This window comes from Physcomitrium patens, chromosome 23 (assembly GCF_059467195.1).
Source record: "Physcomitrium patens ecotype Gransden chromosome 23, ASM5946719v1, whole genome shotgun sequence".
NCBI lineage: Eukaryota > Viridiplantae > Streptophyta > Bryopsida > Funariales > Funariaceae > Physcomitrium > Physcomitrium patens.
In genome coordinates this window covers 5,206,660-5,278,748 of record NC_143432.1, presented here as the reverse complement: position 1 = coordinate 5,278,748, position 72,089 = coordinate 5,206,660, and the positions used below count along the sequence as shown (strand labels likewise).

The 72,089-nt window shown below is 32.5% G+C and overlaps 4 protein-coding genes and 4 long non-coding RNA genes across 13 annotated transcripts in view; 5 read left to right on the top strand and 3 right to left on the bottom strand.

Annotated features, from left to right (window-relative positions):
- Positions 1 to 4,257, top strand: part of LOC112275735 (uncharacterized) — a 5,741-nt gene extending 1,484 nt beyond the window's left edge. Inside the window, exons 2-9 of the mRNA XM_090246858.1 lie at positions 443 to 742; positions 789 to 936; positions 1,491 to 1,559; positions 2,047 to 2,249; positions 2,399 to 2,440; positions 2,651 to 2,914; positions 3,129 to 3,326; positions 3,787 to 4,257. Coding sequence (XP_090102984.1) covers positions 443 to 742; positions 789 to 936; positions 1,491 to 1,559; positions 2,047 to 2,249; positions 2,399 to 2,440; positions 2,651 to 2,914; positions 3,129 to 3,326; positions 3,787 to 3,897 — 1,335 coding nt within the window. The 3' untranslated portion in view covers positions 3,898 to 4,257. The remainder of the gene's footprint in view (positions 1 to 442; positions 743 to 788; positions 937 to 1,490; positions 1,560 to 2,046; positions 2,250 to 2,398; positions 2,441 to 2,650; positions 2,915 to 3,128; positions 3,327 to 3,786) is intronic.
- A 32,798-nt stretch (positions 4,258 to 37,055) lies between these two features.
- On the top strand, positions 37,056 to 39,866 carry LOC112276215 (uncharacterized). 2 transcript variants are annotated; one of them, XM_024507331.2, is made up of 8 exons: positions 37,056 to 37,609; positions 37,770 to 37,838; positions 38,014 to 38,043; positions 38,389 to 38,421; positions 38,548 to 38,618; positions 38,926 to 39,013; positions 39,245 to 39,340; positions 39,546 to 39,866. In XM_024507331.2, exons 1-8 carry the CDS (start codon positions 37,514 to 37,516, stop codon positions 39,576 to 39,578), a joined length of 516 nt encoding a protein of 171 aa, XP_024363099.1. In that variant the 5' UTR covers positions 37,056 to 37,513; the 3' UTR covers positions 39,579 to 39,866. The 2 variants fall into 2 exon arrangements, with proteins under 2 accessions (XP_024363099.1, XP_024363100.1); XM_024507332.3 differs by having other exon boundaries at positions 37,056 to 37,542; positions 37,763 to 37,838; positions 39,546 to 39,717.
- LOC112276216 (uncharacterized) lies at positions 39,747 to 42,526 on the bottom strand. Of its 5 annotated transcripts, XR_016500255.1 has the most exons (4): positions 41,832 to 42,336; positions 41,140 to 41,423; positions 40,306 to 40,456; positions 39,747 to 40,200 (listed from the first exon to the last, which is right to left on the bottom strand). It is a non-coding gene; the product is annotated as an uncharacterized LOC112276216 (long non-coding RNA). The 5 variants fall into 5 exon arrangements; XR_002967946.3 differs by lacking the exons at positions 39,747 to 40,200; positions 40,306 to 40,456 and adding an exon at positions 40,463 to 40,594; XR_012216557.1 differs by lacking the exons at positions 39,747 to 40,200; positions 40,306 to 40,456 and adding an exon at positions 42,386 to 42,526 and having other exon boundaries at positions 40,995 to 41,423; positions 41,832 to 42,130.
- A 2,538-nt stretch (positions 42,527 to 45,064) lies between these two features.
- On the top strand, positions 45,065 to 46,081 carry LOC141044857 (uncharacterized). The gene is made up of 2 exons (XR_012216596.2): positions 45,065 to 45,510; positions 45,757 to 46,081. It is a non-coding gene; the product is annotated as an uncharacterized LOC141044857 (long non-coding RNA).
- A 6,528-nt stretch (positions 46,082 to 52,609) lies between these two features.
- Positions 52,610 to 55,974, top strand: LOC149986499 (uncharacterized). Its single transcript, XR_016500191.1, has 2 exons — positions 52,610 to 54,314; positions 54,634 to 55,974. It is a non-coding gene; the product is annotated as an uncharacterized LOC149986499 (long non-coding RNA).
- On the bottom strand, positions 54,480 to 59,363 carry LOC141044805 (uncharacterized). Its single transcript, XR_012216531.2, has 3 exons — positions 58,794 to 59,363; positions 56,041 to 58,644; positions 54,480 to 55,772 (listed from the first exon to the last, which is right to left on the bottom strand). It is a non-coding gene; the product is annotated as an uncharacterized LOC141044805 (long non-coding RNA).
- Positions 59,364 to 60,186: 823 nt separating this feature from the next.
- Positions 60,187 to 63,873, top strand: LOC112275761 (uncharacterized). The gene is made up of 2 exons (XM_073530593.2): positions 60,187 to 60,975; positions 61,283 to 63,873. Exon 2 carries the CDS (start codon positions 61,759 to 61,761, stop codon positions 63,142 to 63,144), a length of 1,386 nt encoding a protein of 461 aa, XP_073386694.1. The 5' UTR covers positions 60,187 to 60,975; positions 61,283 to 61,758; the 3' UTR covers positions 63,145 to 63,873.
- Positions 63,874 to 65,855: 1,982 nt separating this feature from the next.
- LOC112275762 (uncharacterized) lies at positions 65,856 to 68,344 on the bottom strand. Its single transcript, XM_024506386.3, has 3 exons — positions 67,787 to 68,344; positions 67,154 to 67,332; positions 65,856 to 66,656 (listed from the first exon to the last, which is right to left on the bottom strand). The coding sequence occupies exons 1-3, from the start codon at positions 68,222 to 68,224 to the stop codon at positions 65,999 to 66,001; spliced, it is 1,275 nt and encodes a 424-aa protein (XP_024362154.1). The 5' UTR covers positions 68,225 to 68,344; the 3' UTR covers positions 65,856 to 65,998.
- Positions 68,345 to 72,089: the final 3,745 nt, after the last annotated feature.

The window sequence follows — 72,089 nt, the reverse complement described above, 5'->3', positions numbered from 1 at the left end:
ATAAGTGGATGTTTTTGAATTTGATTTTTCTTTTAAGATGAAAGATAAGTATGGGTTTTTAAAGACATGTAGATATATTTTGTGTGATAGTGATATATGTTTCTCAATAGCATTGTTGGGGCAACAGTGCCTTAGTACCAAAAGGGGGGATTAGACTTAGAGGCCATCAATGAGATGCATTGGCATGACATACAATGCCGCCCACAGATTTTGCATTAAGAATTGATTTCACACACACACACACTATTGGACAGGCCCATCTTGTCACCAGAGACAAAGATCCTAGTGAATATGACACTAGTTGTAGTGATTAATTAATTGCATCTACTATGTAGCACCCACCCTCTGCAATTCTCAATATGAATCATGCTCACAGCTTCACACGAAGAGGTAGAATTGAATGGAGCTGAAGAGATCAGATTCCAGCCCTGATTCCGTGTAGAATGGTCGTGGCGAGGTGAGGCGATTCCCTGTTTTTCTTCCTCGAAATGCACGTGTTCCCAAACGTTCCCAATGGAGTTCTCTGGTTCCAGTTGGTGTCCCGCGACTGGGGACGCTTTTTCCCACGATTCGGAAGGATCTTGGGGGACTGGAGAGCGTGGGTGACGTGAACTCGGGCATCCGGGCATTCGGGCAGCAGAAGTACGAAAAAACAAAGTTTGCAGAAGGAGGAGCGGCGCCAACCTCTTTCAATTTCATTCCAAGAAAAGGAGACGCCACCGCTATTGTTGCCCTGTTGATTGTCGAGCTGTACACACGGCCTTTCTGTTGATCGATTCATGTAAGAGGCACAGGATCAGCTGCGTGAAGTGTCTTGCATTTCATTCGTCGGAGATGGTGGTATATATGTTGGGGGTACTGGTTGGGTTCATGGAGCTTCGGGGGATTGTTTTGAACTGGAGTTGTGTGCAGAGGGAGGCATATGTCCAGGACATGGTGAGTGGTGGTCTAGTTGTGAGTGTGACTGAAGTGAGGCTGGTTATTCCAGAAGGTTTAGAGATGTAGTTTTTGGTTTCGGAGATGGTTTAGTAGAGCGTAGGGGGTATTGTAGGGGAAGAAGACGTTACTGCGGCTGTTGACGATGAAGTCGTGGGCGTTCTGTCTGGTTACGATGTGATGGGATGATGGGATGAGATGAGAATTTTGCTTCGCAATTCATGCTTTGTTTTGAGGCTCTGCGAGGTCAGTTAGTGTATGGTGCCTGTGTTATTTCATTAATGCAGTTGTAGCTGCATGTGATGGAATGTGTTGAGGCGTGGTTTTGGACTTCTATCTTCTCAGCACCTTACGAATCCGTTGATGTGGATGTTTCATGTCGTAGAGATACTCTCTTATGATGGGAATTTTTTCTAATTGCCTGGAGACGTGACGTCTTAAGTCGTGCTTGTGTAGCAGTAGCGTGAAGCTCTAAAACAGACGTATCGATGACAGTGGTTCATTTGAGGAGGTGTAATCTCATACTTGCAATGGATGAATGTGCATGATGGCAGTGTCTGCTCTGGCTATATCTCTAGCATTGTTGGTCAGTTTTCTCCTTCACGTTGTTGGCACTTCGGGAGGTAAATCAAGCTGGACCTGTCCACACCCTCTGAAGTCTTCACACAGCTCCTCCTCAAACCTTAACGTACGGCACCTCGTATGTTCGTTGTAAGCCTTGATATGTTATTGTACCGGTTGTTTCTCAGGGCATTTCAGTTTTGGACTACTTTCAGAGTGAGCCGGATTGTGTTTGTGCCGAGAAAACTATCGTCTCTGTAGCGATTTTCAAACAGTTTGAGAATTGTGCCAAGAGCACAGGGCGCCGTGATTACATGTCTTCAGGATGCTTGATAATGACGAACAAATATCTGATGCTTTAGCCATGAGGAAGGCCTAGTCTCGCATTTTATGTGATTCCGTTGGAGTAGTGATGTTTGTTTGTATGTGCTCAATATTTCTACACATGCGTGCAGTGAGACCATTCTTTATATTACCTGTACATTAACTGTTACCAGATATGCATCACAGTATACTGTGAGACGTTCTAATCTCACTTGTTCTGAGAAGGAATACTGGCGAGTGAGTTAAGTCATTACCCGCAAATTGCACCTCGGAGCGTCATGGCAGGACCTGTAAACGAAACTGCGCCTCAGAAGCAAGCCATTAAGCGCAGTGCAGAGGCTAACCCCGAGCCCACTCCACTTCCCAAACGCTCGCCTGATAATCTTGGGCTTAAACAACAGGCGCGGATTGTGAATGCACGTGCTAATGTTAGTATTGTGCGCTTTCCATGATTTCTTGATGGGTCGGACCCTGCACAGAGTGATGACTCTCTGCCGAGTCTTGTGTTCAGTGATGTTGCTTGCATCGTTGTTAATCCGGACTTCATCTTTACATTAACGAAAGTAAATATTTGCAGGTTGAGGACACTGGATCTGAAATTGCTTCAAAACAATTGCAGGTGTTTATCTCCCTATCGAAAACCTTTGTGTCCTTCGTCTTTGTATGGCACATCATTTGAGAGCAATTGTTGAAGGTTGCAAATGGCCTCGCTGGCGGATGGTATGCTTCTTTTGTAGCAACTAACTCGCTACAAGCTGCTTTGAGTTGTGCGGTACCTTTATTTTTTTTTCCCTTGGTCTTATTTTGAACTTTCTCGCTGAATTTTCAGGCCGATCTAAGCGCCAATGAAAAGCGTGCTCCATTTTCTGCAGTATTGCCTGCAGAGAATGAAAATCTTGTGGCAGTATGTCAAGCTGCAGACGCTGAGGTGAGTGGCGGGAAGATTACGGAACATGAAACTACTAGGGACTACTCCAAAGCGCATAATAGGGAAGGAGGAGCATTTGGGAAGGAAACTTTTCCGCAATCAGTGGATTTGCAGCCAGCTGCTGAGGTTGTTGCAGGTCTAGAAGGAGCTCAGAAGGTATATGAGGTGATGTGTAGTTGTCATTCACCGGTGCACTAATCTTTAGATTCGATGAATACTTTTTTGTGACGATGCCAAACTTTTCTTATTAAGAACTGGAATTAAGATTAAGTTATTCCTTGATGCTATTCGTTCAGCATGCTTCATAGAATATACGTATGTTTCGGTTTTTGCCTGTTTTTTGATGGAGAGCTATCTTCATGTGAACGAGACTGCGCAGAAACGAGACGTGCTAGCGGAAGTACTGGTAACTTTGTCCGAGCACTGCTCGGCCAGTCGAGCGAGGCTGGTAAGCCAGGTTACCGTTGAGCCTATGGTGAAGGAGACATCTCTCACAAGTCCACATGAGGAGGTGAAATCTATGGTTGACGATGTGTGGATTGAACCGCTGGCGAAAGAAGCTGCTCCGCGAGCTGCTGTAAGTTTACGAAGGATGCTTGTCTATGGTCGATTCTTGAAATCATGAGACTTTCCAGCTCTTATTGAATCACTATTTTCTCTTTTTTGACTAGTTACTTTATGCACCGCGCCTTCGTCTAGGATAATTGTGAGGTAGAATGAACGTTTCTCCCCTTAATAACAATACTAGTAATAATCACTGTGAACTTTCACGATTGAAATTGATGTGAAATATAATTCCCCTAAACAATCTCAGAGATGAGGAGCTTCAACACGATAATTTCAGATATTTTGCATAGGAGGAGGATCCATCGTTACAGTGTTAGTGGACATGGAATGGTGTGAGCCCCTTTCAGCCACCTCTATCAATTCCATCGTGGTTACAAGTAGGGACCTGTAGCATACAGTTATAACATCGCAAGTCAGATCAGTACGTCCCTCTGAGTTCTTCAATTGACCATTCGGGGATGATCGTGCAGGCTCGGTTAACTGAGCCGAAAACTGCAGAGGCAGTTTCAGAGATGAGATCTGATACCCTCACAACAGAAAATTCCGTCGAGGTTGTTCCCCTGCAGCCAGCCCTTGCCTAGAGCACAGCGTCTACATCATCCATGCCAATGCAAATCCCTGCCATCCATTGCTGCTTTCAAGCGTCGGCTCCATTGATTGTACATGTCCCTGCACGAGTTGTGGAAATTGTGAAAGTTCCACTACAATGGCCCAATTTTCTGGCCACTCACCTGAACAAAACAGTAAAATTTTGAAGGTCGGTTTGATGCACCACTAGGCAAGATCGTGAAGATGTATATCGTAGAAGCTTATTACCAGTTTTGAGATGGTTTGGTGGGTACATGCTTCAGTTGTTCAGGAGCTTTTGAATTGAGAGGATCCCTTTTGTTCAAGACTTTCGATACATTCAATTCAAATGAGGATTTGTTTGAGACTTGAAATAGTGTCATGTTTGTATAATGTGAATATTCCTTTCATGATTGTGCAAGGTAGAAGCGCTAAATATGCAAAACTATGCATTACAATTACTTAACATTACACCTAATTCGGTTTCAGGTCCCTTGTCTCTAAGTCACTTCTATCTAAAAATATCTAGGTCATTTTACTCTCTGCAATAACGCCAGGAAACATATTAAGTTGCAATTGCTCCAGTTCGACAACTTTACAAAGATAATGTACTTTCTGTAATTAATAAAGTGTTTTTTTTTTTTTATTATATTTTAAAAATAACTAATTTTTTCTGCATAGAAGTCGATTTTAACATAGTGATAAGATGCATTTATTAAATGTGTAAAATTAGTACTATTTATAATATCAAATAAAAAATTACATTAATATAATGTATGTGTATATATATATATATATATATATATATTTTATTTGATATATATATATATATAATAAAATAAACTAATAATTTACAAACATAATTTTTTGTAAGTTTATATACTATGTTTTTTTAAAAGTATTATATAATTTTTCATTGTAAACCATAAAATTCTATTTGAATTATTTGGAAAAATTAAAAATGAAATATTAATATTTAGAATGTAAAACTTGAAAATTTATGTATTGTCATAGAAAATTAGTAAATTAAATAATAATAATAATAATAATAATAATTAAAACCATAATTGTATATCTTACCATAATATTTAAAATAATTATTTTAAAACTGTTAATTAATATTCTGTAAGTATTATTTTCATCATTTTTATAGAATGATTTATATTATCCTGTTTTTTCTTTTAATTTTCTAAATTATATAGAAGACACTTAAATATACTTATAAATAAATTTGGGTATTTAAGGTGTAAAGTGTATAGAGATGTTTTAAAATAATAATAATTTAGTAACATATTTGAAAGCATCCTGTACTTAAATTTTATAATTTATTACAAAATATACTATACTTTAAGCTAAAATTTAAATATTTAAAATTAAATTTATTATTTTTTTATATAAAATCATAATATTTTAGATTAAGCTATTTAATAAATACCAAAAATAGAAATAGATAATACATAATATTTTTTAAAAACTAAATTTATCAAAATACAAGAATGTTTATCATATTTCAAAATATTGTGTCTTGTTATGGATTTTGAATATAAAGAGAAATTAACATATTTACAAAATCTAAATATAACAAGGTATTCTTAGTTAGTAGTTTAAGGGTTAGTAAGAGTATCAACCTTATTTGAAGAGCTAAAAGAATGAGCTATAAATTGGTGCACTTATAGATGACTTGATGCAAAATATTACAATAAAATTTGGATACAAAATTATGGTAGAAAAAAAAACTAAAAATAAAATCTGACTACTAGAAATTTACCATCAAAATTAGAAAAGAAGGTTATTGATATTGCAATAATTTGTTAGTCATTTCCTTCAATTATTAATTTTTATTATTTTTGAATTTAATGAACTTCTTTAAAACTAGTATATCTAGCAACATGTAAAATATAAATCTAACTTGATAATGTAAACAAGCACTATAGTTTATTTAAGTTTACTTCTATAAATTTAAAATTTGTTAAACATTTATGTAGGATTTTTAGAGTTATTGAGGATTAGATACAATTTATTTGCAATTCTTTATGGTTTTTTGAAATTTTTACGTATTTGATAGGATTTTTAAAAAAATAATGATATATATCTAGAATTTAATCAAACTTATTTAAGATTTTTGTAGAATTTGAAAGACTTTCTTAGGTTTTTTTTCAAGATTTGTTTAATATTTGTAAAGATTTGATTAGGATTTTAAAAATATTTTTAGATAGATAGGATTCAAGATTTAGAATTAATAAAGTTTAGAATTGCTTAGATTTAAGAATTTTTTAAATCAACATTATTAAAAAGAATGTTCCTATATATATATATTTAAATTTATACATAGTATTTTAGGCTTTAAATAAATTCCTTCTATAGTTAAATGTTCAATGTATTTTCAAAATATAAATTTTATAATATCACAATGTATATTTAAATATATGTAAAAATTTATATGTAATATAAGATAAATTTTAAAAAATAAAAAAATAAATTGATATATATTATTTTTATAATAAATCAGGATATAAATCATATTAAATCAAGGTGTTTTGACACTGGTTCACAATTGGTCTACTTTAGATATCATTTTTTAATTTTAAAAATAAAAATTTCTAAAACCTATTTTAAACTCTTTTTTGAAGATGTTATATCAATTATTTTATTTATTTTCTTTCAATTGCCTCATTTATGGCCATATAAAGTAAGTAAAAGCCCATTTTGCAAAAAAATAGTATTAGTATTTATTAATTTTACTATCTCTTTGACTATTATCTATACTTCTAAGGTAAATTTTTATTATATTTTTAATTAAATTCTTTTATAATATTATCCTTCTATTTTATTTTACCTAGTAGTTGTATTATAATATATAAGTGGCTTCTTTCCAATTTTTGTTTGTATTTTTTATGCATTAATTATAATTAAAAAATCATAGCAAAAATCATAGATGTTGGTAAAGACATCAGAAGCTTAGTTGAAAGCCATATTGGGATGAAACAACAACTATAAGAAGAGATAAAATTGCTCAAGAGGCATCAAAATATGACAACATTTTATATTATTTAAAGTGGTCATTGATAATATGGTGGAAATTTAAAAGAATGGTCACATAATTAATAAGGATTTTAAAAAATAATCCAAAAAATAATTCATAATTAAACTAAAAATTGGAATTAACCTAAGGATTAAAAGTTAATATTTCAAAATTTTAGAAATTCTTGTTATCACGGATATACATAGGTATTCTAGTAAATACCTATATGATTAGGTAGGAATAGATAAAAGAAGATAAAAGTAGATTAATTTCATAAGACCTTCTAGAGAAGCTTTCTATAAGCTTTATAGATGCTGCTTTGACTTTACATGTGTCTATAGTTGATTGATAGGTTAGAAACTTAGTCAACAAGTTAATCATGTGTTGATAGCTTGTGGAACAAGTTAACTATGTGGCACACATATAAAAAACTTGCCTTACAAGTTAAAATACATGTCTTGCAAAGTCAATACGTTTTGGAGGTCTTATAAGACATCGCCACATAGCTCCTAGTTAAGAGTATATATGGAGGCAAGAGTGAAGCCTTCTTCACTCTTGTCAATACCTTTCTAGTCGTTAGTCTTGTTTCAAGACTTTCTAATCTTCTTGTTTTTGGCAATAGCCATTCTAGTTTAATATTATATTACCTTTTGAGTGACTTTGTAATTCTCTTCTTTGATACAAGACTGTATTGAGAATTTTCTTTCTTCAAGATTCATGTCCTTGATAATTTGATAAGATTATTAACTTACTATTTTTATCTTGTTTTAGAAGTGAGTGGATTATTCCACTTCTATTGTTATATTTTGAAGATTGCGGAGTATCTATCTTTAAATAAAAAATTCTTATTTTTTAATATTGATCTTTTCTTTAAAGAGAGTGAATTATCCCTCTTTGTGGAAATTTTTATTAGAGGTTGCAAATTACTCTCATTTAATTTAACTTTTTGAATTTTTTTGAGTTGTCTATGAAAAGATAGAATATGGATGCTATTCTCAATAGAAGTGAGAATAAATTTGTAATTATTGCAGATCTTCTTGAGCTTGTTGATACTCTAAGAATAAAAATTTCACGTATTTTTAATGTGAATCATAGAGGTACCATGCCTACATCTATGAAAAAAGTTTAGAATCTGCGTTTAGAAGATGTGCAATTAAAAGAAGTAAGTAGATGAACCTTACAACTAAATCCAGAGAGTTTTGCTTCTACAAGCATGATAGGGACAATGATTAGTATGCTTGAGAAGTTTGATGGAATAAGATCAAAATTTTGAGGATTTTTGCAACAAATCAAGCTCTATCTAAAGTTTCATCTTTTCCAATATTCCAATGGATTTATTCAAGTCGGATTTACATGCACATTTCTATTAGGAAGTGCTCTCTCTTCATTTTCACCTTTAATAGAAAAGGATTTGTCACACCTTTATAATTTGAATTCATTCTTAGAAGTGTTTACGGCCATATTCAGAAAAAATGATTAAAAAAGAATAGCAAAGACTAAGCTCTTATTTTTATGACAAGGATCACAATTAGCTACCATATATGTTGCTAAATTCCAAAACCTTGCTTGTTACATGGACTGGAATGACAAAGCCCTTAATAATCAATTTTGATATGGATTGAGGGATAATATCAAAGACTTACTACTGACATTGCCCAAAGTAGAATCTTTGAAACAATTTATTGCTCAAGCCATTGCATGTGACAATCAATTATTTGAAAGACATCAAGAATAAAGATTTGGCTAGAGAAGAATAAATCAAATAATGACGGCAATTCCTAAGTCTTTAGAAACTTATTCATCAAGGCCATAATCAATGCAAATTGATACAATATATTTTAAATCCTTTATAGAGTAGGAAAATAGTCAACAATGTAAAGATGGCTTATGCTTATATTATAGAAAAGTTAAACATACTACTCAACATTGTCTAAAGAAGCAATACAATCACAAAATGAGAAGCATGGTTGCCAAAGAAGACAAGGTATTGGAAAATAAGTTTTTCCAACTACAATAGAAACCATGCAGTTGGAATCTTCCATAATTCCTAGTCAAGGTCCTATTATGTCATCAAATCCCTCACCTTATTTTACAATAGAAGTTTATTTAGGACCAAAAAACCAGAAAGTCTCAACTTTATTAGATTTAAGTGCCTCAGCCTATTTTATAGACAAAGATTTTGTCAAAAAATAAGAAATATCATTAGTCAAAAAAACTAAACTTATATATGTAGAAGTCATAAATGGTCATTTGTTATCTTTTAGAGATATTACACATGAGATTGTTCCTTTAGATGTAGCAATTAAAGATTGTAATAGAATACTAATATATATTGTAATAAGAGCTCTATTTAATTCAATTATTTTAAGATTATTTTGATTAAAAAAATATAATCCTCAGATAGATTAAATTTTTAGTAACCTTAATTTTTTTGATAGTTTAACCTAAAATCTCATTAGTCAAATAGAAATATATAATTCTAATACATCCAAATCTTTAGTAGTAGGTACGAAAGCTTTTATGCATACTGCAAAAGAAAAGTTTTCTTTTGCTTTATATACTACATCCATTTCTAATAATGAGAAGACATCAAGTGATATTCCTAGCTAGTATCAAGACTTCTAAGATATTTTTGAAAAAAAAAATGCATATATTCTTCTAAAGCATTGATTTTATGATTGTTCCATTGAACTTCATGAAAGGGCTCAACCACCATTTAGACCAATCTATAGCCTATCATAAAACGAGTTAGTTACACTTAAGGAATACATTGATAAAAATTTACCTAAAAATTTTATATGTCATTTTAAATTTCCAACAAGAGCTTGTATCTTATTTGTAAAGAAAAAAGACGGATCTTTGTCGATGAGTGTGGATTATTGAAGACTTAATAAGTTCACTATCAAAATTAGATATCATCTACTTTTGATTTCAAGACTTTTTGATCAATTGAATTAAGTAAAGATCTATACAAAAATAGATCTATAAAGAGTATATAATTTGATATGCATTTTAGAAGAAGATGAATAAAAAATTGAGTTTCAAATCAGGTATGAGTATTTTGAATATAATGTCATGCCTTTTAGACTCACAAATATACTAGCCACTTTTCAACATCTAATTAATGATGTCTTTTGTGAGTTTTTTGATGATTTTATCATTTTTTTTTATTTAAATGACATTTTAATCTACTCTAAAAATATAGAAGAACATGATGTTCATATTTGTCATGTGTTACAAAAACTTAAAGATGCAAGATTATATGAAAATCTAAAAAAGTGTATATTCCATACTATTCAAGTTGACTTCTTAGGATATATCATTTCTAATGAAGGAATAAAGATGAATCTGAAGAAGGTCCAGACTATCATGGATTGGAAGATTTCAAAAAAAATAAAAGATGTGCAATGCTTTTTGGACTTTGTTAATTACTATCAAATCTTCATCAAGATTTTTTCTCAAGTTTCAGTTCTACTTACATGTTTGACTTGTAAAGACAAACTTAAGTAGAGTAAAGAAGGCAAAACGTTATTTGGTGCTTTAAAAAAAGAGTTTACTTTTACACCAATCTTCTATCAAGTTGACTTCTCTAAGGCATTTTTTATGGAAACAAATGCATTAAACTTTGCCTTAGGTGTAAATTTTTAGCAGTCAAGATTAATTATGAGATCCATGACAAAGAGTTCCTTGCAATGATAGATTTATTTCAAGAATAGTATCATTATTTAGAAGGCACTATGAATCCAGCCATTATATATACAAATTAGAAGAACCTTGAGTATTTCATGTCAATACGTGTTTTAAATTATCACCAAGCTCATTTGAGCATGTCCTTATCAAGATTTGATTTCAAGATCACTTATTAATTCAAAAAATAATAAGATTTGTTAAATATAATTTTTAGATGTTCTTATCTTAGACCAAAAGAAAAAAATATATCTTTTAATTAATAAAGAATAATTTTCTTGAAGCCAAAATATTCTCACATTTGAGTAACATAATCAACATTAACCGTTGATTCAAAATTTATCAAGAAAATTCAATCAAGTATGTCCTTTGATCCTCTTGTCTACGATATCAAGAATAATTTTTTTAAGTCTCATGATACTTTCAAGTTTGAGTTCAAGAACTATCTACTTTATTTTGAAGAACAATTATATATTTTAAAAGGTGGAGCATGATTATGTGTTCTTTAAACTTGTGATGACTTTCTAGCAGTAGAATATTTTGGATACATTAAGACATTGGAGCTAATATTGAGAGATTTTTAGTGGCCTCAAATATAGAAGGTAGTCAAAGACTTTGTACAATCATGTAATATTTGTTCAAGATCCAAAATTCCTTGCCATCAACCTTATGGACTTCTTCAACCTTTAACTATTCCAGAACAACTATGGTCTTTTATTTCTATGGATTTTATTATAGATCTTTTAATTTCAGATTTATATGATTTTATATTTGTATTAGTAAATTATTTTATCAAAATGTCATATTTTGTACTATATATAAAATATATCACATGTGAAGAAATGGCTAAGCTTTTTTTTAACAACATCTATCACTATCATAGATTATTTAAAGATATTATATTAGATAGGGAGACTTAGTTTATATTAAGATTTTAGAGAATCCTTTTTAAGATATTAAAGGTAGATGTAAAGCTTTCTTTGGCTTTTCATCCAAAAATTGATGGGCAAACGAAACGGATGAATCAAATTTTAGAGCAGTACTTGAGGTGTACCATCAATTATCATCAATATAATTAAACAACTCTTTTATCATTAATAGAATTTACGTATAATAATTTAATACATTCATCTACTTAATAAATACCTTTCTTTGCCAACTATGGTTATTATCTATGGCTTGATACTTTTGACTTTTCAAAAGTTGATAATCCTACCATCAAAGATTTGGCAAATTGTTTGTCAAAGCTACATACAATAATAAAGGTGTAATTATTGGGAGCTCAAGAATAACAAAAAATTAATGTAGATGCCTATTGTAAGGAACAACTATAATTCAACGTAGGTGACAAGGTATGGTTACTTTGTTGAAATATCAAGACTACTTATCTTTGTAACAAGTTAGACTATTATAAGCTTGAATCCTTTCTTATTGATGAACAAGTCAATCTTGTTACTTATTGATTATATCTACTAGATTCTATAAAGATCTATCCCATATTTCACATGTTTTTTTTTGGAACCATAGAAGATTGTAAATATCTTGGAAAGAAGACAAATGCCACCTCTTCCTATAAAAGTAGATAATAATCAAGAATTTGATATGGAAGAAGTCTTAGAACTAAGGTAGCACCAAAATAGGTTAAAATATCTTGTTCATTGGCATGGATATGATATTAATGAATGCACATAGAAATCAATAAAGAATCTTGTAAATGCAACAAAGAAAATTGAAGCTTTGACATCCATCAAAATCAAGATGAAGAATAACAAATCTTTGCTATAAAAGAACAAATTCAAAAGAAGATACTATTCTATCTTCTATCTTTTTTAGTAGCTTTGGTATATTTGTGATACTAAAGAGATGGAGAACTAATAACTAGCAGATTCAACTCAAGAACTTTAATTTACAAACTTATCAAACGAGATGTTACAATTGTCACAACCTTCAAGACAATAAAATCGACATGAAGATCCTCAAGAACAACATGTCCTTCCTCAAATAGATAGCAAGATATAACATGTTTGATATCATGACCTTGAAAGAAAGTTCCAATGTTTGATGATTTTATTAGAGATAGGAACAACTCCTGACGGTGTTCGAAATATTTTATTTCAAGGAAGTTATGAAGGTCTTAACAATGATCAAATAATAAGGTGGTCTTCTCGCCCTAGTATGAGACACTATCAATGGCTAAGAAGACCTATCAACCATCTTCAAAGAAAACAAAGTTCAGAGTATGTGACAAATATAATTTGTCGCATCTTAGATTACTCATCATAGAACTTATCTTTAAAAGGTAGAGGTAATATCATATATATATATATATATATATTAATAAATACTTATGTAATTAAGTAGAAATATATAAAAGAAGATAAAAGTAAGTTAATTTTATAAGACCTTCCAAAGAAGCTTCCTAGAAGCTTTATAGATGTTATTTTGACTTTATGTGTCTCTGTAGTTGATTGATAGGTTAGAAACTTAATCAATAAGTTTACCACAAGTTGATAGCTTATAGAACAAGCTAATTATGTGGCACACATATAAAAAACTTGCCTTGCAAGTTAAGATACGTGTCTTATAAAGTTAACACGTTTTGGAGGTCCTATAGGACATTACCATGTAGCTCTTAGTTAAAAATATATATGGAGGCAAGAATGAAGCCTTCTTCATTCTTATCAATGCTTTTATAGTCCTTAGTCTTGTTTCAAGACTTTCTAATCTTCTTATTTTTGATAATAGCCATTCTATTTTAATATTATATTACCTTTTGAGAAATTTTCTAATTCTCTTTAGTGACACAAGAATGTATTGAGGATTTTCTTTCTTTGATATTCATGTCCTTGACACTTGTACACATCATTCTATATATTTATAAAATTCAATAGAATTTTTTTTTATATAGATTTTGCATTGTATTGTGGTTTTATTTCTTTAATTAATTAATTTTATTTTTTTATGTTGAAAGGCTGTAAAGGCAAATTGTTGAGAATTTGAATGTTGGTATGAACTAGGTCAAGTTGAGTAGTTCATGAGAGAGTTCAATCTTTATAAGAACATTCCTAGATCTTATTCTTAGTCATGTCATTTTGTTCTTGATTAAGTAAATTGATCATTTAATGTTCAACTCTTATTAACACAGATAATATCTATGACCAATTTAGATAATATGTTTATCTTCTATTATTACTTTTTATTTTTTCATAAATAATTTTGAATTAAAAAAATCTAATAATAAGGTTATTAATTTTTATCTTTTAATATAAATTAATTATTATTATAATTATCAAAATTAGCTTATTTTTTTTATAATATTAAAAAGATCAAATACCAAAGACATGATCTAATTGAATTATAAATACAACTCCTTTATGCATACAAAGATTGGTTATTTGAAAGAATTTGTATCTTCAAGAAAAAAAAATTAGAATTAATTAGATTACTAAATTAGAGATAAATAGTTATTTAATTGGCATTGTGTTATCGTATTAAGTTGCCACATTCGAATTATGAAAATATAGATACCACTATCTAAAACTAAGCCAATTGTGGTTCATATTATATTAGATTCAATTGACATATTGAAGTGTTTTAAGTTTGTTAATCAATGATTATCTAATAGCCTACTAATAAGCTAAATGATAACTAAATATATAATTTAGAAACTTAAACTTAAAATTTAATTTTTTTGATCTATCAATTTAATTACATAATATTTATAATTAAAGAATATACTTAAGATAGATTCTATATGTATTAGTTTTAAGAAATTCGGATTTATTAAGAATTTATAAAAGCTATTCAAAGTCAAAGTTTTTATATGATTTTTTTAGAATTGGTTCGGATTTAGTCAAGATTTTATTAAAATTTAATTAAATTTTGATTTAAATTCTTTTAATAAAGATCTAATTATAAATTTTAAAGATTTAATTAGAATTTATTTAGAATTTATTTAAATTTTATTAGACTATAGTTAAGCTTTTATTAGAATTTTATAGGTCTATTTTATAGTTTAATGAGGATTTTTTAAGATTTTTATGGAATTTATTAGAATTTAATAAGATATATTTAGAATTTCTTTAAAATTGATAGAATATACTTAAGAAATTTTAAAACTTACTTGGGACCTTATTTAAGTTATTTATGATTGCAAATACATGTATTTTTAAACACCTTATGCATTGTTTTTGGATTATAAATCCAACTTCAAAATAAGTTGATACTCAAAATATTTGGATCAATACTTACTTCTCAACTAACCAAACTATTGTATCTAAATCTTTGTTTTATAATTATAAAGATATCTTCGGATGGTATTATATGGACATTATTAATTTATCTTTAGAATATGAGAATATTATAAGTAATATATTTTTTGTATAAGAATTTATTTAAAATAGGTTATAAAAAATTTAATCCATGTTAATTTTTCTAAATTATTTTTTATAAATAAATTTAAATAAATAAAAAATAATAATTCTAAATTTAATAAAAATATAATATTTATAATTAATAGATGGTTATCAAAATTACTTGATATATTTAGTTTAAAAATAAAAAAAATTACATTTATAATGTGATTAGAATTACAAAATAAATAAATAAATATATATATATATATATATATATATATATATATATATATATATAGCCAAGATAATTAAAAAATACATAAAAAGTTATTAAATATTAGAATAAAGACATTATTGAAGAAAGAGAAATTAAAAGTAACAATACTTAGCATTAGCAAGGTTGCACATAAAAAAAAGTGTCGAGTAAGATGACTCTCACTTCTAACACTCTTTACTTACAATTGAAGTTTACATCTATTATAGATAAACTCCATCTACAATTACTTTCATTGTTCTTTGCTACATCCAAGGAAATCCTAGATTCTTCTTAATCAATCACCACCTAAAATTCTAACTCCTATTATAATAAATTATTTTAATCTTTTACTATCTTTTGACTATTAGCAACTTAATACAGTTTAATTCTATGTGGTGGCAACTATATAAGATCTTATTGATCTTTAATACTTCTACTTTTCTAATTATCAAAGACTTTCAAGCCTACTGCCTCTATCAACCTATAGTGTCTATCCTTTACTAATGCTTTTGTAAGCACATCAGCAAGTATGTCTTTTGTAGAACAATACTTCATATTTATTATACTATCTTCAATTTTTCTTCATAAGAAATAATATTGAATATCAATGTGCTTGGTTTTTGAATGGTGCTATGGATTTTTTGCAAATAAAAGATATCTTTAATTGTCACACATTATTGGAGTTGCTTTCAATTACACTAGTCCAATGTCTTCTAAGAGTTACCTTATTTTATATGCTTCTATTGTAAAATAACTTACTGCCATATACTCAGCTTCTATGGTTGATCTTGCAATAATAGGTTGTTTCTTACAATTCTATGAAATGGCTCTTACTCTAATAAAGAATACATATCCTATTGTAGATCTTATATTATTTGTATTTCTAGCCCACTCTACATCATAATAATCTTGCAAATCCATATTCTTACCACCAATATACAATTTAAAGTCTTTTGTATCTTTTAAGTACCTCAATATCTTCTTTATTGTTGTCCGATGTGAAGGTCTTGCCTTAGATATATGTTGGCTTACAACACTCTCACTAAATGCAAGATCTATTTTTGTGACCACTATTACATACATAAGTGAGCCTATTATTGTTTTGTATGGAATACTTTGCATCTTACCTTCAACTTGTGCATATTCTTTATCCACGAGCTTCATCAACTTCAAATTGGCCTCCAAAGGTGTTCCAATGGACTTGTACTCTACCATATTTAATTTTTTCAACACTTCTTCAATGTACTTGTTTTGGCTCATTATAATGGTTTTGTTACCACAATTTTTTATAAATTCCATTCCTAAGCAATAATAGAGTTCTTCTAAATCACTCATCTCAAACTCTTTTTTTAATATGGCCTTCATTAAATCCATTTTTTTTATATTATTAGCAAAGATAATCAAATCATGAATATAGAAGATTACAACTAGCAAGAACTCTTTAGATTACATCACACATAGTGAATGATCAGCCTTATTACTTACAAATCCCTTATCAATAAAAAAAAACATGTCTCTATGTTGTTACCATATTCTAGGTGATTATTTCAATCCATATAAGGATTTCTTCAACATGCATATAAGGTGTTTTTTGCCTTGTTATACAAATCCCTGAAGTTGGTCCATATAAATGTCTTCTTATAATTCTCCATTCAAAAAGGATATCTTTATATTCCTTTGGTGCATTTCCAAGTCTATTGCTGCTCTAATTGCCACAATGGTCCTAATAGTAGTGAATTTGGCAACAAGTACATAAGTCTTATTAAAGTCAACACAAGCAACTTGTAAATATCCTTTGGTAAGTAATCTTGCCTTGTACTTCATCACTATATAAAGTGTATTGTCTTAGAATATTGTGGTAGCTTTTTGTGGTGTCATTGATGCAAGAGTATTTATTCAACACTTATTCCTTGTATATACTATATTAACCATAACTTCTATTCAAAATGCATAATCAAGATTTTGTGCATGAAACATGCTCCTTGACATCTCTACAATGGTTCAATTTATTCTTTTATCAATACCATTTTGTTATGAAGTATATAGAATTATTATTTATTTAATAATTCCTTCATTTTTTAAATAAACATCAAATTGCTTAGGCATGTATTCACTTCTATTGTCTATATGCAATATCTTAATCTTATACTCACTTTATTTCTAAATAAGTGCTTTAAACTCCTTAAAATTCTTAAAGCACTCAATCTTGGCTTTAAAACTGTAGATCCAAATCTTTCTTAAAAAATTATCAATGAAAGTGAAGAAATATCTTGTTCCTTCAATAATTCTGGCCTTTACAAATCCATATACATTAGAATAGATAATCTCTAACAACTTTGTAACATGTATTGTTATACCACTTGGAAATGAGGCCTTTTATTGTTTGCCTTGTATGCATCTTTTACATACATGTTGTATTCTATTTTGGCTTGTTTTATTAAGATCTAAGCTATTTACCATAGACTTAAGCTTTATCATATTTTTTACATTCAAATGGCTAAGGCAACAATGCCATATATTCAACTTATCTTGATTTGATGTAAACTCAGAAAATATAGCTACTTCCACTACGTTGACCTTCTTACACTTGAGGTAGTACAAATTCCCTTCTCTAAAGCTTTTAGCAATTATATTTTTTTAGAATGTTCTTACAAAACATCCATTCATATAAAATTGAACCATAAAACCTTCCATTATAAGTTTATTCATAGAAAGTAGATTTTACTTCAACTTAGGTACATGGAGGATGTTTTTGAATTTGATCCTATTGATTTGTCTATTCATAACCACCTCTACTATGGTAGAATCAATTCTAATGGCATCACATGTGCCACTATCTATAAAAATCATATTTAATATTAGAGTATCTTCATAAGTGTCAAATGAATGCTTATAAGATATCACATGCTTGGAACAACTTGAGTCCACAATCCATCTTGACATCGCAACCATAGAAGTGCCATTTGCTGCCATGAATGCATAATCTTTTCTTCCAAATTTACCTTGCAAACTATTTGTATTTTTTTTTCTATCATTTTGCTTTTGTAGTAATTTCAATTAAAATGTCTTACTTTGTCACAAAAGAAGCAAGTTTTGATATTATCTCATTGGTTTGAATAGTTGTCCTTACCTTATTATGAATAGAGTGCTAAATTTTCACTTTGACGTTCATTTTTTTTTGTTGTAATCACTTCATGGCTAAGACTTGCTGTCACATAATCCATTGTGAGTTCTTTCATCTTAATGGATTCCAAAGCCACAATGAGATAGTTGTAGGATTTCAACAAGTTTATGAATAAAGTCATGATAATATTTGTAACTTCTAAAGACTTATCTACAATTATAATCTGGTTTGCAAGTGCTTTCACTTTTTTGATGTGTGTTATGAGGTCTTTACCTTCTTCCATCTTATAAATAAAGAACTTTTTTCTTGTATACATTATGTTAGATAAGTTCTTGCTTTATAGATGTTACAAAGAGTCTTTCATCCTTCTGCTACATCTTTACAATATATAATGTGGAAGAAGTTGGATTCATCAATATTATATGCAATCAATTCAAAAGCCTTTTTTTTACAACATTTATAGTCTTTCTTCTCTTTTATATCTTTATGCATGCTTGGAGGCTCTTCACTTTGATTTTCAATATTCCATAGATCTAGAGAGTCAAAAAAAGTTCTATTTATACCTTCCAATGGCAAAAAATTTTACCTCTAAACTTTTCAATTACTCTCAAGCCTTTACCTTTATTTGAAGTCATGTCTAAAGGAAAGATTTATCAAAAAAGATGAAAAAAAATAGTCCTAAAGGTCCCAAAATCAATAAGAAGGTGTTCCTGCCTAACAATCTCAAAATACCTTCTTTCTGAATAAACTACTATTTTTACTCTCAAAACAATCTCAACTTAAGTTTTAGGACTTTTTACAAGTTTAATGAACTATATAAATGTCTCAAGTCAAATTTACTACTCTTATATCATTTTTTTTCATAGACATATATAGGTATTCTAATAAATACTTATATAATTAATAAAAATATATAAAAGTAGATAAAAGTAGGTTAATATCATAAGACCTTCTAAATAAGCTTCTTAGAAGCTTCATAGATGATGCTTTGACTTTATATGTATTTGTAGTTGATTGATAGATTAGAAACTTGGTCAACAAGTTAACCACGTATTGATAGCTTATGGAACAAACTGTCAAGGACACAAATAATAAGAAGATACATAAACTTGTAGAATTTGTGTCAAAAAAAAAGTGACAAAATAGAAGAAAGTATGTATATTCAAGGAAGAACTCGGATGGCTATTGTCAAAGACTAGAAAACATAAGACTCTTGAAATTAGACTAAAAAAAATAAAGGAGTTGACAAGATTGAAGAAGGCCTCACTCTTGCCTCTATATATACTACTTAACTAAGAACTATGTGGCAACATGCTATAAGACCTCTAATATGCATCTAACTTGCAAAATATATGTCTAATTTGTAAGGCAAGTTTCCTAAGTGTGCACCATATATCCAACTTGTACTACAAGTGGTCAACATATCAACACGTGGCCATGTTTTCAACCTACCAATCATCCATAGACATGTATAAAGATAAAACAACATCTATAAAGCTTCTATGAAGCTTTCCATAAGATATTATCATATTTATCAATTTTGACTTACTTCTAATTATTCTTATTATCTAGATAATTATCAGAATAAATATGTATGTCCGTGATATTATTCCCCCTTTCTAAGGACAAATTCCATAAAGAGTAGTGATTACATGTTGATAAAGTCCAAGATGCTCTGAACTATATTTGCCACGTACTTTGATCTTTCTTTTCTTTGAAGGTAATTAATAGGTCTCTTCAATCATCAATAATGTCCCATACCAAGGTAACAAGACTATCCTAATATTTGATCATTATTGAGGCCTTCATAATTTCTTTCAAACAAAAAATTAGTAACATCATGAACAGTGGTTCCTACCTCTGAAAGTATCACTAAGCGCTGAGAGTCCCTTCTAAGGTCGTGGTATTAAATACATTGTATCTCGCCATCTATTCAAAAAAGAACATGTTGTTCTTGAGGATCTTCATCTTGATTTTGTCATCTCAAAGGTTGTAATAGTTACAATGTCCCATCTAGTAGCTCAATAAATGATAACTCTTAGATTAAATTTGTTGATTGTTGATTCTCCACCTCTTAAGCAGTAAAAAATCCAGAGAAACAATAATAAAAGATAAAATGAAATCTCTATTGGGCTTGTTTTGCTTTATAGTAAAGAATTTTTTAACTCTTTATCTTAATTTTGATGGATGTCATTCATGAAAAGCTTTAACTTTAGTTCATGCATTTATTAGATTCTTGGATGGCTCCCATGTACATTCATTAATGTCATATTCTTGCTAATATACCTAATATTTTAACCTATTTTGGCGTTGCCTTCAATCTAAAACTTCTTTCATCTCAAATTCTTCATTATTGTTCACTTCTATATGAGGTGGTGGCATTTGTCTCCTTCTTTGTATATCCATTGTCTTGTATGGCTCAAGTAAAGATACATGGAATATATGATGGATTTTTATAGACTCTGGTAGATGTAATCAATAACCAACTGGATTGATCTATTTACAAATGAAAAATGATCCAAGCCTACGATAATCTAGCTTGTCACAAAGATGAATAGTTTTAATATTACAAAGAAATAACCATACCTTATCCCCTACATAAAATTAATGTTGTTCCTTCCAATAGACATCTGCATTGGCTTTTTTTCATTCTTGAGCTTCTTTTAATTGTACCTTCATTGTTGCATGTAGCTCTAACAATCAATTTGATACATCTTCAATTATAAAATTATCAACTTTTGAAAAATCAAAAGTATCAAATCATGGATAATAACCATAATTGAAAAAGAAAGGTGTTTGTTGAATAGAAGAATGTACCAAATTATTGTAAGCAAACTTTACCAATGACAAAAGAATTGTCCAATCATCTTATTGATAGTTGATAGTATATCTCAAATATTACTTTAAAACTTAATTTACTTGCTCTATTTGTCCATCGATTTGAAGGTGGAAAGTCAAAGATAATTTTATATCTACCTTCAATGTTTTGAAAAGAATTCTCCAAAATCTCGTTAAAAACTGTATTCCTCTGTGTGATATAATATCTCTTGCTAATCTATAATAGTGATAGATGTTGTCAAAGAAGAGTTTAGTTATTCTTTCACCTATGATAAATTTTGTACATGGTACAAAATGTGCCATCTTGATGAAGCAATCTAAAATCATGAATATAGAATCATATGAACTTGAAATTGGAAGATCCATGATAAAATCCATAGAAATAGAAGACCATGGTTGTTTTAGTATAGATAATTGTTAGAAAAGTCCATAAGATCGATGATGAGGAGTTTTTGATCTTGAATAAATATCACATATCTATAAAAATTCTTTAATAGCCTTGTACATTTGAAGCCACCAAAAATCTCTAGATATAAGTTTCAAAGTCTTATTATATCCAAAATGTCTTGTTGTAAGGAAATTATGATGAGCTTCAAGAGCTCGTAATCATGTTTTTTTTTTGGAACATATAAGCGTCTTTCAAAATAGAATAGGTTTTCTTTAAACTCAAACTTAGAAGTATCTTAAGACTTAGAAGAATTATTTTTAATATCATGAACAAGAAGGTTTGAGGACATATTTGCTTGAATCTGCTTGAGAAAAGTCAAATCAATAGTCAATGTTGATTTCATTGCTTGGAGTTGAAATTATTTTGGCTTTAGTAAAATTATCTTTTATTGGTTAAAAGCTATTTCTCCTTATTTTGGTATAAGATAAGAATGTCTAAAAAGAGCATAACACAAACCTTATTTTTTTCTTGATCGATAAGTGATATTGAATTTGAATCTTGATAAAGACATGCTGCAATGAGCCTAGCAATAATTTAAAAGATGTGTTGACATGAAATACTCAAGGTTCTTATGACCTATATATATAGTGACTTGACTTAAAGCGCCTTCTAAATAATGTCACCATTCTTAAAAAGAATCCGTAATTACAAGAAGTTTCTTGTTGTGGATCTCATAATTAATTTTGGTTGCTGAAAATTTTCTTGAATGAAAAGCTATTGGATGAATTTTTTCATCTGCTCCTATTTGTGAAAAGACTACATTCAAGGCAAAGTCAGATACATCTATCTCTATAAAAATGCTTTATAGAAGTCAATGCAATTTAAGATTGGTATAGAAGTAAAAGCTTTCTTCAAAGCTTCAAATGATGCTTTTGCTTCTTTACTCCACTACAGCTTGTTTTTACAAGTTAAGTGTGTAAGTGGTGGTGCAACTTGAGAAAAGTTCTTGATGAAGATGCAATAGTAATTGATAAATCTCAAAAAGCATTGGACATCTATTACTTTTGTTGAAATCTTTTAGTCTATGATTGTGTGAATTTTTTTAGAATCCATCATTAGACCATTATTTGAAATGATGTATCTTAAGAAGTTAACTTGAGTAGTGTGGAATACATACTTTTCTATCTTGGCATACAATCCCGCATCTCTAAGTTTTTGTAACACACAATAAACATGAATTTCAAGTTCTTCTGTATTCTTAGAATAGATTAAAATATCATTTAAGTAACAGACAATAAAATCATCTAGAAATTCATAAAAAATATCATTCATAAGATTTTGAAAAGCAACTGGTACATTCATGAGTTCAAAAGGCATGATATTATATTCAAAGTGTTCATACCTTATTCAAAATGTAGTCTTCGATTTATCTCTTTTTTTAATGCAAAACAGATTGTACGGTCCTTGTAGATCTATTTTTGTATAGATCTTTGTTTGATTTTATTAATTAAAAAGTCTAAATATAAAAAATAGACGATATTTATTCTTGATCATAATCTTGTTGATTCCTCGATAATCCACACACATTTGCAATAATCCATCTTTTTTCTTCACAAATAAGATAAAAATTCCTGTAGGAGATTTTGAATGGCTTATGAAATTCTTGGCTAAGTTCTCATCAATATACTTCTTGAATTCAATCAACTCTTTTTGTAATAAACTATAAATTGGACTAAATGGCAGATGAGTTCCATCTTTAAGATCGATTGAGCAATCATATGGATAATGCTTCAAGAAAATATTTGCATTGTTCTTCTGAAAAACATCTTGAAAATCTTCATATTGACTTAGAATTTCACTTGAAATCTTTCCATTATTTAAAATAGATGTAGTATAAATAACAAAAGATGATTCTTATTTTATAGTATACAAAATAGCTTTTATACCTACAAATACAAATTTAGCTACATCAATTTCATGGCTTTCTATTGGATTAAAAAAATTCTTAATGATATTTGAAGAAAAGTCAAGTTTATGAAAAATCTAATCTATCATAGGATTATATTTTTTTAGCCATGATAAACCTAAAATGATTGGATTAGAGGGAGATCTAATTATATTAAAAACTATATAACTATTATGATCATTTATTACTACATCTATAAGAAGTATTTTATGAGTAATATCTCTAAAAGATAACAAATGGCCATCTATAACTTTTATATGTACGGATTTAGTTTTTTTTTTCTAATTGTATATTATGACTTTTAACAAATTCTTCATCTAAAAAACAAAGTGAGGCTCCTAAATCTATTAAAACAAAGGCTTTGTGATTATTAGATTCTAAACGCATATCTATTGTAAAAGAAAGAAAGGATTTTGAAGAAAGAATAGGACCTTCATTAAGAATTGTATAAGATTTCAGTCACATAGTCTCTATTGTAATTAGACAAATTTTTTTTCTGACAGGTTTTCATCTTTGATAGCAATACTCCTCATTTTGTAGTTGTGTCATTTCTTTACATAATATTAAGCAGTGTGCTTAGCTTCACCACATGTGAGCCATTGAATTGATTTACTTTGATATTTAGTATAAAAAATATACTTATTGTGCTTAAAATATAAATTTTATGAATTAATATTAGAATTTTAGGAAAAAATAAAAAATAGATTGCTAGTAGTGGACATACAATTTAAGATAGAGTTTAGTAAGAAAAAATTATAAAGACTATATTTTTCTTATTAGCTAGTAGTAGAATAATTATAAAAGAAGAAGACTTACTATCAAAAAAGAAAAAAGAAAATCTAGTGAGGTTTAATTATAATGGATTTGAAGATTTTTTCCAAATTCAACAAATTCAAGTGACAAAGTGATTCTTCTAATTTATGGAAGCCTTTCAAATGCAATAGAGGTATCAAATGCACCATATGGAGTGAAGAAAACAAGATGAGCATCCTTTCGTTCAAAGTACAAGTAGAGAAATGAAATTCTCATTTTTTGAAGAATTTTACAAATATTGCCTAAATCCTTGTAAGTAAAAAACCTTCATGAAAGTTGCAAAGGAGCATAGATTGATGCATGTGAGTAGTCAATATAAGCATAAAAAGGTTTTTTAAACACAATGATTAAGTTAGATTTATCAAAAAGTATTTTTTTCCTCACTTACAAGAGCCATCACCCTTGGTCACGAAATTAGCTCTTGGATGAAGAAAGGCCATAGATCTATATTAGGGATCTTAGAGATCAAGGGTAGAGATGTGGCCGCCCTTCCACAAGCCACAACTCAATTGTATAAGAGTAATTTGGTTTTCCAAGCCTCTCTCTCTTTCTTTTGATGAGAGCAAAGCCATGCCAAAGTGTGATCTCAATCCTAATCCTAATCTTATTTTTTTGCTTCTTTCTTGATCTTAGATCTTATTGTGAACTTTAGGAACATATGAGCATTAGTTTTGTGTCATGGATGGTGCTTTTTGTGGTTTAAAAAGTGTCCCTTTGCAATTAGTGGTCACCAACTATTTCCATAGTCAAAAAGGTTTGAGTGGCCTCGGATTTTTTTCAATTAGTCTGTGGTTTTTTATGATTTGTAAAGAAGAATTTTTCATCACATAGCCCTTGTTGTTAGCTTTCTAACGAACTAAGGCCTACTCAATTTGGAGTCGAACCGAATTTTTGGTGAATTTTTGAGTGCAAAAGGCGGCTACCTTGGTAGTTTTAATAACCCAACTTTGAAAAAGTATTTCTCAATGTCTTTTAATGGAATTATTTTGAAATTCTGGGAGTACAAGCATCTTTAAGCTGAGCTTCTATTGGCATAGATTGTATTAAATTTGAAGCAATTACTATGAACTAAGTATAATAACTTAATTAATTACTTTTACCATCGGTTATTTAAGAAGTAAAAATTTATATATTTTTAAAAATGATAAAATAATAAATTAATAAAAAAATAATAGAATATAAAATTAAACCAAATTATCTAATTAGAAGTAGAAGAAAGAATTATTTTGTATGAAGTTAATGAGTGAATTATCGTTGTGAATGTGTGTAATGTTAGAAGATTTGATTAATAACTTGGTGTTTTAAGAAGGATAAGTAATAAGTGGATTAGAATTTAAATAATATCTTTATTTTAAATTCACATAGTTATTCACTTATTATGAATTAGAATAAACTTCTAATTAGTGGAGGTTTATTTTAGCTCACACCACAATATAAACATAGTTTTTCTTGTTTGGTAAGAGATTTAAAACATACATCATCAATTTGCATGTCTTTTACTTTCAAATATTTAGATTCGAAAGTTGTTGATTTTTTCATTAAATTATAACAATGTTGAGGTTTCCTTATGTAATTTTTAGATCAAAACTCAAAAAGCCAACTATTTTATTTCACAGCAAAGTCAATTGCTTGACTCAATGTCTGAGGATCACGTAAATTGAACATCAATTATTTTACTACATATTATAATTCAAAGAGAAATTGGTTGATGAGTGTTGCATCATCACACTTGATATTTATCACTAATTGTCAAAATTGTGAAGCGTATAATGTCATTAATTGATTACCTTGTCATAAGATACAAATCTTATTGGTTGCAATATGGATTGCATCATTTTCTCTATACATAGATTAAAACTTTGCTAAGAATGTTTCCAAATTATCTAATATTGGATCACATCTTTAAAGAAATGATGAAAACCATCATAAAGCAGAACCTAAAAGTAGTGTTCCAATAAAATTGACTTGTGTTCTTTGAGTTAGAGAACTTTGACGTTGTAGTTCAATCACCAATTATACTTGATTGATGAATCCTCAAAACTTAGATCTTGTACCATCAAACTTCTCAAACAATGTAATTTTTGGTTCCTTAAAACTTGAATGATGTCCTGTTGTAAGAGGAGTAGTATGGCTTGGTGTAGATGTTGAACTAACTCCAATCATCTCTATATCTTCATTGCTTGATAATCTTGTTGTTCCTTGTGGTCGTAGACTCAGTTGATGCATTACAAGCATTAATTTTTTCATTTGCTCTTACATTTGAGCCATTACACTCTTCATTTTAGAAAGCTGTGCCATGCCAGAATAATAAAAAGAAAAGTGTCTAATCTCACAAAATACAATAATTAAGAATCAAGAAAATAAAAAATAAAGAAAAAATAAATAAATAAATAAATCTATAAATAATATCAATTTAAAAGAAGGTAATCTACAACTTCTAATATGCTTATATTTTATCAAAAGAAAGAAATAATCCACTCTTAATCAAGAAAGGAAAAAAACTCTAATATTATATGTATACTCTTGTCAATCTATGAAAGATACAAATTGAAAGAAGATACATAAAATTGTGGAATCTGTGTCAAAAAAAAAGTGACAAAATTAAAGAAAGTATGTATATTCAAGGAAGAACTAGAATAGCTATTGCTAAAGACTTGAAAACATAAGACTCTTAAAACTACACTAAAAATAAGAAAGGAATTGACAAGAGTAATGAAGGCCTCACTCTTGCTTCTATATATACTACTTATCTAAGAATTATGTGGCGATATGCTATAGGACCTCCAATACACATCCAACTTGTAAGTCGCATGTTTAATTTGTAAGGCAAGTTTCCTAGTTGTGCACCATATGTCCAACTTGTACTACAAGTGGTCAACATGTTAATACGTGGCCTCCCTATTGGCCAAGTTTTCAACCTATCAATCATCTATACACATGTATAAAGGCAAAGTAATATCTATGCAACTTCTAAGAAGCTTTCGACCAGATATTATCATATTTATCTACTTTGATTCACTTCTACATATTCTTATTATCTAAATAATTATCAAGGTAAATATGTATGTCTGTGATACAAATTAACTATATGGTGCACATATAAAAAACTTACCTTGCAAGTTAAGATACATCGCTTGTAAAGTCAATATGTTTTGGAGGTCCTATAGGACATTGCCACTTAGCTCTTAGTTAAGAATATATATGGAGGCAAGAGTGAAGCCTTATTTATTCTTGTCAATGCCTTTTTAGTCCTTAGTCTTATTTCAAGTCTTTTTAGTCTTATTATTTTTGGCAATAGCCATTTTAGTTCAATATTATATCATCTTTGAGTGACTTTTTAGTTCTTTTAAGTGATACAAGAGTGTATTGAGGATTTTCTTTCTTCAAGATTCATGTCCTTAACAGTTTGACAATAATGCTAATATATTATTTCTGTCTTATTTTAAAAGTGAGTGGATTACCTCACTTCTATTATTGTATTTTGAAGGTTACAAACTGCTCACTTTTAAACAAAAAAATTATATTTTCTAACACTGATCTTTTTTTTAAAGAAAGTGGATTATCCCTCTTTGTGGAAATTTTTATTAAAGGTTATAGATTACTCTCTTCTAATTTAACTTTTTGAATTTATTTGACTTGTCTATGGAAGGAAAGATTATGGATGCTATTCTCAGTGAAAGTAAGAATAAATTTGTAACTATTGTAGATCTTCTTGAGCTTGCCAATACTCTAAGAGTAGAAATTTCACATATTTCCAACATAAATCATAGAGATATTATACATATGCCTATAAAAGAAGTTCAAAATTTACGATAAGAAGTTGTGCAGTTGAAGGTAACAAGCAGATTAATCTTATAGCCGAATCTAAGGAGTTTTGCTTCTACAAGTACGACAAAGATAAGAATTAGTATGCATAAGAAGTTTGACGGAAAAAGATCAAAATTTTGAGGATTTTTGTATCAAATCAAGTTCTATTTAAAGTTACATCTTTTTTAGTATCTTGATGGATTTACTCAAGTCAGATTCATAAGTGCACTTCTATTAAGAAGTACTTTCTTTTGGTTTGCACCTTTAATGAAAAAGAATTTATGACTCCTTTATAATTTGAATTCATTCCTAAAAGTATTTACAGCCATATTTAGAGAAAGTAATTGAGAAAGAGTAGCAGAGATCAAGCTCCTATCTTTATGGCAAGGATCACGATCAACTACTATATATGATGTTGAATTTCAAAACCTTGGTTGCGATGTAGATTAGAATGACAAAGCCCTTATGAATTAATTTTGATGTGGATTGAAGGATAATATCAAAGACTTGTTATTGATAATATCAAAGATAAAATCTTTGAAATAATTTATTGCTCAAGTCATTGCATGTGATAATTGATTATTTAAAAGACATCAAGAACAAAGATATGGTTAGAGAAGAACAGATCAAATAATGACGGCAGCTCCTAAGTTTTCAAAAACTTATTTATCAAAGCTAGAATCAATGCAAATTAATACGGTATGTTTTAAACCCCTTGTAAAGCAAAAAAAAAAAGAATTGATGATATTAAGAGGGATTATACTTATATTGTAGAGAAGATAACCACACTACTCAAAATTGTCCAAAGAAACAATGCAATTACAAAATGAGAAGCACTATTAGCAAAGAAGACAATGAGTTAAAAAACGAGTTGCTCCATTTACAATAGGCACTATGTAGCTAGAATCATGTGCAATATCTAGTATAAGTTTTATTCTTTTTTTTTATCCTTCATCTTATTTGACAATAGAAGTTTGTTTAAGACCAAAAAATTACAAAGCCTTAGCCTTATTGAATTTAGGAGCCTCAGCCTATATCAAGACATTTTCAAGATATTTTAAAAAAAAAGAATATATATATTCTTCCAAAGCATCATTTTTATGATTGCTTTATTGATCTTTAAAAAAGAATTCAACCACCATTTAGACCAATCTATAGCTTATGAAAAAATGAGTTGGCTGCACTCAAAGAGTATATTGATGAAAACTTGGTTAAGAACTTTATATACCATTTTAAATCTCCAACAGGCGCTCTTATCTTATTTGTGAAGAAAAAAGAAAAAAATCTTCGGATGAGTGTAGATTATTGATGACTTAACAAGATCACCATCAAGAATTGGTATTTTTTACCTTTAATTTCAAGACTTTTTGATCAATTAAATCAAGCAAAGATCTATACAAAAATAGATCTACAAAGAACATATAACCTATTTTGCATCAAAAAAAGAAATTAATAGAAGACTACTTTTTAAACTAGATATGGATATTTTGAATATAATATCATACCTTTTGGAGTCACAAATGCACTAGCTCCTTTTCAACATCTAATAAATGATGTTTTTTGGGAATTTCTTGATGATTTTGTCGTTTTTTATTTAGATAATATTTTAATCTATTTTAAGAATATAAAAGAACACGAAGTTCATGTTTGTTGTGTGTTATAAAAACTAAAAGATGTAAGATTATATGCAAAGATAGAAAAGTGTGTATTCTATATTACTCAAGTTGACTTTTTGGAATACATCATTTCTAATGAAGGCTTCATGATAGATCCAAAGAAGGTCCAAACTAACATAGATTGGAAGATCCTAAGAATAGTAAGAAATGTGCAATGCTTTTTAGACTTTACCAATTATTACTGAATCTTTATTAAAAACTTTTTTCAAGTTGTAACTTTACTTACACATTTGATTTGTAAAGACAAACTTAAGTGGAATAATTAAGCTAAAGCATCGTTTATTGCTTTAAAGAAAGAACTAATTTTTGCATCAATTTTATATTGCATCAACTTTTACAAGGCATTCTTTATAAAAAAAGATGCATCAGACTTTGCCTTGGGTGTAGTATTATCTCAAATGGAAAAAAATAACAAATTCCATCTAGTAGCTTTTCATTCCAAGAAATTTTCAATAGTCGAGATAAACTATGAGATGCACAATAAAGAACTTCTTATAATTATAGATTCATTTCAAGAATGGCATCATTATCTAAAAGGCGCTTCAAGTCTAGTCACAGTATATATAGATCGCAAGAACCTCAAGTATTTTATATCAACATGTATTTTGAATCATTACCAAGTCTATTGGAGCATGCCATTATTAAGATTTAATTTCAAGATCACACATTAACCTCAAAAATAACTAGATTTATCAGATGTACTTTCTAGACTCTGTTAACTTATACTAAAAGAAGGAGATGTATCTTTTGATCAATAAAGAAGAATCATCTTGAAGTTAGATCATTTTCATCTTCGAACAATGAAATCAACATTAATTGTTGATTCGAACTTTGTCAAACAAATTCAATCAAGTATATCCTCTAATCTTTTTTTTCATGATATCAAGAATCTTTCTTCTAAGTCTTATGATATTTCAAAGTTTGAATTCAAGAACAACCTATTCTATTTTAAAAGAATCCTATATGTTCAAAAAGAAGAAGCTTATTTACATGTTCTTCAAGCACGTCATGACTTTTCAGTAGTAGGACATTTAAAATACAATAAGACTTTTGAGCTTATATTTAGAGATTTTTGGTGTTTGTAAATATAAAAGGTGTTGAAAGACTTTGTCATGTGACATGTGTTCAAGATCAAAAACTCCTTGTCATCAACCCTATGGACTTTTTCAATCATTGCCTATATCTAAACAGCCATGGTTTTTTTATTTCTATGGATTTTATTACAGATCTTTCAAGTTCAAGTTCATATGACTCTATATTTTTAAACGTAAATTGGTTCATAAAAATGGCATATTTTATACCATGTACAAAATTTATTTCAGATGAAGAAATAGCTAAGTTTTTTATTAATAATATCTATTACTATCATGGATTGCCAAAGGATATTATATTAGATAAGAAGATTCAATTTGTATCAAGATTCTAAAGGTGGATATAAAGTTCTCTTCAACTTTTCATCCTCAAATTAATGGAAAAAAAAAATAGATGAATCAAGTTCTAGAATAATATTTGAGGTATACTATCAACTATCATTAAGATAATTGGACAACTCTTTTGCCATTGGTAAAGTTTGCATACAGTAATTTGATATATTCTTCTACTCAATAAACACCTTTTTTTGCCAATTATAATTATTATCCACAACTTAATATTTTTGGCTTTTCAAAAGTTAATAATCTTGTAGTGAAAGATTTAGTAAATTATTTATCAAAGCTACATGTAACAATGAAGATACAATTAAAGGAAGCTCAAGAACGACAAAAAACCAACTCAGATGCCTATTGCAAAAAGCAACCATAATTCAATGTAGGTAACAAGATATGATTACTTTGTCATAATATCAAGACTACTTGTCTTTATGATAAGCTGGACTATCGTAGGTTGGAACCTTTTCTTATTTATAAATAAATCAATTTTGTTGCTTATCGATTATATCTATGAAAGTCTATAAAGATCCACCCTATAATTCATATTGTCGTATGGTATAATTTACAATCTAGAAATACACTTTGTATTTAGCTATAAAGAGTTTAGCTTTGGCTTATGTATGATGTTTTAGCTCCCAAAAACTTCTTTATTTTGCACAAAAGTTCAAATTATAACAAAATCCTTCAAAATATTTTCTTCTCGTATAGAATATTTTTACCTTAAATTTTGGAAATTTATATCTCTTGATCCAAAAGTTTAGTTTTTTTCAAATTTTTATATAGTAGGTATGAAATCAACACCTTAATTTTGAGCACCTATATCTCTTTCATATAAACTCCAAAGCACACAAAATTTTTACCAAAATCATAGTCAAAAATCTCAAATTGTTGATCTTAGCCTCCAAAGTTTGAATGACCTAAAAATAATAATCCTAATTCCTAATAAAGCCTTTGATAGCCTCCTTAAAGTCTATTGGGCATGATTTTTAGCCAATAGAAATGGAGATTTTTATCATTCATCTCCATTCATCTATATGGATGCTTTAACTTTTTTTTTTGCTACCAAAATCCCTCTCTAATCCTTTTTCTTATAAGTTCTATATAATATATGTCCTAAACATCAATTAAAAGAAAAAAAAATAAAACTTCAAGGATCACCAATATTTAACAAAGGTGACTCTAAATGTATAAAAGTTACTACCAATAAAACCAACTTCAAAAGCCATTATCAATAGAATATAAAGTTATATAAATTCTAATAGAAGCCCTTTTAAACAACTTTTTTTTGAGGTAGTAATCTATGCCCATCTTATAACCAACAAAATCCACTAATATGGCTCTCACCAGGTTATTTAGTATATTAGATATTAAATATACAAATACATTATTTTCATATAGTAGCCAAACCACAACACGACAACGTGTCTTTTCTTGAATTGTATAAGATAGTGAATATCTTGGGAAGAAGACAAATGCCACCTTCTATAGAAGTGGATAATAATCAAGAATTTGAGGTGGAAGAAGTCTTAGACTCAAGCTGTCGCCAAAATAGGTTAAAATTTCTTGTTCATTGACATGGATATGATATTAGTGAATGAACATGAAAGTCATCAAAGAATCTTGTAAATGCAATAAAGAGAGTTGAAGCCTTTCATCAACAACATCTATCAAAACCAAGATGAAGAATAGCAAATCTTTGCTAGAAAAGAAATAAGATCAAAGTAAGATAACACTCTATTTTCTATCTTTCTTTGTAGCTTCTGTGTAATTAACGAGATAGAAAATCAACAATTAGTAGATTCAACTCAAGAGCTTTCATTTGCGGACTTACTAGATGAGACATTTCAATTGTGACAACCTTCAAGATGACAAAATTGAGATGAAGATCCTCAAGAATAACATGCCATTCTTTGAATAGATGGTCAGATACAATGTGTTTGGTATCATGATCTTGGAAGAGACTTCCTATGTTTGGTGATTTTATTAGAGATAAGAATAACTCCTAACGGTGTTCCAAATATTTTATTTGAAGGAAGTTATGAAGGCCTCAACAATGATCAAATAACAGGGTGGTCTTTTTATCCTAGTATGAGATACTATCAATGGTTGAGAGGACCTATCAACCATCTTTGAAGAAAATAAAAATTGGAGTATGTGGCAAATATAATTTGATGCATCTTGGATTTCTTCAACATATGAAAACCACTCCTTATAGAACTCGTTCCAAGAAAGGGGAACACTGTCATGGACATATATAGGTATTCTAATAAATACTTATGTGATTAGGTAGGAATAGATAAAAGAAGATAAAAGTAGGTTAATTTCATAAGACCTTCCAGAGTGGCTTTTTAGAAGCTTCATAGATGCTGCTTTGACTTTACATGTGTTTGTAGTTGATTGAAAGGTTAGAAACTTGGTCAACAAGTTAACCACGTCTTGATAGCTTCAAGAATAAGCAAACTATGTGGCATACATATAAAATCTTGCCTTGCAAGTTAGGATACGTATCTTGCAAAGTCAACATGTTTTGGAGGTCCTATAGGACATTGCCATGTAGTTACTAGTTAAGAGTATATATGGAGGCAAGAGTGAAGCCTTCTTCATTCTTGTCAATGCCTTTTTAGTCTTTATTCTTATTTCAAGACTTTCTAGTATTCTTGTTTTTTACAATAGCCATTCTAGTTCAATATTATATCATCTTTGAGTAACTTTTTAGTTCCTTTAAGTGATACAAGAGTGTGTTGAGGATTTTCTTTCTTCAAGTTTCATGTCCTTGATACTTTCATGCTTACAAATCATCCCTAAGTTCCATTAGAGATCCTTTAAGTACCTTAAGTTTCTTCAATACATGAAACTACAAAGTTAGTCTATTAAAGATTTAATTCAATTAGAAAACATAATATAAATATTCTATAACATCACCTTAAGGTATAAAATATATACCAAATCTAAAATGCACTTAATAATAAGTAAGAGCAAACCAAGATCGAAATCTAAATCTTAATCTAAAAGTTAGGAGATTCTAAATCCTAACACCATCAAAAACAACATGATTTAGTCCACATAATAAGAAAGACTTCATATAATTTCAAAACTCATAAAAAAATGTGAATGGATCCAAAACATGTTGAAAAAAGATAATTTAGAAGCCACAACAATTAGCATTAACAAGGTTGTACACAAAAAGAAGTGAAGAATAAGATGACTCTCACTTCCAACACTCTTTACTTATGGCTGAAGTTTATATCTAGTATAGATGAACCTCATCTATAATTACTTTCATCTTACTTTACTACATCTAACTAAATCCTAAATTCTTCTTAACCTAGCTACCACCTAAAATCTTAGCTACTATTATAATAATTTATTTTAATCCTTTGCTATCTTTTAACTATTAACAACTTAATATAGTTTAATTCTATATGGTGGCAACTATGCAAGATCTTGTTGATCTTCAATAGACACGAAAGATAAATTTATATTGAAGTATTTTTAAATAAAATTTATTTACTTATTTTTTAAAATTATCATATAATTTGATAAATGTTGAATGATTATTAGTATTATTTTTTGATTTTAGAAAAAATAAAAGTATGTAATATTATTTTATAAAAATAATATATAATCAAGTATCACTATTTATAAGTAAAAAAATACTATAATTTCTTTAATATTATATACTTTAAACCAATTATTATAAAATATAAAAATATAGATTAAAATAATAATTTATTTTATCTTTTTAATCTATATATAATTTTTTTATAATAATAAATTTATTCAAATGATATTTTTTAGAAAATATAATAGATAATTTAATATTATTATTTAAATATAAAATATTTTAATAAATATTTTAATATTGAAGATAACAAAGATACTATCTTATAAAATAATATGTACATATTAAAAATATAGATGGTATTAAAAATTATTTTATGTTCATACTTAAAATTAAAATAAAATTTATAAAAATAAAAATAAAAAAAGAACATATTTAAAATATAAAATATACTAATATTATTGAATGAGATATAAGAATTAAAAGTATTATTATATATGTGTATATATTTTTTTATTAATATAGTCAAAACATAAATTCTAACATGGTTTTTTTTCCTTTGTATATAACTATTTAATATTATATGTATTACAAAAAATACTAATATTATTTTTTATTTTTTAATAATTTTTTAAAGAAAAAAATATATATAATTCCAATTTTAAGATATATTTTTCTAACATATATTATTATTCAAAAATAATAAAAATAAAAAAGTCTATATCTTGATTTTTTAAGTTTTATAAAAATAATGAAGTAATCCAATTATTTATATTAAAAAAACATATTATTATAATATAGTACTTTTACATATATTAAATTTATTAAAAATCATACACCAATGTACAATTAACTAATATAGATTATTATTTTTTAAAGAATTTATAAATTTATAAGCATGAAAATTGTAGACTTTAGGAATAAAAAACAGTTATAAATAATGATATTTATTAAAATATTAAATTTTTTATAATAAAAAAACCTATTTAGATTTAAAATATTAGTAAAAATAATCAATAAATTTTTTTAGCACAAATTGACGGCAATTTCTTTAAAGATTTAGCAAGTTTGTAAAGTACCTTTGAGATAGAAATTCTAGATCTTATTTATCTTAGAGCATTCTTGTAATTGATTTAGGTCAATACACAAAGATTCATATTATCTTTACTTACTTATTTATTTATTATTTATTTATTGTTCCATTAAAAGACTCATGTATGATTACAAAAAACTTAAATGTTATTTTTAATACTTATGAATAAACTTTTTGATTATATTTAAATATTTAATTACTAAATATAGAATTTAATAATTATTTTTTAAATATATCACTTGTATCTAATCTTTAAATATGACTTTTGTATGAATGGTTTTTTGCTTTTTTTTTCAAATGTGTTTTAGGTTTATTTTTATGAATCTTTCTTTAAATTACTTAATTCTTAAAAAAATCTAAGAGAAAATTTTTTAAATCTAAAAATTAAATATAACAAACCCATTTTATTTCCTTCTTCATTAAAACTATAATCAATTCACATTTATCCCACTTGTCACTAATCTATTACACCATATCAAAAAATATGTCTACAATATATCTACAATACATCAAAAATATATATATGATTTATTTATAATATACTTTTTAAAATACAAAAACATATTACATATCACATCATTTTATTCTATTTAAACAAAGCCATATAATTAACTATTCAATTAGTGTATTATATATTAAAATGCATTGTACCATGCATACTATTTCTTTGCAATAAAATATTATATTTATTTATAATATTTTTTGTGAATTGTTAAACTGACCCAAGTATTTACTAAATTGATCCACCCATCCTAACCATTATCACATACTTCTCCACTTCTAGATCTGCATTGGTTAAAAACCAATAAAAAAAAAATGGTTGGATCCTCAACCAATAACAAGGGGTGGGTTGATTTAGTAAATACATGTGTCAATTTAACAATTCTCTATTTAAAAATAAATAAATAAATAAAACTATGATTATTCTTAAACATGCACGCAAGAGTGTGTTTACATATAATGTGAACCTCATGTTGCAATACATTCAATACAATTCATTTAATTGAATCTCCTCGATAATGACCACGCCACACACAACGAAAGTAAAAGGCATTTAAAAGTAACAGGCATGTAAAGTTTCTTTTTTAAAAAAAGTAGAAAAAGGTACTTTCTGGCAAGTTAACAAAGTGTATAAGGGTCGCCATAAAACCTGGAGATGTTGGCGAGGGACTTAGTCTGAAATAACTATGGCTATGGCCGTCATAGGCACGAAGACCTTCTTCAAGGAGACTCCTCCGTGACTTTGTACAAACAAGTTTGAGCTCTGGAGTCGAATCCTAGCTGCTGCATTGATTCATCGCACTGAACGTGCGATTTCGACTTCTCTCTATGAAAATTCTATGAAAAGCAATCGAGATAGAATATCAATCCACCAGACTTCATAGCCCGAAACTGTAGAAAAGTGGCGGGTCTCTGAGCGATCGGACGAGTTGAAAGAGCTTTTCCTAAGTAGAGGTTTGGGAAGATTGCGACGCAACGGGATTATTCTGATCGGAGCACGGTTGCGAACGGCGGAGCAGTGATTTGAGGGAATTGTCAGAGGACTTGACGTTAGGAGATATATATATATATATATATATATATATTGGTGTTAGCAGTTGAGCTTAGCGGTAGCAATGGGGAACGACGGTGAGAAAAAATTGAGGTACGAGGATTTATGGGAGACTCTGAACATTGCGAGCCGCGGCGCCTTGGTAGCGGTTTCTGAAAATGTACATCCACGACGCTGAGTTTCTTAAGTTTCATCTTTGGAGTGATGATTCGTGAGGGGGGTTTGAGAGCTGAATACATCTGGGGTCTGTTTTTGCCTCTGCGATATGCTTGCGTCGAATACTTGATTTATGTTTACTTTGTGTCTTCTTAAGCGTGCAGGAATTTGAAAAATGCTTTCCGGAATTCACGAATGAGCAAAAAGAGAAGCTCTTCCTCATTTACACCCGGGTACGAAGCTTGCCATAGACAATTTGTACGGTTTCTACTTCGTTCAATTCTTCGAGCTTATATTGTACTCAAGCTTCCTCCTCGTGTTTTAGGTTTGCAGCGCTTTTAGACTCGTTATTGATCATCTCTGCATTGTTTTCACTTCTCTGATTATACACACCTTTTCGCATAGCAGGTAGTGGCAAAGCTTCAAGAAGATGTGATGGTAGGGAAATTTCCAACTTTTCTTTTGTTCGTCAAACCTTCAGAGGTTGGCGGTTGAGTGATGTATGCACTTCTTCCAAGTCCCTCTCGGAAAGAAAGTTCACATTGGGTTCATATGTTCAGTATCGTGTACTGTTGGGATTGGTTTTAAACTTCGAGGGAATCTCAAGCCCACCAAAGATGCGCGGACGAGCTGCATTAAGGAGATGCATCTTCTTTTTTTAATTATCGGACCCCCTCGATTCTTGATTTTGTATCCTTTAAATTACACTGTTCACTCATTATAATGCTAAATGGACAACTATGATGTCATGAATTCTGTTGGCGCCAATGTTGGTTGTTACAGTTGGAGTTCAAACCCCTATGCGAAGCTTGGGAGGTATGCATTCATCTCCGAACTCAGGCTTGAATTAGAAGCTTGACCTTACCAAAGTTGTTTCATCGTTTCCTTGAGATTCGAGTAAGGCATGCATCCTGTATTGACCGAACATTACGTATCAATCAGCTAAAAGAGGTGCTTGAGGAATTGGAGGAACTCATAGAGCGTCACGAGTTAGGTGATGTCTTAACTTCCAGGTATGATTCTCCTTCGCTGGAATTTCTGTCGTCTTTGGAGGCTATCGGATGTTGTTCGACATTACATTGCTGGAACATTCAAGGTTTCTTTCTAATTACCACATGATTCGATTGTTGTGGAAGAACGTGTTGTTTCGCAGTATTTGTCTGAACTAAGTTGTGTGAACAGTTCTTAAAAATGCTCGTAAAAAAAGTGGCAGCTTGCGTAATCATTTGAGATGAAGGTCGAACTTCCGAATAAAATTTGGAGCACGTTTATTTTTTGAAAAATCCATTTCGTAAGTGACTACACAACTTCTTTGGGCAGGTCTGCGCCTCTTACTGATGCCGTGCGTGCAATGACAACCAAAATCAAGCAAGAGGAAGTCGACAAACTTAAGCTCCTGGTTCAGCAGGTTCGTTTTAAATTCGTCCAATATTCGCGGAACGTCCGTTAAGTTTTGACCAGCTTTTGTTTACTTATGTCTTATTTTGAAGGTTTCAAGTGCCTTCTCTTTTTTCTTTTTTTTTTCTTTTTTTTTCTTTTTTTTTTTCTTTTTTTTGCTTGTAAAGAGTTTATAGAAGGCATCTCCAGCATTTTGACATACCTTGTGCTCAACGTTGCGCCACTGCTACATTTTTGACAGGAGGAAGAGCACGTTGCCCAGCTCAGACTGCAACGAGAGGCGCTGCAAGCGAAAGCCCGCGAGGAACCGACAGCTCTTGCAGCCACGCTTGGCAAGGTACATTTGAATCGTGTAAATAGTTACCTTTCATAATTGAGATTGTGTAACAAAAGCCTTGAATAGCAGAGTTGAGGTATGTTGAATGTGCTTGTCCAAGAAATAGACTTGCGTGGAGAGGATCGGACTATATATTTTTCGCTGTGCCGTTTGGCGAAGTTCTGTGTGATGTTATTTAAGGAATATGTGATACTGTGCGATGCAGGTTCGCAGGGAACGAGTGGAATTAAGTTTGTAGCGTAGTGGAGCCTTTGTTGAGAAGATGGAGCGAAATAAGAATGTGTTGGGTAGCAGTTTAACTTGTAAGAGCTAGTGAGAACTTTGTGGACTGCCTTCGTCATTATGATCTGGCTTGTTGACCTAAATTTTTCCACGGATGCATTGTTTGAGTTTGTCACAAGCTTAGTGCCTTGAATCGAGGGTTGACTTTGAATTTCATAGGATGCGCCTCATTCGGTTACAGGGCGTGGAAGAGCTATGATGTTGAACAATTCCACATAATACTTACCTTGCAGTTATTCAACAAGTCTTACATGTCCTCTGCTAGAAGGTTGAATCCTCTCTCCTCACATTTATCATATATGCCAGTGTTCTTCCGCAAGCTTCTTAATCCCTATTAGATTTTTTCGAATTAACCAGTTAAAAGTTCCAGCTAGCGGGGCCGGAAATTGCTCAAAATTACTCGTCCAGTCCTGGTCAACACAATCACTTCGTGGGGGCTCGACAGGTGCTTTTCAAAAGCGGTAACGACCTCCCGCAACCTGCTTGCTCTCAGAAGCAGTCATTGTGAATCGGTTGATGATACAGCTTTCCAATCATGAAATTTATAATCATCGCTGACATGAACAAGATCTATCAACCTTGAAACAAAAGAAGGGAACAGTTAGAAACTCTTCATGAACCGGACGTAGCGGTGTTAAAATACCACTTCAGCTGCATGGGTGGGTCTACTAACATGCACTTACTTCACAAAAAGTATCAACGCCAAGCCAGGTAGTTGCCACACGAGATTGTTCTTGACATATGGTCTGAAGCGCAACGAGCTGTTCCCCAGCGTATCGGCATCAAGACATATAAATTTGCTGGTCGAAATTCCAATCGACACATATTGAAGAGCTGCCCCCATCAGCAAATACACACTTGGGCTTTCAAAGATGCTGTGGAATCGTGTGATGTGGTAAGGATTGTAACTGCCAGAGAGTGACTAGCTGCCCCAGCCTTGTGAATATCCTGTCAATCTCCCTCTCCTACACTCTATCCAGAAAGTGTTCAATCAATGTGCACGGACTCATGTTAACATGATTAACGTTAAATTCTTGCTGAACTGAGAAGGCGCTGCAAGCCACCCTTGGTACGTGGAATCTGATTTGACGCAAAGTACTCATACACCATGGTCATCTCGACATAATATCGATGCTGTGCATTGTAAGCACAAATGAACGCGACATGCAAATGAGCTGGGTTTAATTCCTATCCAGAATGTATTCTAAGGCGCTGGACATGGAGAAAAAGGAGAAATAATACTTCCGTGTTATGAGCAATTGCAGTACTCTAAAAGCATCTTGGTCGAGCTCCTAGGATCTACGACAACCTCCAGGCACAGAATTCTTCTGAATTGAAGAATTTGTACCTTGACAGTTTGGACAAACAAAAAGGCGCAGAATACTGGTTTACTTAGAGACAAGGGCTCACAAATTACAATATGAGGAATAGTTGCGATTGCTGATAAGAATGTCCAACTTCCACAACAGAGAACTAGATTTCAACGGAACGGAAATTTCTCAATCTGAGATCTGTACCTCATTGGCAAAAATTGGCAAAGTCAAATCGCATGACCTCACCAGCAATCTCGGGGCGCCATTGAAACCATGACCACAACTGGCCCAAGCACTCAATCAACAAACCGGCGTTCAATTCTTAAACTAATGCTCCTGATTTCTTGCTTGTAGCTAAAGAATCATTCGCAAGTTCGCCACCACATGTTTCAAGTTCAAAGGGAGCACAATCAAAATGCTGCAGACATGATGCGATCAGTGATTCGCATTCTGCTTGTCGATGGGTCAACAAATCAGCTGATAACAACCTGCACGGACACCAAATGACGGATGTGACCTTCAAAAGTCCAGGTGAATGCGAGACCTATTTTGAAACTAGATTTGTTTCCTAAAGGACAATGTATAAGGAATCATTCTGCTACAAGGAGGAACAAATCAGCAAGGATCTAAGGAAGGCAGTAAATTAGGTTTAGATATCGTTGGAACCCAAAATTCCAAGTTGATTAATCCGAGTTTCGAGATCATGAAGGCTAATAGACCATAAATGCTAATCTGAAAATGGCATTCGCGGATTGTGCGAGACGTGCACTTGAAAACGGTTTGAGAATTGAAATTTCGAGGTTATGGATTTTCCGTAATTAGGGGGGGGGATAAAATAAAATAAAATAAAAACGAAGAATAGAAGACGGAATAGAACAGAAGGGACAGGTTCAAACCTGAATCTTTCTGGTAAACAGAAAACCTAATTTATGAAAGTTAGATGAGCGTCTATCATTGGATGCGCCTCTACACAACCTCTACACAAATCCAGACTTGATTTCTATCTCGAAGCAGCAGAATTGAGCTCTTTAATTCGCCGAAGAACAACCGCAGTGACCTTTGGTGTAGTACAATGCATATCCAATGCTGCATACACTACAGTCGCCAGTTGATCGCAAATTCTTCTTCAATGTGAGGCGTTGGAATCCCGGTAACCAAGCCCACGACACTTGGGGTTAGGTGAGTTCCATTGCTACTGTCGAGATTAGGGTTGAATGAGTGAAATCAAACAGACACATGGAACTTAAGTATTTCTTCACCAAACCCTCTCTCTCTCTCTCTCTCTCTCTCGCTGTTTTTATTCGTGCTCTTTTATTTAAATATATAGATATATATATATATATATATATATATGAATGTTAAACTTTCCATACGCCATCGAGTTTTGTTTATATTTAGAAACCCGATTCCCGAATGTACTGTGCTGCACGGGGAAGAAGTGGGAACAAACCTGCCAAACGGCCTGGTAACAGTGCTACAACCCTATTTTGCTCTGCTTTTGAGGAGGTGATGGCAACACTGGCTTTCACAGGGGATCATCAAAGCCCTCTGACACTACAAGTTTATTGCCCTCTGCCTTGTCCATTTCCCATCAATCATGGAGCACCAAGTGGTATATGTTGTTGTGGGGTCATTCACAAATTGATCCTAACAACTTCCAGGCCTATTTGCGGTCAAAGAAAGATCCTGCCCCTTCAAGGAAAGTCAATCAAGTGGCAAGAAATATGAAAAGTCATGAATATAACGGGGCTGGCAGTTACAAAACAGGATATCAGCTCTCTCACTGCACCCTCACCGGCAAAAATAAATAAATATGAGCTCTCATTCATAGCCATTTTCATCTATACTCTAGTATTGAATTCATAATCTTTCTGACAGGCATTGAAAGTCCTTATTTCTTATAAGTGGCCAACAGATACATATATATATATATATATATAGATGAAAGTAGAGGAATGGACGTGTGGATAGTAGGATGAATAATGAAGCCCTTGGACCGTGCACTTTAATACTGTTTGCATGGCTTCTCTGCCCCCATTTTATTCAGTTGGACCCCACCTCGATTCGTTCCCTACCGTTCCCTGATCCCAGTTCCCAATGTTCCCTTAACGGTTCCCTGACCTCTTCTGGGACTTACTTTGAATAACGTGTTCATGATCCTCAACCGCACAGACCAAAGTTTTTTTTATTACTAATATTCCATTTTTGAAAATTTGGCAAAATTCGTGCTATGCCTTTGTGTGGATATTCCTTCCTTAGACATGTTTGAAAATTATTAATAAATTGATATTAAATACGTGTATATTATATATATGTATATATATATATATATATATATATATATAGCAAAACGATCCTGAAAATTTTAGATGATTTGAATCTCTTGTCAAATTTTCATAATCAAATCATAAAAGTGTAAAACCGCTCATTCTTTAACAAAACACTCTTTTTCTTTTTTAATATATATATATATATATATATGCATACACACACACACAAGGTGTAAGAAATGAATCACTTAGTTGCCAAAGCTTTTTAGATTGGAGTATTGCAGAATGTCCTGCCTTTGGAGTTGTACAAAACCAAAACTGTGTGAGTGATTCTTTTTATTCCTTGACTCTTTATAGTTGTGAAAATTACAATAAATTAAAAATGAGGTTATGATAATAGGCATCATCCCCATGTTCCTTCCAGAATGTGCCGAATTGAGAATGTCACAGGCCATGGAGTTTACTGTGTATTTGGGGGGTGAGATTCCTCTGGAAGGTTCCACAATTGTCCATGAAAGTTACAAAATGTCTTCTCAAAATCTGGGGCCTGCCCTAATTCCACAACACGTTTCTTATTCTACAAAATGAGTGTATTGTAGCAACCAATGCAAATGGGGGGAGTGCCGAGGAGGATTGCGCTCAATGTTGACCCCTTCTCTAGTTTTTTCTAACATTTGTTGGGCTAGAACATAAAAGCATTGCAAGTACGACATGAGAGACTACCACTTTAGTTATGGAGGATTCAACATGTGTTATGAGGAGCTTTGGGTTTAAATATAAATTTATGCATCAATTAAAGGCCCAAAGAACTCTTTTCTTTTCTTTTTTTTTTGTTTCTTTTAATTGTTATTATTCATTTTTTTTGTCTTGTTCCACAACATGAAGACATGGAATGGTACAAGTTACCACCAACAAACAGCAGCTGTGCAATGTCAATCAGGAGAGCAATGTTGACCACACATTTTGGTTACAAATCTTGTATTTATATTTAATAGAAATTGCATATATGTACAAGCAATCTTTTGATGACACATTTTACTCAATATTGTATATTTATTAATTATTTCGATTTTTCAAAGAAACAATTGGATTTGGTTTGCCAATTTTCATATGTAGTCTCTCTCTATGTGTATATAGCCATGTATTAAGACTATTAGTAAATGAGATTTCCTTCTGTTTCTGTTAATTTTTTCATTAAAAATCAATAATGTTTTAATAAAGATTTAAAAATAACATGCATACTCAAAGAAAAAAAATAAAAATATATACATTTCTATTAACAAAAAAAAAAACAGGAACAAAACAAAAAAAATATTTGTGTAGTGTTGAAAAATTAAAAATTAAATAGCACTCCATTATTATTATTATTATTATTATTATGAATTCTCTTATTTCTATCAGCCAAGGGAAAAGCATTTTGTGTAAGCTACAACAATAATGAATTAATTAGAATGAATTAACACAGATGTGTTAGGAGTCTTATAACATTATGAGTATTTGATACATATGCCTTTAATCGTACAAATTCTGAACTAAGATTTTATATATGTATATATATATATATATATATAGAAACATAAACATAAAGCCTGGGTTGGGAATTCTGCATGAATCAACCATAAAGTTTGAGGAAGCTCAACATGAATGGAAAGGATGGATGGAACGAATTAATGAATGAATGAAAGAGTACATATACATATATATATATATATATATATATGTATAGATAAATAGATTGGGAAAAAGCCCTTCATAGAAAACTATTAAAATGAATCTTGTGAGTGGCATGGTGAGGAAGAATCTAGAATTCATATCCTCACTATAGCCTTTTGAAAAGATAATATATTTAATGGATGGATGTACACATGCACCACGACTTTCATCCGTCCATCCATTCATCCAGTGATCAATCAGCTCATTTGCTATTAACGTTATTCAATTTTACCATTGATCGCATCGTCACCTTTATTGACCTTTCAACATGCCTAATCCCTTCAACACAATAGACCTAAACAATAAAATATTAAATTAATAAATTAATAAATACATACATAAATATTTAAAATAATAATAATAAAGTAAAGGTCTGAAACCAGGCATTTTTCAGGTTCTGCTCAAATTCTGAAGCAAGGCATAAAATTTTCTTCGATAACATAGTTGAGTAGAATGAGCTTTCCCACATCTTTTGAGGGTGAGACTCACAAAATCCTCAACCGGAAGAAGGTTTTTTGAGACACAAGGGAGGTATTATTAAATCATCTTTTTGATGGTTACTGAGGATAACACAAGTGGAATTCATTCAAAGGTTCATCCTTCAACTGTACAAATCCAATTTGTATGTTTGTGACATTCTGTTCCCTTTTATATATATATATATATATATATATATATATATCTATTGATTTTCCACTTTGTTAAAATTTAAATGTCTGATTATTTTGCAATTGCAACAATTTAGGAATTTCGTTTAAAATTTGATCAGGTAATTGTTGCTCCTTAATCTATTCTCTTCCTTTTCGCCTTGGGTTCTAATTAAGCCAACCAACTGCAGGCACTCAAAAACACAACACAAAATAATTATAGTCAACAAATTTCTATAAAATAGACAATGAAACAAATATCACAGTCCTGTTGTTCTGAGGAATGTTTTGTTTCTGGCCATGTCTCTATGATTTTTGGAATATACTGGAAGGTGACATAAAAGAAGTTGATTTCATGAGATGGGGCTTTCTGAAGAATCTTTAGTTGAGCAAACTCCAAATTTGAGATGAATACTGGACTAAATTAAATAGAAAAAAATTATCTTAGTCTGAAATTATATCTTGCATACCATTTTAACATTTTTACTGTTTCTTTTAAATACTGGTTCATCTGTTTGTATGTGTGTGCATATATTAAAATATTACGTTTTTTTTTCTAATATGGACATGTTTTAAATATATATATATATATATATATATATATAATTGCGGATTGAGCTCAAGAGTACCATAGACAGAAAATATTATACAATAAGAATCCACTTAATAAAAAAATGGGCTTGTATAAGGTGGCTTTTGGTCTTAAATGAATCATAGCCTTTTTAGATTGAATTGCAAAACCAAAATCAATATGAATAGGGAATTGTTAAATTGACCCAGGCATTTACTATATTTATCCATCCATCATTGGTTGAGGATCCAACCTTTTTGTCATTTTTTTTTTTTTTTTTTTTTTTTTTTTGTAAATGTGGATCTAGCAGTAAAGAAATTTTTGATGATGGTTACGATGTGTGGATCAATTAAGTTAATGTCTGGGTTGATTTAACAATTTCTTATAAATAATGTGAGATTAAATATTGATGAATAGTAGATTTTCAATGGCATTCAAGTGGTGTTGAGATTGAAAACCGACTACTTGTACAAGAGATTGTATGAGTTAATAAAATGTTTTGCCTTAGTCTTTGAGTTCTCATCTCAAGAGGAAGGTGTTGACAAGGACATGCATATAAAACATTTGATAGAATTGCCTGAAATCTATTCCATGGATAAAGAAGAAAAATTGTTCTTGGAGATTGCAAACACTTCATGCGTAAGAACAAGCTTCCAAACTAATCAGCAAAGGATTAATTAACTCCCTTGCGTGCCAATAATAATCATAATAATAACAACAACAATAGAGTAGCTCATGTGGGTTGGGGTGGTGGTATCATAGTAATGAAGGACGAGATGGGTTTGAGGATTTCCTAGTGTCTACAAGTTCAGCAACTATGTTTTAGGGTTATCAATGCCCTACTTTTGGGCCATAAAAATTAAATTAACTTAAATTAGATGATATAGATGGGTGGGATAAGCGAGGAGTATTAGATGTATATGTGGCAACAAGCGCAATCACTGAAGGAGTCAAGCAAATTCAGTTGAAATTTGTGTCCCATTCCATTGCATGAGTTCTTAGACCATGTGTTTTTGGTGACAAATGGATGAATGTTTTGATGAATTAATGGATGAACGTGTGTATTAATGGATGGATGTGTACCATGGTGGAGGACAAGGCTGATAGAAAGCAAAAGCTCGGAGGAGGACTGGGCTGGTATCCACCAGAACCCTAAAAACCAGACTGCGACAGTTTTAGCAGAAGAATTCAACCCCACATGCACAGAACCAAACCCAGAGATTACATAGAATAGATCCAGGGAACTCTTAAGACGAGTCAAAACAAACCCATGTTCTAATCTAAGCAACATTCTCATTGAAAACCAACAGCTTGTGAAACCCTAATTTTACATCTTTTTTATTTTGTTCATTCCGTGACTGTTTTTTAAAGAAGTGTCTTCTTTGATTAGCAACTGAACACCCAATGGCAACGAAGCTTTTGTTGACCAAGCCATTGCCACATTGGACATGCAATTCTTTAAAAAGGAGAGGGGATTGCTAAACTCAGTGTTGCCAGCAAAGATGGACCAGCCTTTAGCAATGGCCCCTCGCTCATCTTTTGCTCAAATATAGAAACATCTGCACACAGAGAATGATACTGATGTGATTTTTTCACACAAATAGAAAGCAACAGTGAATTGTAGAAAAGGACACAAATGGAAGAGAAATGCCAATGAATTAGAAAAGGCCAGGTGATTAATAAATGCTCAGTGTGGTCATACAAATATGACATTCACCACCAAATATGGCATTGTGTTCAAACTGTCTTACCTTTATAAAACACCATTTTCACATGGTATGTCTTGGCTCTTCTTCTTCTCTTTCTTTTGTATGTGGGGATTTTCATGGGTAACTGGTTCACAATGTTTTTCTACAACATGTATATATATATATATATATATATATTATTATGGAAAAGGATGGTTGCTCCCTGACAATAACACTTTATAGAGGGAGGTTACCTTTACTGTGTTTTGAAAGCAGAAAGATGAACCTTTGTGATTCAGTTAATTGTCCCAGTGTATGTGTAGATCTTATCTTATCTTTTTTCTTTTTTCTCTTGGAAAAGAAAATGGTAGTGTAAAATTTTTACTGTCTTTAAAATGAAATAAAGTATCAATAGAAGACTGTTTTGTTTCTGTGAGTTTGCCAAAATTCAACAACATTAAGTGTTGCATGGCCAATGCATGTTCACACATAATCTACAGTCAGACATCAAATTCATGGACACATGTTTTTCTTAATTTCTGATCCTTTTTCTTTAGTAGACATATTCTAAAGAAATTAGATTTTTTTTTTTTTGAAAAATATCAGCTCAGTGCATAAAATCATTTTTGCAGATACCACAGCTAAGATCCATGTTTATTAGTTTCCAACAAAGAAGGACAGATTTGAATCAATGACATTGTACTCTTTTTTACATAAAGACTATGCCAAATTACAAGTAAATCACAAAAGCAACTACACAACTGAACTTTGTTGGAAGTTTTCAGTTTCAAAACTAAACTTTTACACAGATTGTACTCTCTCACTTAATACAAAGTACATCACATAGTATAACAACAATAACAATTTCCTGATCAAAAAAGAAAACCAATAACTCCCACGATTTCATCCAGAACAATATTTTATTATTTTATTTTTTCTATTAATTTAAAAATAAATTCTCAATTTATTAAAAAAAGAAAACATTTGTGGAGTAGCAGTTTGCATGAAAAGGCTTTCTGGATTGAAATAGCATGCAACGAACAAAAACAGTTGGTTTTAGGGTTTGGGAGGAAAATTCGAAGAGACTAAGGACGGAATATCCAACACGGCAACCCTCTTTTTCAGCGAAGATTCGCGCTGGACCCATGACCGCGCCATGCAGAGCACACGTGGCTCGGCCACGTACCGCAACGGTCGGTTCCCCACCCGTCCCGTCCCGACCCAACCGGGCCCGGCCCGTTCCATCCTCCTGCTTCTCGTGCAGTCAGTGAAGCGCACCCAGTGGCTCTGGCTGCACCATTGCTGTGGCTATGGCGACGATCTGCGAGCCACTCCAGCAGCCATGTCTGTTGCGCTGAGGAGAACTGGCTCCGAGAAGAGGCTATTGCTCCGATTCAAAACAACAAGCCTCCTCCTCCTCCTCGGCCGTGATTGAACGCTTTGCGTCGTTGTTGTCAGAATCGGCTCGAGCATCGCTGCTCGCCGTGTGCTGCCTCCTCGCTTAGAAGGAAGTGGACGGGCCCAATCAGTCCCTACCCCATTCTCTCTCCCTCTACCATTCAGATTCGCCGGACCTAATTAAAAAGTAGTAACAATAATAATGATGATACACATTTGCATGTTAGTTTGGAACTGTTTGTAAGGACATCGATCTACGGACGACCGACGATACTATGAATGTGTGGGGAATGAAATATTCTATGCCAGGACCCAGGTCTTGGTCAAACAAGTTGTTGAAGACACGTTTTTTTCAAATTCCTCGCATCCCCACGTCCTGAAGAGAGAGGGATTCATTCACACAGGCCAGCCCCACTATCTTACAACGCAATCATCTTGGGGACAAAGAACTATACACAGGACTGCATGGTAGTAAAAACATGGGAATTAGTACATAACCTCCACCATTGAATGCTTGCTTGTCTTTCTGGCCACTCACTTAGGGTACATGCTACGACATTCAGAGCCGAGTAGCAGAAGTAGTAGGGTTCCCATGGCTTTCCATGGCTTGGCTACATAGACCATGGATGGACAGACAGATGATTCCATGACTACAATCTCTTGGAGATTGTAGCTGCAACTCCCTGACAACGCCACGAACTGGCAAATGGGTGGGGGTTGCGAATCCAGCAGCGGATGAATATTAACCGCCACGGAGGGAATGGGGGGGGGGGGGTCTGTAAGTTCGACGATGGGGGAAAGTGGCCGTGGGAGCGGAGGTCCCAGATGCTCGATGTCGCCACGCACTAGCAGTACTACGCGCAAGCGAGTCAACGGTTTCGTCAGACTTGGGAAAGCGTGCACTGGTCCGGAGGGAGCCAAGTGGGATTGCGCCGGATCAATGGGGCAGTTGGGCGAATTCGCCACCAGCCTGGCTTGCTTTGCTTTGCTTGCTTGCCGTGCGATCGCCCCCGTTACGTTTCCCCTCCACCCCACTGGCACCGCTGCAGCTGTGCTACTGCTGCTGCTGCAATGTATCTCGAGAACCAACCGTCTCCGCGCCTCTCAGTCAACTCTGCCTGCCGCTCCTGTTTCCATTCAAGGCTCTTCTCGTCAGAAAGACCTTGCGGCCCCGCTCGCAACCCCCACTTGGACACAACCTACTCGTAGCCCATCATTTTGCTTGAATTCTCAGGAACATAACAAGTGGTAGTGACTAGGATTTTCGTGATCTGTAAGTATGTGTATTTTCCCAGCTTTTTTTTAATGCTGGTGATCAGTGAGGAATGCTCACTTAGTACTTGTGTGTCCATTAGTCAAATCCGCCTGGATTGATACGTAATGCGTGCATTTGCCATTTTTCTAATGTTTTTTTTAGGCCAAATGTACGTTAGATTTGATTTTGTTTCTTCTTGGAGCAAATTCCTGGCAATGAATTCGACGTCTTTCTGTTGCTTGTTATTATAACCAGAGAAGTAATATCTTTATAGTTTTCTTTGATTTTGGCGATGTTGTTTCTTCGAGATGGAGCAACAAATCTCCATATCTTTTTGCTCACGCAATACGTAAAACAACTCCTACTTTGATATCAAAATATGAGTCTTCTTATTCTTTTAAAGAAGCAGTTTCAAGGAACAAGATTATCTCAAATCAAGCATGCAAAAATACAGATCGAATACACATACATCAACACACACACACACACAGACATATATATATATATATATATATATATACGGGTAAAGAAAAATTTGCACCTGACCCTGAACTGTTTTGAAATCCCACAAACTTGTGTGTTGGGTATTACGCAATCCATTACGCGTGGTATTCCTCTCTACAAAGTTGTTGTTTTTTCGCTTATTCATCCCATTCTTTTATGACAAACTTTAAATCTTACCCTTGATTTTGGCTGCCTCCTCCTCCACCTTCTTCTCCTCATATTGGTTTCTGAAGAGATAGCAATTCGGGGTATTACAAATACCACCACTACTTTCCTTAAAAGCTCTAAACGGGCTATTTATTTATTCATTTATTTATTTATGTATATATACATGTGTGTGTGTGTGTGCTTTTTCGAAACAACTAGAGCATCCATGTGAACACGTCAAATAGGACGTGGGAAAGGTTGGATCATGATCTGAAAGCTACTAATAAATTCTCCCATGGTACAGATAAAAAATTAAATTAAATAAATAAACGAATCTCTCAGAGTAAAGTCTAACAAAGAGCTTGTTTGCTTTGCCTGCTTTCAATGTAACTGCTCTAGCTTCACTAGTTCGGGTTTCAATGGCCACGAGTTAGGATAACTTAACTCTATTCATTCCACATTCATTTGTGAGAATTTTCATTGTCTATAGTAAAGCTGAAGGATGGACTTGATATGCACTTTTTTTTGCATAGAAGGGAGTGCCTGCACAGCAGTCCAAAACAAATCAAACAAACGAACGAAGTTGAGATCCCCTATTCAGCAAACAACCCCCTTTTCATAGTGCAGGAGATAAAACATTCTTCATTACTTTTGCCTCTTTTTTCGCAATTTTGTTTTGTTTTGTTTTTGTTTTTCCCCTTCTTCTGCCCGTCTCAACCTACCACGAACAGAGGAAAGCAGTCCCTTCCTGACTTGGATGCATGCTTCGAGGAAGCTCCGATGGGACCCAAAAGAAAGAAATAAATACGAATGCAACGGGCACTGTTGTCACATTTTCATATCCGCGCAGTAATTTCTTTTCTGTATTCAAATTATGGTCATTGTTGATTTTCAATTGGAAAAATCGAACAAGTTTTTTGAAATGGGCGTCAAGACTTGAAACTGAGACCAGAGCTTTCAGTGAATTCTCCCAACCTATGTAGATAAGCAAGTATGAATAATTACGGATACTCATTGAATAAATTACAAAATCCATTAAAATTAGGGATAGTTAAATTAGAAAAATACATAGAAAAATACATAGAAAAATACATTGTGTTTGCATGTAACTATATTTTGTGCATTTGGTAATTTCACTTTTTTAATTTACTTTTTTTGTTGAATCTATTTTCATTTTCAAACAATTGTCATTAAGTTTATATCAAAGTAATGAAATTTGCCATGTTTTTTTTTGTTATTGTACACTTAGTTGTATTTATGGGGAATATTCATTTAAACAACAGAAGATTTTATTTTCTTTTCTTTTCTTATTTTTTTAAAATATGTTTTTTATTTCACTTTTAATATTGATAGTGTAGTTTGAAAAAGAATATTACCATTAATATTTACTTCATTAAATTTCTTTAAATTTTTCCTAAAAATATTATTTGGGTGTTTTGATATTGCAAGTATATTTTCAAAATTAAGTTCTGGTTGTATATTATTTTGGTGTTCTTTTTAATGATGGTCATGCTTTGCTGTTGTTTGTTTGTTAGTTCTATTTTTTTTTATTTCTGTATTTACTTCCTGACAAGTTTTGGAGTAGTTCACCAACTAAGACTAGTAAATAATAATAACTCAAGTAAACAATGTCTTTACGTTCAATTATATTAGCACTTGATTATATGAACAGGTCTTAGAACAATTAGCACATAAAAAAACTAGTTGTTATTTGGGTACCAAAAGTTAAGGCTTGCATATACAATGCTTTCATTGATTCTAGTTCTTTAACTACATCTAATCGTGCTTCATTTCTACATATTCCAGTATTCTTTGGGTTATCTAAGAACTGTCTTTGATGTAAAGAAACATGAAGCTAATTTATAAATGATTTAAAAATAAATATAAAACTTTTAAAGCTAACATGTTTAATGCATATTCAAATCATTTTATTCCCTTGTATGCCACTCTATGTATAATTAAAGAAGTTTTTAGTGTTATGTTGGATCCATGTGTTTCAAAATAGGTAAATTCTATAAAAAAATCTCAATTGATACTGAAACCTTAAACTCAAGGAGTTAGTTTGGCTCCAAAAATAACATATTTTCTTTTAGATACTCATTTTTATCTCCAAATATAATACATATATATATAGATATAATGTAGAAGTAAGATTGCTCAATTCTGTGTTATTTATAAAACATCATCTATGTTTGTAACATCACCTGTAAGACCTAATAAATATATAATTAGCAATTAAAGAAGATGTTTGGCTAGTTCTGAGCTCTCTATATATTAATTTCAAGATTTAAATTAACCAAAGAAGCATAACCTCTTCTTTTGCCCAATTATTTATTTATATATTAGGAAAATTAAATTAAAAAGTTTGATAAAGTATTATTTTTCCATTTTGTCTTTTATCAAGTCATGTTTTTCTTGTTTCAAGTTTATCTTTTTCTAGCCCAGTTTTGTCCTACAAGGCATTAATCCATCTCTGATTTGTTGTCTACTTGGACTTAATGTACTTTTACTATTTTCTTTTGACTAAAGTTATGAATCACATATGACATGCAAATTTGTTGACAGTCATTGAAAGTCGTTAAACTACAGATACAAACATTTATTAAAATTTGCTTAATATTTCTTAGACTTGACAAATAGAGTGAGATTGAAACTCTGCTTGACATAGTTTTAAATCAAATTGTTGTGCTAAGATAATAAAGTAGTCAATATCTAAAGCTTGGTTTTTGCAATTTTAATAAAACAAACAAATGAATATCCATTGCAAGACTAAGAACGTCTAATTCTATCTTTTTCAATTGGGTTTATACAAACCTAATTCTAGTGAAAGGAAACACTTTTTGAAATTATTGATGGTTCAATTTTTTTATATGTAAACATTCTCTTAAGTCATTGATACCATTTTTTACAGCATTTTAAACACACACACACACACACACACACGTATATATATATATATATATACAAACAAATTATTACAAAATTGATACCATCAAAAATTTAAATACAATCTAATGTTTTCAACCTCAACAGGATGTAAGAATTATTTATATAGCATTCATGTTAGTATACTTTGGAGAAACAAGTATTTGTGAACCCCACCAACAAATGATAGTGATAATACAAACAGTTTATTGCCCTATCACATAATATAGTAAAGTTCGACAATATAAGAAATTCACACAAGTACATTTGGCTTTCTGTCCCAGCCCATGATATATTTTACACAGGAATCCGAGAAGTACCAAAGAGCAATAAATATGTATATATATATATATATATATGTTTTTTCTTATTCACTTCAAAACAAGCAATTTTTCAAACTCACCACATCTAAGATTCTTTCCACGATTTTGCAATAATCCAAAATTTATTTTAGAACTGCAGAGAGAGGGAACAAGGCACGAAACATGCAAATTAGTTTGCTTGTCAATATGCTACATAGTTATAATCTGGTATTATAGCTCCTTGATTTGGAACATGGATCTTTCCCATGTCAAAACAGGAGATTAAATTTGGAAAGAAAGTAACCGAGTAAAGGACGTTATTTTAGGGTTTCGCGCTGGATAAATGCGGAGAACAGCAAGGCGTTTTATCACGCGATGTAAGCTCGGGGAAGCCCATCTTCGCAAAGGAGCAGAAGAAGAAGAAGGGAGGAGAGGAATAATAATATGAGCTGGAGATATCGGAAGCAAGCGCGTGAATGGGCTCCTGAACTGCAACAGCAGAACTGTGCTTGCGGCTTGTTCCGAAGCGCATGGCCAAATCGAGGCCAAACCAATTCCTTGAGCGCGGAGACGAATCTGGTCCAGCTTCCCCCGAGATTAGCCTCCTGTGGATGGGGGGAGATCCAAGCCGCAGTTGTAAATCCACCCAACTCTGACATAGCCAGGAGGAGCTAGTTTAAAGAGGAGAAGACTTCGGGGGCACCACTTTAGCAACTTGCTTCTAAGACCCTCTCTCTGGCGGCCATCGCAGCGCGAGATCAGGACCCGCATGACCTAATTGGTATCTCTCCACTGCTGCTGCAACTGCTTCGTTGTGGGTGGTAGTGGTTTTGTGGTTACGGTACCTAACAGGGGAAAGTGACAACAAAGCCGTGCCCCCCAAATTAGAATCCTCCCAGGGATGCTTATTCCGGAAACCCACCTTACAGCATTGGATGGGACGCGTCTTGTGCCGATGTTGTCGCAGAACGCTGCGTGATGAGGATCAGCGGTGGGGAGTACCACGCTACTCGCCGGTGCTGTGATGATCTCACTCCCTCTCCACACACACACACCGAAAAAAAAAAACAAAAAAAACAAAACCCATTTGATGGGTTGTCTCGTTTTCTCTTTCTGGCCATGTCCAATGAACAAGGATCATAACTTCTCAGATAAGTCACATTCCTATTAAGAAATAATCCATCGTAATTTTACCATTGTCGATGACATTCGCTAATGATATTGATATTTTTAGAAATTCCTTAAATATAAAACCTTATTCCCTTGGATCCAGGACATTTGTATGAAGTCAATAAATTAGGGTAAAAATGTATTATTATTCCATCCAGTGGACTTTCGAGGGCGTTGCAATGAATAGCGGAAGATGGATTTTGATCACCCTCATTAGGGTTTTCTAAAACTCATCTCGTACCTTAATCTTTATATTACATAGCAAGCATGAGTGGATCAAATTGGTTACTATTAAATAGCTTATGGATTTCAAAGGTTGATGTATATGTGTATGTATATATATATATATATATATATATGTAAGCCACAATGCGTAATAACTTTTATTGCCATTTAAGAACTGTTTTTTTTGTTAATTTCTTATAATGTTCTTTTCCGCCCACGAACAATTCCATCTTGTAACAAAAGTGGCTTCTTTTAATGTTTGATATTTGTTTTTAAGTGTTTGTCCATACCTATCAAAATTCGTCCATATTGCTTGTCTTATGTGCTGGTCACTTGAGGTTTCTTCTTCAAAAACCTCTCCATTTCTTTGAATCTATATTGTCTATACAGACATGTTTATTATAAGTGATCATACAACAAAATATTTTTAATCTAAAAGAGAGTTTAAAACAAACAACATATTTTTTTATCTCAAGTTATTTTTGTGGATCAATTACTAATTCAATAAAAAGCTTTGTGGCCAAGTTCCACATTCTTTATTAAATCTTAGCATTATCAATTCAATTCTTTGATGTGGAGACATGGAATGTTGTTTTAATATTATGTCGTTAAAAAATATTATCCATTGATTGATTTTTTACCATGAATAGAATAAGATTTTCTCATGCACAAAATGTATCCATATCACATCAAATTTTTACATGGAATATATAGATTATAGAAATTGAAATATTACACATAGAAGTGTGTCATCTGTTTTCTTATGTCATCTAATTCAATCTTTCATTTTAGGAAGAGGAATTCCTTTGTGCAGTGTATTAATCCAATTATCAAGGTGGAAAGATTCTGAATAGTCTTGCAGAGTTATAATATATTTTTGTGCTTATTTTTTTTGTAGTTATAATTATTTTTTACATACATTATTTAAAATTATATTGATACAGTAGTTATTTTATTATAAATTTAATGTCATGCTTGTTTTAATATTAATAAACCCAAAATTTTGCCATAAAAAAATATTCCAGAAATAGTTGTAAAAATATTTGTAGTAACCAGTTGAAAAAAAAAAGAATAGAATTGGTCAGTATTTTGTCTATTCTATTTCAATCTTGAATCCAAGATGCCGTTGCTGATGCAAATTTAACGTCCAAACAAATTCAACAAGTTATTTTCATCTATTTTTCTGTGATTGGTTTGATTATATATTTTATAAGGTTTTGGACGTTATATTTTCATGGTTGTACTATGCATATAATTTATTTTTCCAATAAGACAACCTTGGCTTTCTCTTATTTTATAATTCATAGTTTTTGTTTTATTTTTTTCTTTACAATTCATCATTTATACAACTTTTTATTTTACCAATGTTGAAGTTCCGTGCCATTAAAAGTGACAAACTATTTATTTCACTTTTTAATACTTTCTAGTGGTTTAATGTGGATAGATGCCAAAATGTACAAATATGATAATATTAAATTGTTTTATTGATTTCATCCTCCATGACCCAATTCTAGTAAATTCCAATAATCTAATCATATATAAAAAGGAATTACTTGTTTCCCAACAACCTTAGGCTTTAGTTCAATTAACCTCCAAACTTTAAATTTTGTATAGATCAGTGCAAAATAATAAAAGTGTGGGGTTTTTTCAAATATTTGGTTTTTTTATTAGTAAATTTAGAGTTATTTTGTGTGGCAACTAATCATTCAAGAAGCCTTTCTTCTTTAAATTTTTAATCCCTTCAATACATGTGTTTGTTACATCTTTTTGAAGAGTGGCATAAACAACCTCCAATACAATGTGAAGCAAACATTGTGCAAAAATGCAACCATACCTTACTCTTCCTTGTATAAGAAATATAGCCATTTGGAATACATGCTAATGTATATATCCAAATACAACAATCTTAACAATAAAATAAAATAAAATAAATAAAAAAACCATATTACATTTTAAGCCATCAAACACACAAATAATTAAAATAAATATACTGACACTATGTAATACTTTTTGGGAAAAAAGGCCAAAAAAATCTAAGTTGGAAATAAAAATGAGCTTTTTATTATTTATTCAGTTATAATAATACTAATGAAAAAATAGCAGCATTTAATTTCATCTTGCATAACGTTTTGAATGCATATGAATGTCATGAATAATGTACTCATTTATTTATTTATTTATTCGTCCATGAAGAAGAATGCAGACACCAGGAAAAGATATTTTTATTTTTCTAACAGAATGAAGCCTGTGTAACAGAGCCCATTATTCGTGTGGCTTTCATCATATTCAACAAATAGCAACCCCCCTCCGCATAAGCGCACAGAACTACTGTTTGAAGCTGAATCATTTCAAACATGAGAGGCATCGTTGTTTCTAATTTTAACATTTCGCCCTTTGTTTCCAGGTCTATTCTTATTTAATTCCAGAACCTTCCTTTAATATCTTCTTATACAGTCCCCCCCCCCACAAAAGCCAACAGCAAAAGCTGAAATAATAATAATAATAATAATAAAGATTGATAAGACCGGCACATATTTTGGATTTACTTGTTTTATATTTAGAGTACAAATTTGGAGTGGGCCAATCTCAGGTTCTCTGTTCACCAATTTTGGAAATAATCAACAGATGAACCAGTTGAAAGTGGAGGGGTTATCAGTTCCTCAAAGGTAGTGTTTTTTCTTATCAAAATCAACTAAAGTGACAATAATATTACCAGTCTAAGAATTGAAGTATCAAGGAGTCTGTGAGATTCATGTGAGTTTCACGAACGATAAGATGCAATTTTTTCCTTAGAGAAAACACAGATACCCACAAGTGAAATGCTAAGCTTGTTCCAATAAAGAAATATCAGACACCCATAAGTCAATTCCTGTGTGTCCCTTCCACGTTGATATCTGCAAAGGCCAACACATGGTTTTGGCGACAATATTCTTATTGGGTTTAATCTTATGCAATTTGTGTGCGAAAGACGGCAACAAATCTCAGCCTTGTAGTGCCCGGTTTTTCCCCATTCCTAACAGTCGTGGCAAAGCGAAAACAATACCTTTTTTGCTTATTGGAGGAGAACAGAGCCACACTTTCATCCCTGCCACGTCGGAAGCCCTGAATTAAAAATCCAAATTGCCAAGGATGGGATTTTTTTCTTCATTTCCTGTCACTTTTTTCCTTTTCGTCCAATGGATGTTTCCTCGTATAAAACAGCCTGTTTTAGGGTTTGCTGGATTGAGATAAACAACAGAACGGTGGCCGCATTGGACCTCTCTCTCTCTACCTGTGTCTGTGTTCTGGTTGGAGCTGGGTTTGGATGGGCTACGAAGTAGGTAACTCAGACAAAGAAGTATAGTAGTAGCTGGGTTTTAGGGTTTGATGAAAAACGGTCAGTGGATGAACACGGCAGCCAAGGAGAAAGGAAAGGAGAGGCCAAGACTGACAGTTACAGTTACTCTGTGTCTCTTTTTAATAGAGACGACCCCATTTAACTGCCAGCGTCAGTTATGATCCAGGAAATAAAATTAAAAAAAAGAAGAGGGGTTGAGAGTGTGGGGGTGTGTCTCCTTCTGGAAGTGAGGACTAACAGTTGGCAGTTACAGCATTGGTTATAAGTCAGCCTTTGCATTCATTAAATTGCTGTTTTCCATGTCAACATTATGTGGATTCAGATATGAATCCATATAACTTACTCGGAAGAAGAAGAAGAAGATGAAGCGCGGATCTGAGTTTCATAGAGAGCAGAAAACTGTGGTGTTATTCGGTGTCACAAAGCCAGATACCGTAAATGTAAAATTTGCACAAGATAAGATAATACTACCACAACCCTCTTCGGATTCGGAGGACTAAAGAGGATCACAAGGGAAACTTGCTTCCGAGTTGCGTCAGTCAGTATCCAAGTTGACCACCACTCCTAGAATAAAAAAAAAACAAAGTGACTTTCATGCCTTTTTTTTTTTTTTTTTTTTTTTTTTTCCCTCTTTTTTTTTCTATTTATATTTCCCTTCTCCTACAGTGGACATGAATTTTTTGAAATTTTTGTAGCAGGCAGTATTTTCAACAACCCACAAGAAGCAGTTGTCTTCATTGGATCATATCAGATCCAATGCAGCATGTGGTCGTTGCAACACCCACGACAAACACCCTTTTTAAAAAACAATAATAAACAAAAAACCTTTACTTTTTTCGTTTTGTTTTATTTATTTATTTACATATATTTTTATTTTGCAACCCCCTCCCCAAATCGTCGCTGTTTTCAGCATTCTGAATGGCCGTAAATAAACAACCATGCAAGGATTTGTGGGATCCCCGAATTATCCATCCTTGGGCTTTTCTCTCTGGGTACCCAAATGCCCCCATCAGGCTGGCTTCGAGAACTGGGCAAGGATCGGGTATCAAACGGGTATAGTGTGTGTCAGGCTCCACAGAGTCCTCTTCTTTTCTGATTGAAGAATAGGCTGCTGTTGCCTCTTACGACCACCATCGGCATCGCCATTGCCTTGCTCCCCGTTCCTTGTGTCCGCTCCTCCCTCTTGGTCCCCGTCCTCTGTCTCTTCTCCCACGTTTTTTTCCCCCTTTTCTGATCCCTTCTTTAGGAAGATTTCTGCTTTTTTTTGTCCATTTTTTTGGGGAGTAGGGGTGGCTTGAGTCGTCATCTGAAGCTCTCTTTCTCCCTCACACTCTCTCTCTCTCTCTCTCTCTCTCTTGTGGGGAGGGTGTGTACCGAGATCGTGTGAGTGTTGTCGTGTTTGTTTGAGCGATAGGTGGTGTTGTAGAGGTAGGTGTATAGCCAAAGTTCCTGTTTTTGTACTTTTCTTGTGTATTGGGTTCTCTGTGTTGGGTTTGTGTGTATATGTGTCGTGATTTTGTCGCAGTGGAGTTTATGTTGTTGTCAGGTGAGGGGTTGATTAGAGCGACTGCGACGGCGACTGTCAGGGTTAGGGGTTTTGGGGTGCGGACATGTGGTGGAGGATACTCGGGGAGTTATAAAGGAGGTGTCTGTGTGTGTACTATCGACAGGAACAGATGCTGTGAATTGGAGTGTTAGCGCATGAGCCTCTTTTTTCCTCAGTGGTAACCATTCTTCAGGGTTGGAATTCGGGCGACACACTCAAAGCCGTCTTGGGCTCCTCGCTTTTCAGCGAACGACAGAATCAGAAGTTTCTTTCTAGAAGTCAACCTTGTAATCTGCCTTTGAGAATTTGACCACCTCGTCGCGAATCTCAACCACCGTGGTGGTAATCCTCTTATCCCATCCTTAATTTTCGTAATATCACACCTTAGCGTTAGTCTCCTCGAAAGCATTCTGCTACTCATTTTAAGCCGGTATTGAAAATTGCAAACGAGATCTTCGAAGTTGAGTCTACGCATCTTTCGAAGCTCTCGTGAGAGATCTTGTCCTCAACAGAAAGCTGGCGCAATCTTTACAACGATGTATCAGTCATGGAGATCAAGTGTATACATCTAGACGTAGTGGCCAGTTGAGTTGTGCGTTACTATGTCATGTGTCTACTTTCTGATGTGCTTGTGCCGATCTATGTACAGGTTCACCGGACCTGTGGAAAATGCTGCATTGCTTAACTTCAAACTCATTGTTTGGATTGCTTCATAGCTGACCTGGAGGGCAGATCCAAAGTATCTGTGTGACTTTAGTCACGCTTACGTTATTTTATTTATCACTAAGCTCAGGTCTTGTTTATATGAGTGTATATCCTCGAAAAGGTATTTTTTTGGGTGCCCTGTCCGTAGTCAGTGACCAAGATTTCGTTCCTCAACTTGGCCTGACAGCTTTCACTCTGCAATCGAACACATCGGTTAGCCGTCCCTGTTATTCTGAGATCCTTGTACAATTCATTTCGAGAGTCGTTCCCTTGAATTTTAAAACATTTCCCATTCAGTTTATTTTAAGATTCCTGCAGAGGAAGCGGTCAATCCTGCCTCCTTAGAGTCTCGAGGAGCCTCTTACCTTCTGCATTTCGTCTGGAGGTTGTACATGAGGCAGTGGTTGAAGTGTACTCAAAATGTCGATGGGGGGTCCTATGAGGTGTTCTGTACTTGAGGAGTTTGACCGAATTAAGGGACCTTGGAGTCCGGAGGAAGATGCTGCTCTTCAGCAGCTTGTGGAGAAGTATGGCGCGAGGAACTGGTCTTTGATCAGTAAAGGTATTCCGGGTAGATCAGGGAAGTCATGTAGGCTTCGCTGGTGTAATCAGTTGAGCCCGCAGGTTCAGCATCGTCCTTTCACCACAGCGGAAGATGAGACCATAATTGCAGCACACAGTCAACACGGGAACAAGTGGGCTACGATAGCCCGCCTGTTGCCAGGACGAACGGACAACGCTATCAAGAATCATTGGAACTCAACTTTGCGTCGCCGCCATACGGTGGAACGACCGTCTCGTTCGGAGTGTGCTGAGCAACAATTTAATCACGCGGGGCGAGTTTCTCATGTGGATGAGGATGATGGTGGTAGCGTCGACGGTTGGAAGCGGAGTAATAAGGAGATCTCCTCTGATGGAAGTGTTCAAGAAAAGGGTGGTTGGGAAGTCGATTCTCACAGGATGAAACGTCTGCATGTTGAGAGCGAATCCCCCCGGGAGCTATCCGCTACTTTCATGCATGCGCCTCAGGTTTTCCGGCCTATTCCTCGTTCTTCTGCTTTCTCTTCATTCAGTCCCAATGGGGTCTTTACTCCACCGACTTCAGAACCTTCAGAAACATCGGAGGTGACCGATCCCCCTACTTCGTTGAGCCTTTCACTACCAGGTTCAAGCCCAGCAAGGAAGGAGCAGTCTTCTTCGGAGGATAGTCTTCTTGCCCGCCAAGTATCTATCGCTTCTCACGTGCCCGGTTCTCAAAGTCAGCTTGTGTCTCCAGATCTGCATGGGCAGGGACGGTGGGAGGGTGGAATTTCCGTGGATCAAAAGTTTCCAGATCGGTTCCCAACGCCTACTTTCTCTGTGCCCACAGCATCTTCTCCAACTCAGCTTGTGGGATCCCAGCTTTCTGCACTCTCACGTGCGGCACCTACCGGTTACAATTTAAGCGGGAATCCTCCCACCGCTGAGATGATGAGTGCGGCGGTGCGGTCTGCTGTTGCGCAAGCTTTTGGCCCTGTTCTCCAGGCTCAGGGAGTCCAAGGGACCCAGACTTGGGATCCTCCACGTCCGCCAACCTTGAGTCATGGTCTGGATGCTGCTGTTAATGCTGGACTTGTGGCCTTAATGCGAGATATGGTGGCCAATGAGGTTCAAAAGTACATGGCGGCAGTTCACAGCTCATCGTGTGCACCGTACTTCCCAAGCTTTGGACCAGATCATGCCTCCGTGGGGTCTCACATCAAATACTCTGGTCAATCTGACTTTTTGGGGTCCATGGCCACCAGTTCTCCTCGCAAGGCTGGGTGAGCCTAAGATTTCAGGGAACTTGACTATCTTCGGCTCTTCATCAGTTTTCAGAGATCTTCCTTTGGACCCCACGTTTTGAGTTATTCTACTCTTTCCGACATCTGCCCTTATGTGAATGTCCTCTTCCCAAGGCTGTGTGTTATTCTTTCTAGTCACAAGAGTTTATTTTGGGTTCGTTTTTTCCTTTTTTGTTTCTCCCGATTCGGAACTTTGCTTGATTATTTTTCTTCACAATTTTCGGGTTGCCTGTTTTTTTTGATCCTTAGTGGTTGCCCATACAGTAAAAGGCAGACATCCGAGGTCTGCCTCAGTGAGGATGACACCGGCGATTTCTTTTGTAGTGTACAGCAGTGTTCTAGTTAGTTCTCAGTTAGGAGATGTAAATACAAGGATCCTGTGATGGGCTTTCCAATCTCTGTCTTTGCTGACACCGTAGCTTAATGAAACGACTAGAGACAGGCTGCAGCTTTGCCATTGTAAATTCCATTGCGGAGAAAAGCAGTTTTGGAGTATTTTCTGTATCCGAGCTGTAGCTGCGGGGTGGCAGATTAGCTGAGATTAGTTTTGTACAGTTATCATGAAAGCTTCTATACAGGTGGCACATGTTAGGTGCCGATTGTTTCCATTTTTGGATGGAAACGGCAGCCGGTTTTTGTAGATTGAAAGTGAGAAACAAGAAATCTGTACACATTGATTCTGACTTGCAAAAAAGACTTTTTTTGATGTTTCTATTCCGAATGTTTTTTGTTTTTGTTTTGGTTTTTTTTCACCTCGGAATTGCTGTCGCATTTCCATTTATGTTTCGTATGGATTACCGAGCATACTCATGAGGACGGGAGCTCATGGTACACGCATGAGAAGTAAGTGGTGTTTACATGACGCCAGGATCTGTTATCACCGTCATCACTGACACTTCTGTCATAAGGTGTTCAGGTAGTGAATGCCTTCGAATTCAGCATGCACCATTCACCACTTTCGAAGTGGTCAGCTATTGATTTTAGGGTTTGTAGGCAGCATGTTATGAGTAGTGAGGTTATACTGTTACCCAACGGCGCATAAAAGCCTTGTGCAGATAGATGTGTTCCTTGGCAATAGATGAAGTTACACCGTCATCCCCATTCTGATGCATGCAACTTAAGCAACCTGAAAAGCTGACACCAGAGATGACCTTGGTTGCAGGTCCTGGCTTGTTCAGGTGGTTCAACATTCACCTCAAGAGTTCCTGACTAGATCCTGCCCGCAATCAAAGGTTTGTTTTGTTATTTCTCGTTCATCACCACCTATTTCAGGTTTTTGCATCTGCTAACCAATGTCAATTGAAATTTCTCAACCTTAGGTGACGTGGTTAAGCAGGATGCAATTTACTCTGGGAGTCTCTTCTGCAGATTTTCGAGGTTGTGTCATAGAACCAGGCCACCGGTGGACTTTTCAACCTGGAATCTGCTTGTCCGTAATTCATGACCTGCCCGTGTCTTGGATGTATTTGTTGTTCAACAGGTACCAGAAGTCAGGGACGCATCAGTCACAACTACTACAGTTCGTCGCTTCTCAAAGTAATATTAAAGAACATGTCATTATAATAGTTACCACCCTCAACCTTATTGTCTGATTGACAATATCAAATGTGCACAAAAAACGTAATCTTGACCCAAGCATCACTATGATAACTGTTTATGTGCAGATTCAAAAATCACATTGGATACCACTAAAGGACTGTCCAAACTGTTCGTATGTCCGTAACCATAATGTCCTTTTCATACCTGTTTATATACACTGTAGACGTGGTAGGAGAGCCGGAGCCCAATGATCATCGAAGGGATTTCACACAGCTTGCGATTCTTGGGTACTCTTAATCAATTTAATCCAACTTCCAACTCTAGGAATTTCTCTTCATGTGTGCATTTCTATGTGCTGTTGGGTTGTACACGGAATCACACCCTGAGTCATGTTCTTTCGCTGATTACGAGCAAAAGAGATATGCCTTACGGAACAAATTTATCTGTTTCTCAACGGTACTGTTCACCAACGTGGTAACCCACTTCAGAACGTCGGCATCTTCAAGGTGGTCTGGTTGCCCACGGGTCGACTTCGATTTGAACCGTCTATTAGAAGTCTGACTGTAAATATTTGATTAAACACTCTGTACAGTAATCATTTTCGCTTTAAACCTCATACAGTAAGAGATGCTCCGGTTAGCACAAATCAGGTCAGATTCCTTTGATACTCCAATATTCTCTTGTAATAGACCAACACACCAGAAGGAATATCACATTAATGCACCGTGACAGTGATACTCTAAATAGATACAGCCGGCCAGATCATCCGGGTAATGCACACATAGCAAAGGATCCGATAAACACAGCAAAAGTCGTCCGGAACAGTGTTTCAGGTTACAGTTTCGATTGGGTTAAGAAAAGTAAAAACAGAATCACATCTACCGTGATTATTCAAGAGATTGTTAAGTGCATGAACCGTTTGTCTGCCTCGCAACCAGTCAGTGATCCAGATAGATTTCATCTTAAGGATGAAAATCACTACTCAATGCTCAAAATTTCAGTGTGAATAACGTCCATCGATCACAATTCCTTCAGTGGAGGGCTAGATCCTGTTCCATAAGCCCAGCAGTGCAAACGGATCTGTGAAGTCGTGGAACAATCAAGTGTACTGATTTGAAAATGTGCGCGCCTGACGAGCAGTCGATGAGAACTGACTTTAGTGAGAGAATTGCATTCAATAATAAAAATTATGGCTTTCTCCAACGTTTCATGACAGCTCCAAGCATCTTGCATTGAAAAAGTCCACTAAAACGTGTTGGGACCCATGACATTGGCTCACAGACAGATGGGCAGCTAGTTCACTCGGTTTTATTAAGACGGTGAGATTCAGGCAGGTCTTCATCTGAATGTGGTAACCACCAAAAATCTTTGCGTGTGAGAACTTTCTTCTCACACCTTTCATTAGCCAAGCTTTCCATGGGCCACACTGCGTTTCCTTCAGGATCCATTACTTCCTTGCCTTCGTCTATATCCCAGAAATCTTCTTCACTGTCACTATCTGAAATGCTGAAATCCCAATTGTTTCCAGTCCTAGCTCTTCGTCGTTCGTACTCCGGATAAAACCGATCTTCAAACCCATTCTTATATCCATCCTCTAAAGACCACTGTCCCTCTATCTCGTTAGCTACAGCAAGAGCTGCTCCAGACGCGACATCCCGCCATGAAAACTTCTCATCTGCAAACCTACTTAAGCTGGAAGAATCACCCACAACCACTGTATGAAGATGTTTTGACTGTGCCAATTTTAGTATGTTGGCGAAGTCCGAGTCATCCGACACAAGACAAATGCAATCAACCCCCTGTCTGATGGATCTATTCATATGACTCTTGAGAGCCTCGTCAGCGGCCTGAGACTTATCGCTAACCATTCTGACGTAAACTCCTGCCCTCCGCAACTCGCCAGCAAGACCATATCCAACTTGTGGCACTAAAACCTCTTTTGCTGCAGCCCTGTATCTGATACATAGAAAACCAAAAATGTAATATTAGTTGAGACTTGCATACTTCACAATAGAACTCTGTGCGAATCATTCCAAGTCAAAGAGAGGTTTTCAGGTATATATTGTTTTAACCATGGCCAAGCCTATAGCAAGTGCAGTTCTTTATTGTATTTGTTACTTCAACAAATTCTAAGCACCAACATACACGCAACCAGCATCTTCGATAAACCCTAAACATTAGACCACAAATGAATCATTGAAAATTGGATTTGATGTATGCTGGCAGCTCTAAATCTCACTGGCTGTTACGTACTGTTTAAGTAGCACCCTATACGTTACGGTAACAACGACTCTCTCGCTGGATTCTCCATAAACAGACCTTTAAGCTTTTACAGATATCTTATTCTAGTCCTTATTAAAAGTAGGTGATTTTCTTTAGGCTTGTAAATTTATGCTTGAGGTGAAATATGCGAACAGATGCTCGTAAGATCACAAGGAAAAGTCAGCTTATACCTTTCTTCCTTCTCAGATAAACTGGCTCGATACTTGAGACGCTTGTTTCCTTTCAATGAATTCATCCTATTCATTCTCTTATTCCGTTCCCTCTCATGCAAATCTCGAAAATGCTTCTTCAATTTCTCGTTCGTTTTGCACTTCCGCCCGCAATAGCCGCAAACATAAGGCTCAGACGGCTGCACAGGTCATCGGATTAGAGACTCAAGGAGATACCCTAAAACTTCTGATCTATTTTATAACTTCGCAGACACTAAAAACCATTCCACAACATGTACCTAATAAATACAATTCTACTTTTAAAAACAAAACGAAGAATCAAAATGTGCACGATCCGGAACAAGCTCTCAATAGCCAAATATAACGTTCGCAACACATCCTCACAACATCCTAAACCTTCAACCTGTGCATGCATTTGACGCCCAATTATTCAATCACATTCCCAACTCAGATATTTTAAAATCCCCTAGCAATATACATCACTGATGAAGTCCAAAGTGTGTACAATTGCAGAGTCCCATTGATCTCTCTTCGGAAACGACCAGTCAGATAAAGAAATTTCAGAGAAAACTAGAATCCACCAAATTGCACCGAGCCCTAATCTGAGCAGTGAACCCAGCAATCCCAATTCACCTTGATGATGCCGGCCCTCTCCAGTCGATCCAACTGCCTCCTTTCCTTTCGCTGCTCCTTCACCCAGAGCGGGAGATATGCAAACGCATAACGGTTGGCGTAAGCCGCTACGTCCACAACCTCCCCGAAACCCGCAGCCATCTCTATGAGCCGGACTGCCGCGTCATAAGGTGGCACATTCCTGGGCGGCTTGTTGTCCAAGTCCCAAAACACTGCTACTTTCCGTGACTCATGATCAATTTCAGCCGAATGGGGTCTCTCATCTTCCTCACCAATGCCCTTGCCAGCACCACTGGGCAGAGGGGGCGCTGAAATTGTTCCACTGCACAAGCTCCGAATCCCAAAGACAGCAAATAAACGTGCAGATGGCAATGGGGAAGGCGATGACACCAGCTTCGAAAGCAGTGTTTGGGCCAAGAAAGAGCCCCGACGAGCCATCACGGATCGCAACCAACAACTTAACCAGTTGCAAACTTCATGGAATTACGCACTCACTCACTCCAGCACCCGATTCCATGCCTTCGAGAGCAATAGACGACGTCGACCAAAACACGAAGACCACGACGACGACTACGACGGCGGCTTCGGTGCTTCTCTCATCCATTCGGGATATCCACTCCCCGGATATCAACCTAACGGGTATCAAATTCTGGCTCATACCCGAAGGACCTGGGTAAACCCTTTGCTCCCTTTTTATTCCTTTCAATTCTCAATTTCTATTGTTTTCATTGCTTTTGCTTAAATTATGATGTTTCTTGCTGCATGTTTTTATTGGTGCTACTTCTTCATTGATGTTCCATTGCTGCTGCTTCCAAACCCTTATCTATCTCATTAGTACTATTTTTCAACCTCAAGTTCATTGTTGTTACTCATCAATTTGTTGCATCATTAAGTCAACCATAAATCTAGCTTTCCAATCTTGTATTCACTATCAATTTTTTTGTAAGCTGGTATACAATGTTAAATTGGATGTAAAATTAGAAAAATTAAAAGTAAAGTAAAATTTTAAAGTATCTCTTGTACCAATGCCATATAATATAGCATATCACCATTGCTGTGTGATGCGGTGGTGAAGTATATGGCCATGTGGTATTGCTATTATCATGTGACCTATCTATAGTAGAACATGTTATATTAAAAATATTATGGAGCATTCTATATCCTATTAAATTTGGCATATTGAAATTAATAATTTGTTGTTTAAAGAGTGGAAGTTGAAAGCAAACTAGAACAAGGTTTTTAGAGTAGTCACTATGAGTGATTTGAGTTTGCAATGAATTTGTAAAGACTTTGTAAAGTCAAGGTTAATTTGAAATGACTTAGTTTTTTAAAGAAATATAAAAGATTTATATTTTAGAGAATTTTGTAAGATTGGTAATTGATCTATAAGTAAAATTTTATGTTTGTAAGATCATAGTTGTGTTAGATGTGAGATCTAAATTTGAGCTTGATCAAATGACTTGTTTAAAGGTTATTGAAACTTAAGAGTGTTGGAGTTTCGAAAATTGGAGTTTTAAGGATCAATAAGGATTTTAAGATTTTCAAAAATTTGCTAGTTAGATTGAAAAAAACTTTGCACTCTACTAGAAATTTTAATTTTTAATAATATTGCATGGTTTGAAAAAAATTAAATGATGAATTCAAGAGATTTTGGCACTTGGAAATTGATATCAAGGTTAGAAAAGGATGTTGATCAATATCTAAACAAATTAAGAGATTTATCTTCTATTTAATAAATTTTATCTTTTAAAAAGTTTTTATACTTATTTTCAACTGAGTTATTGAAAGATTTAAAAATTTTGAGTTGAAATTAATAGTCAAATTATTATTTTTTAAGATTTTAATTTTCTATAGGATTTATTTAAGATTTGATATTTAAGAATTTTTTAGGATTTGATTAAAGATTAGTTTAAGATTTAAGATTTAGATTTTTTTTTTAGAAATTTAGGATGTATTTAAGATTTAAGATTTGATTTGGATTTGATTAAGATTTTATTTAGGATATAAAATTTAATTAAAATTGAATTAAGATTGATCTATAATTTAATTAGGATTGAATTAGAATTTGATTAGAATTTGATTAGAAGTTTTTTTAGAATTGAATTAGAGGTTGATTAGTATTCAATTAAATTATATTAAATTTTGTTTGAAGATTATTTTAAAAAAATAGAATATGATAAGGTTTTTTTATAATTTATAATTTTTTTTATAAAATATACTTAATTTAATTGTAAGCTTATATGAATTGTTCAAGGATGCCAAAGGATGTTTTCAAATAATTTATGCATTATTTTGGGTTGTAAATCAAACTTCAAGATAAGTTCAAACCCCTCCATAGTCAAATGTTCAATGCATTCATAGGTTAGTTTTATATAACACAACACCATGGCTTACTTGCTTAGTACTACCATATTTTTATGACAAGGCACATCTTCAACTCATTTCAATAATTAGCAACCAACAAGTAATAGAATTCATATTAAAGATAGTGAAAGATGGAAGGTATAGTTAATGCTTATTTTTTTATAAATATAATGAAGATTCGTTAAAAGATTTTGATGGATTTTTCTATTATCTTTGAATTGACTTACTTTACTATTTTAATACTTATATTTTTAATAATATAGTTAAGAACTTAAACTACATAAATCTTTTTGAATATTTTAAAATTTTAAATTTAATATTTAAATAGACCCATATATTTATTTTTTAAATTTAGAATTTTGATTGCTCAAATAGGTAGGTAGAATAGTCCAAGATATGACATGATCTAACAATTCAAAAGATTTATAAAACCAAAAGAATAATAAAAAAGTAGATAAGTTAGAATTTGAGATGGTGTTCTTTATCATTAATAAAATACATTTTTCAAAAAATTAAAAAAATTCATTTTATTTTTAATTATTAACCTTTAAAAAATTAAAAAATTTAAATTTAAAACTTTTTATTAGATTTAAAATTTTTGGACTTTAAATAAATCGAATTTAAATAAGAATTTTCTAAACTTAATATATATATATATATATATATATATATATATATATATATATATATATATATATATATATAACTAAATATAGATAAAAATTATCATCTTTATAATAAAAGATAAAATAGAAGGATTATAAGAACTAATTTTACAAGAAAATAAAATATAATAAAATAAAATAGTTTGACGGTATCAAAATATCAAAGATATTAATTTTTGATAAGATATTTATAAATATATATAAATAAATATAAATATAAAGTAAAGAAGATGGAGATGTAAAAATTTAAATATAAATAAATTAAAAAAATCAAAAAAAAATATTAAAATTATAAACTAGTGAAAATAGAATTTTATAAAGTTTTAAATAGAAAAAATGATGGAAGAATTAAAAATAATAATAATAGGATTATAGCCTAAAAATAATTAATTTCTAAAAAAAGATAATTTTAATAAATAGTATCTAAAAATATAAAAATATAAAATATCTATAAATTCAAGCTATAATATTTAAACTTATAATATCATTTTCAATCTTTTTCTTTCAATTTATAATTATAGCTCCTTGCTAGCTAGTTAATTGATTAATTTTTATTAGTGGCTTTAATACTTGAAGTATTTGTTATTGTTCTAATCACATATTGATTAATTTTTGATTAGGATATTTTTGATATGATACATTTTTATACTCAATAATTATTTTTTTATGCTAATTATGATTATTATCTATAATTTGATATTTTTAATTTTTTAAAATTTAATAATTCTATAGAAAAAGATTCGATAAATCATTTATTAAAGCTACATGCAATAATGAAGATATAATAAATAGAAGCTTAAGAATATAAAAAGATAAAAAAATTTCTATTACAAGGAATAAATTTAAATACACATTGACTATAAGGTATGGTTATTTTATTGTAATATTAAGATTATTTGTCCTTGTGAGAAGTTGGATTATTGTAGATTTGAATCATTTTCTATATGTAAGTAGATCAATTCAATTTCATATTGATTATACCTATCAAAGTCTATGAAGGTCCATCTTGTATTCTATATGTCTCTTTTTTAGCCATATAAGTTAATGAATATATTAAAAAAAATCAAATACCATTTTTTCTTATAAAATTAGATAATGATAATGAATTAAAAATTAAAGAGGTATTAGATTCAAAGTAGCACCAAAATATATTGGAATATATGTTAATAATAGCTTATATTTTATTAATTGATAATATCTTTGTAAAATTTGAGGTTGATTTCAACTAGGGATTTAAAGCAATGAGAACCTTTTTGATAAGCATATGAAGCAGA

Bases quoted from the DNA above. Each gene is read 5' to 3' on its own strand.
- LOC112276215 (XM_024507331.2), top strand. From the start codon at position 37,514: ATGGGGAACGACGGTGAGAAAAAATTGAGGTACGAGGATTTATGGGAG. The intron at 37,610-37,769 runs GTACATCCACGA...TTAAGCGTGCAG, and splicing joins TGGTAGCGGTTTCTGAAAAT to GAATTTGAAAAATGCTTTCC. The intron at 38,044-38,388 runs GTAGGGAAATTT...TGGTTGTTACAG, and splicing joins AGCTTCAAGAAGATGTGATG to TTGGAGTTCAAACCCCTATG.
- LOC112275761 (XM_073530593.2), top strand. From the start codon at position 61,759: ATGTCGATGGGGGGTCCTATGAGGTGTTCTGTACTTGAGGAGTTTGAC.
- LOC112275762 (XM_024506386.3), bottom strand. From the start codon at position 68,224: ATGGCTCGTCGGGGCTCTTTCTTGGCCCAAACACTGCTTTCGAAGCTG. The intron at 67,333-67,786 runs GTGAATTGGGAT...TGACCTGTGCAG, and splicing joins AGAGGGCCGGCATCATCAAG to CCGTCTGAGCCTTATGTTTG. The intron at 66,657-67,153 runs GTATAAGCTGAC...TCTATGTATCAG, and splicing joins TTATCTGAGAAGGAAGAAAG to ATACAGGGCTGCAGCAAAAG.